Below are 72,089 nucleotides of genomic sequence, written 5' to 3' on the forward strand. Positions count from 1 at the left end.
CCGATAGAAGTCATACTTAGATGTGCGACGAAGGGACTTGGAGTTTTGTGTCAATGACTGGGTATTCTTAAAAGTCTCGCCTATGAAGGGTGTTATGTGATTTGGCAAAAAGGGAAAGCTTAGTCCAAGATTCATTGCGCCATACCAGATACTTCGAAAGGTAGGACGAATGGCTTATGAGTTAGAATTGCCTTCAGGGCTAGAATCTATTCGTCCAGTTTTCCATGTATCGATGCTACGGAAGTGCGTAGGAGACCCTTCCCGGGTTGTCCCAGTTGACGATGTTCAGATCACATAGGAGTTGTCCTACGAGGAAACTCCAGTTGCCATTTTAGATCGGCAGGTCCATAAATTGAGGACCAAAGAGGTGGCTTCGGTTAAAGTATTGTGGAGAAGCAAGAATAGAGAAGAGGTGACCTGGGAAGCTGAGGATAGCATGAGGTCCAAATATCCTCACTTGTTTCATACCCTAGGGTGATGGCATATCAGTTTATATTAGGGCAGTAAGGTAAGATAGGTATTTGATTATATATATATATATATATATATATATATATATATACTATTGCTTATTATTATTGTGGTTGTCATTGTATATCTACTCGCACTGTTATGGTGGAGCTATAGTGCTTATCTATTTATGTCATCATGTAAGACGCCTAGGTTAGAAATTTTGCATTTCAGGTTCTTGCATAGTGACATCTACAAAGGATACACTGCATAAATTTTGGCAACTCCTAAGGATTGAACCGCGTGACTCAGATTTTTCATTCGAGGATGAATGTTTCTAAGGGGGGATGGATGTAACACCCCGACTTTTTGAAATGTATAAATTGACTTTTATCTTCATGGAAAGACCACTATAGTGGGTAATAAATTAAGAATGATGTGTTATGTGATATTTTAAGTTTTCAAGTGTTGTATCTCAAGTTTTGAAGTTAGGTAAGTGGTAAAATAAAAGTTGGCGAAAGTTACCGTAAATTCCTTTTTAAAGATTTGTCTGAAATTTGGGTCAAATGTGTCGGACGTTTTTTCTCAATATATTAAGAGTTATGGTCACCGCGACCTATGAAATCGAAGGTCTACGAGTTTTGTTTCCAATGCGGCAACCTGTTTGTTCATACGACTTCAGAATAGAGAGATATTCGCATTTTCGTAAGACTGCGCAAGAAGGCAGGTGAGGTGGGTCCCCTGGGTCGGTGGAACTTTATATATATCATCTTCTTCGAATTTTCTTCATTTTTCCTTCATTTTCCTTAGTTAAGAACCAGAAAACTCACAAAACCTACAAAACCCACTTCTAGGACATGCCAAGTTACTGATTTTCGTGACTTAAGTCCTTGACAAAAGTTGTTCTATGCGTTCAGCTCATCAATATGGTAAAATTTGTTTTATCAATTTCCTAGAATATCGTACTTTGGTGTGTGTACAGCAGGGGTTTGGGCATATTTTAATGTTTTGAGGTGTATTACAAACTTATAATCAAGGTATGACCCTTCTTTCATCGACTCTAGCTTTGAGAAGTCAGAAATAGCAATTTGCGACGGAAATACATATCTTTTATCAGATTTTCGTTGTATCTTCTATTCTTTTGTGTTGATTATGATCCTGCCTTATTGTAGTATCAAAGGGGTTTGTGATTAAAATTATTAGGACACGTGAATTCAGCGAAAAAGGTATGTTAAGGCTATTCCCTACTTACGTCATGTTTCCTTAGAGCTTAGAAGCAATTTATTTGGGTTGTTATCCTTGCTATACTTGTAGCCGCGATTATTGATTGTTGGCTGCTCGAGTTTATATAATTCTCCCTTGTCTGGATTCTTATTCATTTAGTAGCGTCCCAATGTTGGACACGACTTAGAGGCTATTTGTATAGGTTGCTTATAACTAAATTGATCGTTTTTAGCGATTGGATTGTTATTGTTGCCCTTGGGGCTATTGGAGTTAGCTCCATGAATGTCATCTATGCCTAGAAGGGCTATATTCTGCCTACAGGGCTATATGGATGCCTAAAAGGTCTATGAGTTGCCTACAGGACTATATTGATGCCTAGAAGGGTTATGAGTTGCCTACAGGGATATATTGATGCCTAAGAAGGCTATGTACTTCCTACAGGGCCATGTTGTTACCTAAGAGGGCTATGAGTTGTCTATAAGCTATGTTGATTCCTAAGAGAGCTATGTGCTACCGATTGGGCTATATTAATGCCTAAGAGGGCTATGTGATTGTCTACGGGGCTAGGGGACTACCGATATGGGTATAGAGGTTGATTGGCACCTTCGAGGCTTATGGGGGCATGAGTTGGTGCTCTTGTGTGCTGTTTGTACCTGCTGAGCTTATGGGGGCTTGGTTAGGTTGTTGTTTCATTATTTTTGATAAGTTTAAATTTAGGAGCAGGTCAGTACAGTTATCTTATCCTTGATTTATTTATTAGATTATTTCAGTATATCAAGATACCTCATCATAGTCTATTGTCTTTCATACTTTGTTCCTTATTTTGTACTGACGCCCCATTGCCTTGGGGGCACTGCATTCATGTATGCAGGTCCTGAAAAACGACTGAGTAGACCTCCTCAGCAGCAGGATTGACTTTTATCCGATTGACTAGCCCGTTTCCTCCAAAGCTGCCAGAGTTGGGAGGTTTGTTACCTTTGGTTGTATATATCTTTATGGGTAGGCTGAGGCCCTGTCCCGCTAATCTTTACTACTCTTAGAGGCTTGCAGACTAGTGTGTGGGGTGTATAGCTACGTTATGGCCGTATTGGCCTATGTTGTTGATTTGTTGAAGCTTGTGAGTTATTTGATGTATTGTATTGATATATACCTGCTTTTAGTTTTGGTATAGAGATCATGGTGGCCTCGACAGCCCAATAAGGACTTATGTGCTAGTTGGCTATTTATTTATATGATCTCCTGGGAGTAGCTGTTTCTTTTATATATCAGTTGACAGGGGCCTTTCCGGCCGAAGGCTTAGTTTTAAGCCGAGATATACTTGTTTGTTTTCTTGATTGCGTGTGGCTGCCATGCGCTAGTAGTAAATGATTCAGCAGGGTTGGATCGGGCCTGAGTTTTGGCATTATGATCGAGTTGCATCCCTCGAGTTTGGGGCGTGACAAGGAGTACTAAGTTTCTATACAAATTCTTATTTCTTAAAAATACTTTTGAAAATTTTTCATTGTTTCATTGTTATTACATTTGTATATTATAATTTTTTAAACACTAATTAAATATTTATATGAATTATGAAAAATGAAACATACAAAAGTTATGAAAAATATTTAAGTTTAGAAGTTACAAGTACGATGATGAGACATGAGTTATAAATAATTCAAATGTACAATTTTATTAGACATTAAATGCATTGATTTTATTTGTAAAATAAATAAAAGAAAATAAAAGGTGAAAATAAATAATATTGAACAAAAAAAACATAATAATCAGTGACTGCATAAATATCATAAATACATTTCAAACAAAATAGACGAAAATAGATTGTTACATACGCAAAAAAAAGACTTCATGAAATTAATATTTTATTTTTCAATTACTTTTTGCAAGTATTATAAAAATGAGCCTCCTAATCATCATAATCTTTTTTGTTGTTTAAATGGGATAATTATATTTACTGTGCTTCATAATTAAAAAAAAAAAGATAATACTAATGGACCAAATGATAAGCATTGACAATACATATAACTATATTATTTATACAAACCAAAATTTAATTTTTTTTAGCAAAAGAATCTAAGTAACTAATAAAAGTCAAAGAAGAAAGAATCTAGCAAAAATAGTCTCTAATTATGCTTTTTTTTCCCTTCTACCATGTTCCTTTTCAAGTAGATCCGCCACTATATTTTGTTCCATATGTCAAATATTTATCATGTGCTACCAATTGAATAAAAAAAATTATGAATAAATAAAATATCATATACCAATTAAAAAATAATTATATCGAAAGAAAGAAGAAATTTAAAGTATATGTAATATATTTGTATATTAATTTTCCAATAGTACTAACAATACTAAAAAATAATCATCTCTTGAAATTTAACAAATATTATAATCAAAATACATATTATATCTCGAAAACTGATTATTTGAAAGAACAATTACATACTACCAATACATTAATCATTATTAAAAAGGTTTTTTTTATCCTACTTGCTTAGCGAATGATAATACATACGGAAATAAAATATTAAGAAAGCATGCCCAAGTAAATGAAAATAAAAAGAAAGACTTGAATATATCTTACCTACTGTTGAAGTGTGTGCTGTCTCATCTAAAAGCTTAAGCTTTTAGAGAGTGCACACTCTTTATTATTTAATTATATTCTCAACACGCCCCCTCACATGCCGGCCTGATTTGATTTCTAGGGCCAAGCAAGTGAAATACACCATAAATTAACAAATAGCTAGAATAGAGCAATTGTGTATAATATATTCTTGTTAATTCATGTTTTCAATCCTAATTGACACATTTTCTATCCTCAACCTCTCTATCATGACTCAACCTACCAGGTTGTGCAGAAACCTACTCTAACACCTAGATAGGAGAACTCTTACCATCCAATTTTTAGAAACGGCAATGCGGGGCTTACTAAAACATAAGGAACCTCTTTAATACGTTGAAATAAACATAAAATTCAGATGTAGTTATCATCTTTTTACAGTTAATCGAAAACACTCCCAATGAACTAGTCTAAACAGGTACAAGAGCTACTAAGAGAGTACAACGTGTAAAGGAACATCTTGTTTTGTTTACTAGAAATATTATTGCAGCTAAAGTTGAGACACTCTTTAACATGCAATAGTACACAATTTTCTTTTCTTGCAACGTTATAGGTCAATGTGTTCTTAATTTAGCTGCAATAATATTTCTATCGAATAGAACATGCTCTTCTTCTCTCCTTCTCTAATATGAAGTCATTATTTCTATTAAATTTATAAAAAGATGATTGAATATTCTATACATAAATTGTGGACAAAATGTCACGACCCGAGCCTATACCCTATACGTGATCGACACCCGAGAACCATTTCTAATCCCCAAGCGAACCCTTGGTCTGGCTACATGACTTACATGACTCTAAACAATATGCGGAAGCTTAAAATAGATGAAAATTTAGGCATTTAAGAAGGTCTTAAAATATTGTTTTTCAAATACTTAACATATGTCATATGTTAAATAAACATCCTGAGAAAACAATGGAAAACATTTACTCCTATTTGTCTGTCTATGAAGTCTCTAACAGTTCAAGATAGATGTCGGGACAAGACCCACAACATCTAAAATACTTCTAAAAATTGAATGGAAATGGAGTCTCCTAAAAGCAAGGAGCCCTCACCAAATATTGTCTACGAGTGTGAGATGATCTCAACGGAACGCCTATTGATGATCCTGAACACCTGTATCTGCATCATAAAAGATGCAGATCGAATGACGTCAGTACATTGAACATACGAGTATGTAATATAGCTAAGCAAAAAAGAAACTAAATTTAAAGCAACCCAATTGAATCAATACATGAATAAGACATGAATGCCCTTTTCACTTTACAGTAAGATATATAATAAAAACATTATTAAATTAGCATACTTTACTTATGAGGAGTTTCTCTAACCAACAACAATTACTGTAAGAATAACAATAATACAACATTTTTCCCATGTTTCAAGGGTTATCCTATACCTTTCCGAGGTATAGGATGATATTGGGACTATGATTCCATCTAATAGGCCTTCTTAGAGGCAGTGAGGAGTCGCATGAAGAATCAATGCTATCATATCCTACACTAGCTACATTGTTTTATGGGACTTTAGAGTTATAAGAGACTCTAACCCAATTCATTGCTCCATACCACTCCCAAAATAATTAAGTATGCTCAATTAACCCTTTACAAAGAAAGGACTTTTTTTTAACTTTACTGAAGTATCTTTCAGACGTTAGACATACTTACATATAGATACATATATATATATATATATATATATATATATATTACAACTAAAAGTCCTTACATTTTTATGAAAATAGAGCTTTAAAACTTCCCTTTTAACTTACTTTAACTTTAAGTGAAATCAAAATTAAGACACGTGATTAGGACATGGAGGAAATCTCAAGGATTATTGGAAGATATAGGAGTTAATAAGAAGAAGAGAATGTAGTAACGTTTCAAAGGAATACATCCAAAAATGAAGCACGAAAAAAAATGGACCGAACGACCTTGGTTTATTGAGTGGCGCAAGGCGCCACGACCTAAACTTCTGGATAAAATTTGGGGCGCGGTGCGCCAAGCCCCAAACTACTAACCTGTAATTCGGGCGAGCTGCCCCACTCTATACCCAGAATTCCGACAAAAATTTTAACTCAATTTCGAGTCCTAACTCATCTAGAATCGAGTGATTTCTTTTAAACTCTTTTTGATTCACAAACCCAACATGAATTCATCGAAACTCATATAATCTTTATCAAAAATCACAACTCATACTCAAGTTCCTCAACCCCTAGAAAGTCAAGAACTTCCATTATTAAAGAATGAACAACAATGAAGAACATATCAATAATATCTTAATATAACGATTTCATGGACGAATATAAATGTATGGTGTGAGGATGAATAAGTCCAACACTATGGGAAGCCTTACATACCTTGAAAGAGCGATGTTTTTGGTGAATTCCATAATTCTTGAAGAACGCTTGAACTTAGCCCCTTTTCTCCTCTTAAAACCTCAATCTAAATCCCTAAGTGTTTTGAAACGTGGAAAAAGTGGTCCAAATCAGATTAGACCCTTATTTGGGGTGAGAAAAAAACGTATTAGGCCTAGTGGGAAAAAGAAAAGCACAAAATACCCTTTCCTAAAACGGATGGAATGCCTTAAATGAAGAGGCCTCACTCAAACAACCATAACTTTTTACTCAGAGCTCAAAATTTAGCAAACAAGGGGGCGTTGGAAAGAGGACTCAAATACCTTCAATTTGATAGGTCATGGGCCACCTAATCTTTATGTGCTAAATGATATAGTCGTTGGAAGTTGACCTTAATACTAAAAACTAATGGGTGACTTCCTCAGATATCTATTTAGCTCTTACGAAGTCTGAGGTGTTACAATATCTCCCAGTTTGGAAAATTCATCCTCGAATGAGATCACACTAAGCAGAACAGGGGTGCAAACACTGAAAGGCTCAAGAAGTTGTGCTGGGGAAATTTCAAATTTCATGGCAACATAAGGAGTCAGACAGACTCGCACCAGGATCAATTAAGGCATAAACATCGAAGTTAAAGACTTTAAGCGTACCAGTGACAACATCAGGTGAGTTCTCCTGATACAGGTGATTGGTTATGGCATACAAACGATTTCTCCTCCGCCTGTCCCTGAAGTAGCTCCTCTCAGAGCAGCTCTATTTGCTAGAGCCACTGAAGAAGACTAGGCTTTATTGCCCCATTAGCCTTTCTGTTCTTAGGGCATTTCCAAGAAAAATTGTCACACCCCAAGCCTACACCCTGGACGTGGCCAGCACTCGAGAACCATTGCTGGCCCCAAGCGAACCCTTGGTATGGCTCAACTCTCAGCACAAGACTTACTCATCAGTAAATGAACTCAAAATATTTTTTTAACACAACTGTCTCAAATACTTAAATCATAATATTTAGAAATAAACATTCAACTGGCCAAAGAGGCAACTCAAGTCTCAACTTTAACAAAGGAAATGAAGAAGACTCATGAACTACTATTGTCTATCAATGAAGCCTCTAATACTATGATATATGTCGGGACAATACCCCAGATCATCCTAACAAATCTGAAATAATAGAAACAAATAAGGGATCCTCCGGAAGCAATGAGGCACACCGAACAACTTTGGAACACGACTGGATCAACGGAGCACCGGTTGATATATAATCAGAAAAGATGCAGGCCAAATGGCGTCAGTACATGGAATGTACGAGCATGCAGGGGGGAATCTAAAACATGACATAAGATTGAATTGGAACTGAAGAAACAACTTACCTCGTCTCAACTCAACTCAATATCAACTCAATTCAATATAAAAGCAATGATAATAATGCAATATAAAGAAAAGCTTTTAAAACAATAGATAACAACTCAATGTATTGAAAAATATAATAATAACTCAGTTTGTATGTAAAAATACAAAATAACTCTATTTGGGGGATTCTTTAATCGACAACTATCATTATGAGCTATGTGATGATACAATGTCTCGCCCACGCTGCTAGAACTGTCCTATACCTTGTCGGAGTATAAGACATCCTCAACTAACTGGATCCACCAAGCTATGCTTAAAAATCAATAAAGAATCAGCTAAAAAGTGTAACCCTTTCTACCGATGTTGGCTACATGATTTATGAGGAGTTTAAGTTGTATGAACTTGTCTCCATATCGGTGCTCAGTACTACTCCCAAAAATATACTCAACTCATATGTTTAAAAACTTTTCCTCATCCTCAAACTATGAAATTATTACTCAAAAGATTTTTCTTAAAAGAGATAGTGCTCAAAACTCCTCATGAACTCATTTGAAATCGAATGTTTCCCCTCATTTAAAATATAAAAACATTTACTCTTTGGGATTACTTAGTTCCCATATATTCATTTTGAAAAATGAAACTCAACTATACTCATCCTCATACTGAAGTACTCAAGTCTTAAAACAAGTTTTAAAAGATTGTATAATACTTTTCGAAATGACTTGGAAGAACTCTCAAGACTTAACTCCTTGAATTTGAATTATGAACTCAAGGTTATGATTCATGTTATGAATGATCTCTCTATGTTTAGATTTAGTTTAGAGTAGTTAGAATCAATAGGGAGTAAAAGGTTCACTTTAAAAGGACTTAGACGGAGCAAACAACAGAAAAAAGGGTGGGGCCAGGCGACCCTGGTAAATTACGGCGCGGGGCGCCAGCCCCTAAACTTCAAAGAACATAATCTGGTGCACTTCTAGGGTGCCGCCCCATCCCCTCTAGAGCATCTGGGGCGTGCCACTCCATCCCCTTCCCAGGTCAATCCGACAAATTTTTCTTTTCGTTTTCTAATCCTAAATCACTTAGAATCGATTGATTTCCTCAAATTTTCCTTAGATTCAATTACTCTATACAAGTACACGAGAATATACTCAAAAACAACCCTCAAACTCAACAAGATTTATCTCAAGAACTTATCAAACTCATGGCAAACGATTTAAGAATGAAACTTCAAGAAAACTCATCAAGAACTCAAATCATTCAACCTCAAGAACGAAATTACGGATTTAAAATCACATGATTGACGTGTTGGTGAACGATCCCAACACTATGAGAACTTACATACATCTTAGGGATCAAACCCTTGGCGAAATTCCACAACAAAACTCAAGAATCTTGACGAACGCCTTGAACCTTCCCTCTTTTCTCGTCTTTTCTCTTCTTGAACTCTCTTCTAAAACCCTTAGAGTAAATTAGGATTGTGAAACTGATCCAAATCATTTTTGTCCCCTAAAATATTATTCAATCGTTTTAAGCTAATGGGGTAAGGAAAAGAGCGAAATACCCCTCATTAATTTGAGTAACTTTCCTTAATCGATAGGCTGACTTCAAACAGACATCTCAGTTATTCGAACTCGAAACATAGAAAACTCGGTGGTGTTGGAAAGAGGATTCCAAGACCTTTATTTTTGATATTGTATGGGCCACCTAAGTCATCATGTACGTAAAGTTATGATCGTTTAAAGTTGACCCAAAACTCACAAATTAAGCGTAACTTGCAAAATTCTCAATTTAGATATTTACAATTTAGCTCTTTATAAATGTAACATCCCTCCTTAGAAATGACTATAATTTTAAAGAAAACTATTTTTGGAGAGAATAAAATTTTGAAATTTTGGCAAGTTATGCTAAGTATAAGTTTTGGGTCAACTTCAAACGACCATAATTTTCAGTACAAGAGGAGTTAGGCGGCCCATAAGATATCAAATAAAAGGTATTTAAATTATCTTTCCCATGCCACTGAGTTTGATAAATTTCAAGTTCGTATGAGAGAGATATGATCATTTGAAAATCTGCATGTCATTTAAGGAAAATTACCCAGATTTAAGAGAGGTATTTTGGTCTTTTCCTTACCTAATTGAGTTAATACGAAATTTGGTAATATCTAGGGGTCTAAACTGATTCGGTTCAGTTTTAAAAATCCTAAAATATGCTAGGTCTTTGAGAGAAGTTCAAGAAGAGGAGAAAAAGGAGAAAAAGTCAAGCGTTCGTCAAGTTCTTGAGGACTTTCGTTGCGGATTTCGCCAAGGGTTGATCCCTAAGAGGTATGTGAGTTCACATAGTGTTGGGGTAATTCACCCACACTCCAATCATGATTAATTCAGCATAATTTCGTTCTGGGAAGTAGAGGATTTGAGTTCTTGATGAGTTTTGTTGAAGTTTCATTCATAATCTTGATTGTTGAGTTTTGATGAGTTCTTGAGTAAATCGTATGAGTTTTAAGGTTGTTTTTGAGTATATTCTTGTACAATAATGATGGGTGTTCGAATCTAACTGATTGGGGAAGAAACCACTCGATTCTAGATGAATTAGGGTAAATAAACGAGTAAGAAAATTCGTCGAACTTTCTGGGAAATGGGGTGGGGCATCGCGCCACTCAGTGCGCCCCATATCAGGATCTGTAGTTGGGGCGCCACGCCACTAAGTGCACCCCAACCCAGGTTCTGTAGTTATGGGTCTGGCGCCCTGCCCCACTCAGTACGCTAGGGTCGCCAAGTCCTTTACCCTTTCCCACTTCTTTCCGTTTGAGTTTCCTCAAATTGTACGTATGTTTTCTAGTTGATTTCTACACTCTAAGGTACGTCTATACATCTAGATATCATCCATAAACATGAATGATAACCTTGAATCCATAAATTCAAATTCAAGAAAAGTTAAGAGCCAAGTCTAGAGAGCTCCTAGAGTCTTTTCAAAAGTCTTTTACAAATGCTTTAAACTTGTTTTAGGACTTGAGCATGGAGTTGAGTAAGAGTAAACGTGAAGTTCATTTTCTTCAAAAGATTTTATGGGAACTAAGTATTCCCAAAGAGTTAATGTTTTCCCATTTAAACAAGAGAGGAAACATGGATTTCGTAGAAAGCTTTTGAGCTAGTTTTTGAGTAATTATCTCAAACCACAGAAAGAGTTATGCTTTTAAACATATGAGCTAGTTACATTTTGGGTGTAGTATTGAGCAGCGATTTGGGGATGAGTTTGAGTTCAAATAATTCAAAGTCTCCATAAACCGAGTTGGCCAACATAGGTAGAAAAGGGTCATACTTTTTAGATGATTCCTTAATCCTTTTAGCATAGACTAGTGGATCCATTTAGTAGTTAGGTTCTATACCCTCGTCAATGTATAGGACAACCCTGACATCGTGAGGTAAGATGTTGTATCATCACATAGCTCATAGTGATGGTTGTGGGTTAGAGAAACTCCAACAAAGATATTTTGTATTCTTATATACACAGAATTACTTGTATTTTCACATACAAACCAATTTATTGTTGTATTTTTTCAATACACTAAGTTGTTATCTACATATTTTAATTTTTTTATACTGCATTTATATTACTGCTTTATATTGAAATGAATTGAGTTGAGTTGAGACCAGGTAAGTTCTTTCAATTCCCTCTCAGGCTTATGTCTTATTTTAGAATTCTCCTTGCATGCTCATACATTCAATGTACTAATGTCATTTGGCCTGCATCTTTTATGATGCAGATACAGGTAACCAGGATCAACATCCAGCGCTTCGTTGATCTAGTAGAGCTTCAGAATCGTTGGTGAGCCTCCTTTCTTCTAGAAGATCCCCATTTTATTGTTTCATTATTCTAGTTCATTAGGATGTCGTGGATCTTGTCCCAATGTCCATCTTAGTTATTAGAGGCTTCATAGATAGTTAGATATTATTAGTTCTTGAGTCTTTCATTTTCAATTGTTATGACTTGAGTTGCCACTTGGCTAGTTAAATGTTTATTTGTAAAACATTCTAAGTTATCTATTCAATTACAGTTCACGTTTTAAAGTGCTTTTATCATGAGTCAGTCTTCCGCTAAGAGTTAAGCCATAGGGTTCGCTTGGGGCCAAAAATGGTTCTCTAGTGCTGGCCACGTCCAGGGTGTAGTCTCGGGGAGCGAAAAACTGTCACGGCCCAAGAGTACCTCTTACAGGTAACAAGACACATAATGCCCCTAAAGGCATCACGTAATCCACTTAGCATATCATAACATAAGTAAAGAATAATAGAGAGTAAAACACATTTTCAAGTCTTAAGAAATTTTCATAAAAACAAAGCGAAAATCTAGACATTGTATCATTTAGCCATCTATTACAATCGAAGTCTCAAATAGATTCACAACACTTATAACAAATCTGAATGTCCAGTACAATGAAAGAAAAAGAACAACATGACATCACTCGTCCTCGGATCCATGAAGACTCACCATAAGCTAGGAGAATAGTCAATCCAAGCATGTATCAAAGAAGATCACCTTAAACACCAGAACCTACACTTTGTGGGAAAATGTAGAAGAAATATGGGTTAGTACAAAAATGCACCAAGTATAATAGCCATACACAAAAATCCTTAAAACATACCTAAAAAGGACATTTTAGTTGAAAAACATGCATTTATCAAGTTTAAGAATTATCATGCACTTTAAGTGTAAAAGCATAAGTCACAAGCATATTGAACATTTAAATCATCATAGTATAATGGAAACATGCCATAAGCACCCTCAAAGTCTACTTGTGCAATGCATAAGTAAGATCCAATAATCCTACCAATGCTAAGTAAAGCTTCTTGAGCAATCATAGTTAATAATTGATCTTCTTCATTATGTTAGGAATAAGCCTTAACCAACATAGACCATGTGAGCTTAACATGGAATCCGGTGTCATGCCCGACACCGAAAAGAGGTGTCCTACTTGCCTAATGTAGAACTAAATGTTTAGCTTTTAGGTGGATTAACTAGCTAAACACCTATGACGGCACATAATTCTATGATAAAGAGATTGCTACTAGAAACCCAACCTTTCTTAGAGGGGGAGCTTCCTTGTCATGAGATTAACTTAAGAAACCCGGCCTTTCTTAACAGGGGAGCCTCTGTCTCATATTCAATATCCACTCGGTGCTAAGCATTACTTCCCACAATTACATGTTTAGTCTTGAATTGAATTGTCATGCATGGAGGAGTGTCTTACCCTTCATCCAACACAACTTATAAAATAGCCCATAGATTCAATAGGTGAGAATGGACTTTCAACCTTAGAGTCATCATACAGAGAGAAGAACATTCACATCATGTTCATTATGAGTTTATGTGAATGAACTTTCAATTGACACTATTACTAGACTATAATCATGTTCATAAGGTATATATACATGAAGCCCACAATTTGACATAATTCTCATGTTTTACCCTCCTTGGATCAAGGAGCATATTCATCCAACCACATCTAGGGTTACTTCATTAAACATGGATAATAACATTATTAGAATGACTAAATTACAACAAGTACAATTCCATAGGATTCACCTTTCTACAATTCACCCACATCACAAAAGGCATAAACTAGGGATATGAGGATTCATGGATTCATGGGAGATTTTATCATAAAACCACCATAAAACAGCAATTCAATCATAATATAAGATAATTAAATCATAAAAACATTTTTAGAAAGAATCCATGACTTGGAGTGAAAACCCTAGCTTTTAGGGAATTTCTTACTTTGAAATTGAGAGTTTGAGGGCTCCATGGATTAAAGCCATCCATGAATCAAATACTAACATACCTTAGGTGAAGAAATCCAACAAATTCGTGTGAGAAAACCTCCTTCTTCAAGCCCTAACTTGATCTTCTTCTTCATCATCTTTGGAATCCTAGAGAGAAGATTTTTGGGGAAAATTGATTAGATTTGGGAATTTGGTAGTTCTGATTTAGAAGACTAAGTTTATGGGCTTAAAACACTTATATGCTTAGTCTAAAATAATACAAAACGATGTCACTTAATGGTTAATTAAAATGAAAAACCTGAAACTACCCCTCAACCAACTCCCAAAACCCAACTTCAAGGTGTGACCCACGACCATGGACCCACGGACCGTGTGTGGGACCACAGCCCATGCTGGCAAACCGTAGGTCAGTGGTCTGGGGCTGGTTCTGGGAGCAGACTTGGCAGGCCTCACCCACGACTCCCATCTACATGGCTTGGGCTGACCCACGAGGCGTGGGTGCCCTCCTTGGGTCACTACCAGGCAGCCTCTGTAAGGCTTTTCCTCAAGGACCTAAGGTGGGTCCTTGGGGTTTCGACCTTGATGTTTCAACACCAATACATGAATTTTTGGGTACGTGAAGGTACGTTCAAGGATCTAACCATAACATCAAGCTTTAATTATTCCTATTAGTTTTATGTTAGACTCTATCTTAGTTTACAAATTTCCAGAATGTTACAATATCTCTTTCTTGGGAACATTCGTCCTCGAATGATGATCTAAACACCCTATGAAAATAAAGACTCAAGTCTAGCAACCCATTATGCATGAAACGTCAAACTAATGCACAATTCAAAGAAGGAAACACTAACTCCATCTTTAACATGATCAATGCAACTCAAGGGAGTAGGAACTACATCTAACAACCCAAATATGCATGAAACTCAACATTTCTCATAATCATAGGAGGAACTAACTTCTCCAACTCAAATAATGCTCAACACAATATTATGGAGCCAATATGCAATAACTCTCAAAAGCATACCAAGGCATGTTCATCAACACATCTGATGAAGTCAAATAGGCAACTTATACTAAATGTGCAACAACATGAGGAACATAAATCATGAAAACTCATTTTCTCATTGACATGAATTTCACAACGAACATGCATAACATAAAGAAATCATGGAAAAGCTTAGATAATCACACATGACTCCCAAACACTAAACCGAAGAGGAACTAATTACCTCAAGCTTGAATAGCAGTAGAAGGAAAGAGATGAGGATATCGGGATTTCGTATTTGCCTCAGCCTCCCAAGTAGCACCCTCAACTAAATGATTTCTCCAAAAAACCATTACAGAAGCCATTTCCTTGTTTCTCATTCTCTTGACTTGCCGGTCAAGGATCTTTACGGGACCTCTTCATAGGAAAGGCTCTCATCAACTCCCAACCCTTCTAGGGAAGTAATGGTTACTGAATCTCCAATACACTTCTTTAACATAGAAACGTCAAATACCGAATGGACCGGTGCCAATTCATAGGCAACTTTCCCAATACTCTTCAAAAGTTGACATGGGCCACATATCGGGGACTAAGTCTCCCCTTTTTGCCAAACCTCATCACACCTTTCATAGGTTAGATTTTCATATAGACCCAATCATTAACTTCAAATTCTAGATCCCTTCTCCTCACATCGGCATAAGACTTTTGTCTACTTTGAGTCATTCTCAACCTCTCTCTAATGAGCCAAATTTTCTCAATAGCCTCAAAAACCGATTCGAAACTAATAAGAGCAACATCACCTACTTCAAACAAACCAACCAGAGACCTACATCTCCTACCATACAAGGCTTCAAACGGCGCCATACCGATACTTGAGTGGTGATTATTATTGTAGGCAAACTCATTAATGGCAAATGGTCCTCCACTTACCCTTGAAATCTATAACACACGCCCTCAACATTTCCTCTAAAGTTTGAATGGTGCGCTCTGCTTGACCATCCATTTGAGGGTGAAAAACGGTGCTAAGCTTTACCTAAGTACCAAGCCCTTTTGGAATTACTTCCAAAGGTGTGAAGTAAATTGAGTACCCTAATCTGAAATGATGGATAAAGGAACTCCATATAACTTCGCTATCTCCCTTATATACAAATTTCCATAGTCTTCCACCGAAAGGGAAACCTTGACGGAAATAAAGTGGGCTAATTTTGTCATCCTATCAACAATGACCCAAATAGAATCATGTTGCCTTTGAGTACGAGGAAAACCCACAATAAAATCCATATTGATCTCTTCCCACTTTCAAGTGGGAATTGGTGTATCTTGTAATGAGCCTTCTGGCCTTTGGTGCTCAACCTTAACTTGTTGACAATTAGGACATTTGGCTACAAATCCTGTAATATCTTTTTTCATACCATTCCACCAATAGACTTCCCGTAGATCACGGTACATCTTAGTGGCTCCCGTATGAATAGAATACCGAGAACTATGAACCTCCTCTAAAATTTTCTCCCTCAACCCATCAACATGCGGAACACATAATCGACCTTGGTACCTAAGTATCCCATCTCCCCCTTGGGAGAAAGCCTCAATGGACTTTTTGAGTACCAATTCTTTCAACTCAACTAAGATAGGATCTAGGCATTGTTTAGACTTCACATCCACTACAAAGGACGATTTAGAGCCATTATGAACCATGGAATCCACTAGTTGGACACCTAGCCGGGCCAATCTATTCACCTCGTGAACCAATTCTTTCTTCCCATCCTCTATATGAGCCACACTACCCATGTATAGTCTACTAAGTGCATCTGCTACAACATTAGCTTTGTCGAGGTGGTAAAGGACACTCATGTCATAATCCTTCAAAAGTTCTAACCACCTTCTTTGTTGGAGATTCAAGTCTTTTTGGGTAAACACATATTGAAGACTTTTGTGATCGGTGAAAATATCCATATGGACCCCATACAAATAATGTCTCCATATTTTCAAAGCAAACACTTCCGCCGCTAGTTCAAGATCATGGGTCAGATAATTCTTCTCATCGACCTTAAGCTGCCTTGAAGCATAGGTAATCACCTTACCATGTTGCATGAGCACACATCGCAAGCCAACTCTAGAGGCATCACAATAAACAACAAAACCCTCCGATAAGGTCAACACCGGAGCGGAAGTAAGTCTATCTTTCAATTCTTGGAAACTTTTCTCACAAGTCTCCGACCACTCAAACTTACCTTTTTTTTTAGTCAAAGCCGTCAACGGAGAGGCGATGGAGGAAAAACCCTCAACAAACCTCCTATAGTAACCGTCAAACCCAAAAATCTTATAATATCAGTGGGAGTTAGAGGTCTAGGCCAACTCTTGACTGCATCCTTCTTTTTAGGATCTACCTCAATCCCCTTGCTTGACCCAATATGACCAAGGAAGGCTACAGACCTCAAACAAAACTCACGCTTACTAAACTTAGAAAATAGTTGGTGGTCTTTAAGGACTTGCAACACAATCCTCAAATGGTCCATATGATCGCCCTCACTCCTTGAATAGATCAAAATATCATCGCTAAACACGATCACAAACATATCAAGGTATTGCCTAAACACCCTATTCATTAGATCCATAAATGCCATCGGGGGATTAGTTAGGCTAAACGACATCACAAGGAATTCATAATGCTCATACCTAGTTCGGAAGGCCATCTTGGGTATATCATCCCCTCTTACCCTTAATTGGTGATACCCCGAACGAAGGTCAATTTTTGAGAAGTAACTAGCCCCTTGGAGTTGATCAAATAAGTCATCTATCTTGGAAGGGGATATTTATTCTTTATGATCACTTTGTTCAATTGGCGATAGTCGATGCACATTCTAAGAGACCCATCCTTCTTTCTAACAAACAACACTGGAGCACCCCATTGAGAGATACTTGGTCTAATAAAACCCTTTTCTAGCAAATCCTTTATTTTCTCTTTCAACTCTTTCAACTCGGTTGGAGCCATTTTATAAGGAGGAATCAAGATAGGTTGTGTATCCGGTAAAATAACAATGCCTAAATCTATTTCCCACTCGCGAGAAATACCGGGTAAGTCATCGGGGAAAACTTCCAGAAACTCATTCATTATCGAGAACACTGTAGAGAAGGGGTTTCAGACTCAATATCCCTTACCCTAACAAAATGGTAAATGCACCGTTTGGAGATTATTTTCCTAGATTTGAGACAAGAAACAAATTGACCTCTAGGGATATAATTCCCCCCTTTCCACTCTAAAATTGGCTCATTTGGAAATTGTAATTTGACAACCCGAGTCCTACAATCTATAGAGGCATAACATGAATGCAACCAATCCATACCCAAATTCAGATCAAAATCCAACATATGCTACTCTATTAAATCTAACAAAGTGACTTTATGAGACAAAGTAATGGGACAACTTCTATACACTTTAGTATCAACCACGGAATCACCAACCGGGGTTGAAACCGAACAAGGCTATAATAACACTTTGGGGAGTATTTCAAACTTCATGGCCACAAAAGGTATAACAAAGGACAAAGTGGCACCGGGATCTAACAAATTATATACATCAATAGAAAAGACTTGTAACATACCCGTCACCACATCTGGGAGCTCTCTTGGTCTTCTTGGGATCGAAGAGCATAAAAGTGGTTTGCTTTTGAGCATTGGAGTTTGAACTGCTTGGAGGGGTTTGCTTATCTTCTCTTCCCTTGGCACTGACTATTGGGCAATTCTTCAATTGATGGCCACTCTTACCGCAACCATAACAAACACCCAAACTGGCTAAACATTTACCATCATGTTTCTTTCCACATTTTGCACAAATAGGTTTTGCTATAGGAGTCCTCTTGTCATAACCTCCTTGAGGCTTAGGGTTAGACACCCTATCCTTGTTGACCATTGGGGTGGCACTAGAGGAACCTTGGTTGGAGAACCTTTGTCAACCTTGCCCACTGAACTTAGCATTGGAAAAGTTCCCATCACCGGTTATAGCTCTTTTCAACTCCCTATTCATTTTCTTGAGATTTTGCTCCTCAATTTGTTTAGCATGGACCATAAGACTTGAAATATTCATACGGGGAATAACAATTGCCGAACGACATTCATTGACTACCAAGTTGGACACTCCCATTACAAATTTATTCATTCTAGCCCTCGAGTAATCCACGATGGTTGGAGCATACTTGGATAGTTGGATGAACATACTCTTTCACACTCATACCCCCTTGAGGAATGTTAATAAATTCTTGCATCTTTCGTTCCCTCAACTCTAGGGGAGAGAACCAATCAAGGAATTCTTCCTTGAATACTTCCCAATCTATGGGACTCACTTATATTGGCCTCTCACCCTTTCATTGTTCATACCAAACTTGAGCTACATCCTTTAGTTGGTAGGCGGCTAGCTCCGCCTTCTCCTCCAAAGACACCCCCATAGCATTAAGTATCTTGCAGACCTCATCAATAAACCTTTGGGGATCCTCTTCCAACTTGGAACTAAGAAACTTGAGAGGGTTCATCTTAGCAAAATCCCTCAATCTAGAAGCTGTGGAATTCATATTACGGTTCACACGAGGACCAACATCTCTATTGGCTTGAGTCGTCATAGCTTGTACTTGAGTTGTCACGGCTTGAGCTTGAGCCGTCATGGCTTGAGTTATCATTTCGATAGTGGATCTAAACTCTTCTTGAGTCACATTTTCGGCCATGGGATCAACCAGAGGTTGATTGACTTGAGGAACTCCTTGATTCACATTCTCCTCTTCCACCCTTTTAGCATTTTCCCTTTCATGTATTCATTTCCTGATGACACAAGATAAGGGTTAGGAGAGGGATTTTTATAGGGTTAAACTCTAAGGCACGAATCAAGAATAATAAAAGAAGTGAAATTTCCTAAACATCTTACAGACTCTCACTCATAAATGTGGCGCGCTTCACACTCATGAACAAGACTTTACTAGACGTGGCTTATGATACATCATCCTAGAATCATTCTAAACCTTGTGCTCTGATTACCAAGTTTGTCACGACCTAAGGGTACCCACTAGACGTAACAGGGAACATAATGCCCGTAAAGGCATCATTTAAGCCACTTATCATATTATAACATAAGTAAAGAATAATAAAGAGCAAAACACATTTTCATGTCTTAAAATGTTTTCATAAAACAAAAGCGGAAGTCTAGACATTGTCTCATTTATCCATCTATTACAATCGAAGTCTCAAATAGGGTCACAACCCTTACAACAAATCTGAAAGTCTAGTACAATGAAAGAAAAAGAACAATATGACATCACTCGTCCTCAGATCCATGAGGACTCACCACAAGCTAGGAGAATAGTCAATCCAAGCTTGTATCAAAGAAGATCACCTTAAACACCGAAACCTACACTTTGTGGAAAAATGTAGAAGAATTATGGGTTAGTACAAAAATGCACTAAGTATGATAGCCATGCATAAATATTCTTGAAACATGCTAAAAAGGAAATTTTAGTTGAAAAACATGCATTGACCAAGTTTGAGAATAATCATGCACTTTTAGTGTAAAAGCATAAGTCACAAGCATATTTAAAATTTAAATGATCATAGTATAATGGAAACATACCATAGGCACCCTCAAAGTCTACTTGTGCAAAGCATAAGTAAGATACCATAATCCTACCCATGCTAAGTAAAGCTTCATGAGCAATCATAGTTAATAAATTATCTTTTTCATTATATTGGGAATAAGCCTTAACCGACATAGACCATGTGAGCTTAACATGGAATTTGGTGTCATGCCCGACACCAAAAAGAGGTGTCTTACTTGCCTAAGGTAGAACTAAATGTATTAGCTTTTAGGTGGATCCACTAGCTAAAGACCTATGAGGGCACATAGTTCTAGGATAAGGAGATTGTTACTAGAAACCCAACCTTTCTTAGCGGGGGAGCTTCCATCTCATGAGATTAACTTTAGAAAACCGACCGTTCTTAACGGGGGAGCCTCTGCCACTACTACAAGACAGGGTTATAGTGGCAATTATTTAGCGGCAATTAATTATTTGTCACTATTTAATTCTTTAAGCTGAGATATTAGTGGCAGATGAACTATAGCCGCTAAAAGATATATTTTTAGTGAAAAATAAATTTTATTTGCCTGTAAAAGTCATTAATTGAACTCAACTTTCATCCTTATTTTTCCCTCCAAAATTTTCTAGTACAATTAATTATTCCCTCCAATTATTAATAATAATCTTTAAAATTTTAAAGTTAAAAGAAAAACCCTATTGTCTCTATAGTGGACTGCCTGGAAATCGATCAGCACCTCTGCCATTTTTACGATAGCTTGGCTTATTCTTTAGCGCTGCCCTATTCTCCATCTTCATAGGTATATCGATCTACACCTCTGCCATATTCAACATAGCGTTTCCTTATTCACATAGCTCTCCCTATTCTCTATCTTCACGTAGAATCAGTTTCATATTCTTCATATACATCACATAGCTCTGCCCTATTCTCCATCTTCACGTAGAAATTCTAAGTTTCAGATTCTTCATATCATGTTCTTATTGAAAAGAAATCCTATCAGATAGTAGCTGCCAAAATATTTGGGTCAAGTTTTGTTAACTGATTGAATAAGAATTGATTTCGGGATTCATGTGAAGTTTGAAGGTTTCTCAATTTTCTTCTGTATTTACGTTTTTCTGTGGGTTTTGACAGAATTGATCATATCCTACACTTTGGTGTCTTTATCGGATAAACATTCTACTTTCCAGGTACTCAAACAATTGAGGTGATTTTTGATTTTGTAAACGTAATTCTAATGTATTTACGAAGTGTGTTGTGTGATTTATGTCTACTATTAATTTGCTTGGGAAATTGATTGATATGTTTGCTATGGTTTTTGTTATGTATTCAATTCTCATGATTGTTTGTTTGAATCTAAAACAGAACACCAAACTATTTAAAAGGTTTTGTAGTTTGTTGATTTGTATGTTCCAATTGAGGATGTTATTAAATTGGTACTGAATTTCTTCTCCATTTTGGGATTTAATTGAAAAGGAATGTTTGATTCTTAAGATTGTTTCTCTAAATTTAGAAACTGAGAACTTTTCCTTGTTTCCCTATTGAAGAACTAGAAACCAAAGCGAATCGATGAAACTTCATTACTTAGTCTGTGATAGTAATCTTTTACAACTATGTGATTTGTGCAATTGGTAATTGAAAAATATATTGTTCATTTTGAAATTTTTTTAGAAGTCGTCATAAAGTAAAAAATTTCAGCTCTTTTCTCTTATATTCTTCTTCTTTTCTCTATTTTTCTGTAGCTCAAGCTAGCTGCTACAAGTTTTTTTTTTAACTTACTGTCTGCAAGCAAGTTTCTCTATTTTTTCATTCTCATCTTCTTGATGGAGTTGTTAGAAGGAATTTATGACTTGAGTAACATTCTTGTGAATAGAGCTGAAAATTGTATTTTGAAGTGAGAATATGTTTTGAGTGTTAGAATTCAATAGAAAGTTCATTGGGTTGAAGAAAGGGAACTAGATTCAACTTGAACTAAGAAAAATAAAATATAGCTACACTTCTATCCAAATGCTATTACTATTTTGGGAGAACTGTTGAGTAGCGTTCTTAAAAGTGAGTGCTTTTGTCGCTTAAAGCGAGAAGGGAAGTGAAGTTTTATCATACCCTGTTTTGTCCATATCTTTTCATGTCCTGTCTCTATTTCACTGCTTGTAATATCATGAAGATTGCAGCTTAACTAGAACTACTTCTAAAATTTTGTATAGCTTAACTAACCTCAACAGATCAGCCTTAGGCATCAAAACAAATTCTGCTACTTCTCATGGCGATTATAATGATCATATGTTTTTTTTTATGTGTTTGATATGTGTTTTTTATGTGTCTAATATGGAACTTTAAGGCAGACTGCAATTATAGTCATGCTTTAGCGAAGAAAGGTGTTAAGGAGCAGATAGAAATGTAATATGTGAAAAACTGACTAATTACAAATATACAAGGTGATTCTCCCAGTAGGTGTACAGTTCTACTTTTATATTGAAATAAAATATTGAGGTGATTCACATCAGTTATTTAGCAAGCATACAAATGATTTCAGATATTCAACGCCCTTAGGCATCTTAGAACTTGAGACCAAACTATAGGAGTAAATCAACACTTGATGAAAGGTGCTTAATAATCTCAGGTTCCTTCTACATAACACAGAATCAGGTCACTTTGTACTCCCCATTTCGGCTGCCTATGTAAGCCTTAAGTGTATTTTAATCAGAAGCTTTGAATACTTAAACATTTAGAAGCTTAAATTTGTAAGTAGCAGCTATAAAATCATATGTGGTTTTTGTAATTCTCCTTGTATATGAATATTATGAACAACCTTTCTTAGAATATTCTTAACTACGCAAGCTATACCTTAATGGTTTCTTTCTAACTATAAATGGTAGATATAATCTGCTAGTAAGATAATTAAGATTCAACTTAACTAGAACTGCTTATAGAAATTTTTTTTATAGCACAACTAACCTCCAGACCATCCTATAGACATTCGGTATACCCTTAGGCATCATAGAAGTTGAGACCAAATGATAGAAGTAAATTGGAACTTTCAGAAAAGGTGCTCGATTGTCTCAGATTTCTGCTACATTACATACAATCAGGTAACAATCGCGTTAGTTTGTACACCCCATTTTAGCCATCTACGTAAGCTTTAAGTGTATTACAATCAGAAACTCTGAATACTTAACCATTAAATGCTTAAATCTGAAAGTAGGAGCTACTACAAACTGCATGTAGGTTCTGCAATTTCTTCTTGAACATGAATATTTTGAGCAATCCGTCTTAGAATAGTCTTTACTTTACAAGCTTTAACTTGATGGTTTCTTTCTAACAATAAATTGTAGACACAATCTGTTAGTAATATAATTAAGATTTCTGCTTAACTAGAACTTTTTTTCGAATATTTTAACGCCTAACTATTTTTATTAGACCAGCCCATAGACATTTGGGAAACCTTAGGCATCTTAGAAAAGTAAATACCAAATGATACTATCAAATTGACACTTAAAGAAAAGGTGCTCAACTGTCTCAGGTTCGTGCTACATATCACATAATCTAGTCAATTTGTGCACCCCATTTGAGTCATCTACGTAATCCTTAAGTATATTTCTAACCTCGGCGTATAACCTTGTCTTGGGATGATATTCCATATATTCTTATCTTTGATGTTGTAAGCATGAATATCTTGAATCCATAGCCTATCCTTCTTCAAACCTAACTTCCATAAAAGTTTATTTACAATAGCTAAATGTATTTAATGTTGTTCTTTGTTTAAGCTATGATTCATTTATGGGAACATGTTTGCATTTTAGCGTGACTTGGGAAGGAAATGTTTAATGACAGACTTCTAACTTTTCCATGTGTGTTAAGCTAAGTCATTATTTGGATATAATTAGTATCAACTTTTTGTTTGATAATTTTAATTGTCAAAAATGACATCTTGTGAGTTATGCAATTACATATTGATTAATTCCACCATATTTTACTAACGTATCTTTAGTTTTTACAGTAATTGTTGAAAGAAAGAATATCTTCAACTTTATGGATAATTTCAGAAATAAAAAGTGGATGTATTGCGATAGAGTTAGTAAAGAATACTTGGATGGAGTCAAGGATTTTATAAATCATCCTTTCTCTGAAAAACAAGACGGAGACAAAATTGCTTGTCCCTGTACAAAGTGTGTGCTTTTTCAGCAAGTAAATAGGGATACAACATATGATCATCTTGTGGTTAATGGTATTTTGCCATCATATGATACTTGGTTTTGTCACGGAGAGTCTCTAAGTAGATCAAACAATACTCAAGTAACTAATTGCAGTCAGTCAACTTTAAGAGGTGATGATATGAGAGGAATGATATATGATGCCTTTGGAGGTTGTACACAATCAATCAATATTGATGTCAATGAAAGGGTCAATATGGAGCCAAACCTACAGGAAAATGCTACTCATACATCTGGAAATCAATCCCATCCAGAGATTGATAAATTTGAACGACTCATGAAGGAGGCAAATGAAGAACTATATCCTGGATGTAAGAAGTTTAGCAAATTGTCCTTTTTGCTACATATCTATCGTACAAAATGCATGTACAAATGGTCAAATGAATCTTTTGATTCTTTGCTTGGACTATTGAAGGATGTGTTGCCAGAAGGGGAAACATTACCTCCTTCTTTCTATGAGACCAAAAAGATAGTTGAAGGTTTGGGCTTAAAGTATGAAATGATTCATGCTTGTCCTAATGATTGTATGCTTTTCAGAAAATAGTTTGTCAGTAAGGATATCAATGAATGCAAAATTTGTGGAGGTTCTAGATGGAAAAACAAGGTGAAGAAAATTCCACCAAGGTCCTAAGGTATTTTCCTTTAAAACCAAGACTACAAAGATTATTTATGTCTTCAAAAACTTCTAAGATAATGCGGTGGCATCATGAAGAGCAAACCAACGATGGGGTTCTACAACATCCTGCAGATTCCAAAGCTTGGAAAAGTTTTGATAGTAAGTATCCTGACTTTGCTAGAGATCCTCGCAATGTTCGCTTGGGATTAGCTTCTGATGGGTGTAATCCATTTGGCACTATGCGAACTGTTCATAGTACTTGGCCAGTTATTTTAATGCCATATAACCTTCCACCATGGATGTGCATGAAAGAAGAGTTCTTTATTCTTTCCTTACTTATTCCTGGACCAAAATCACCTGGCAATAATATTGATGTCTTTTTGCAACCATTAATAGAGGAGTTAAATGAATTATGGAGTGTCGGGGCAGAAACATACGATGCGTCTACAAAGGATACATTTCAAATGAGAGCAGCTCTCATGTGGACTATGAATGATTTTCCAGCATATGGTACTCTATCTGGATGGAGTACTTCTGGTCGGTTTGCATGCCCTTGTTGCAACATACGCACTCAATTTAAATGGCTCAAACATGGCAAGAAATATTGTTTTATGGGACATCGACGTTTCTTGAAGTCTGGACACAAATATCGAAATGATGCAAAATCATTTGATGGGGCTAAAGAAACAAGACCAGCACCTTGCGCAATTTCTGGCTTACAAGTGCTGGTTCAAGTTAAAGATATAAAGTTTACTCTAGGCAAGTCAAGTGAAGAGGTAAGTGGGGTGATGAAAAATACATGGAAAAAGAGGAGCATATTTTTTTATCTTCCTTATTGGGAGTATAACTTGGTGCCCCATAATATTGATGCAATGCACATAGAGAAAAATGTTTGTGATAACATAATATATACACTACTGGGTCTGGGTAAAAAGTCAAAAGACAATATAGAAGCACGATTGGACTTGAAGGAGATGAAAATAAGACCAAGCTTATGGCCGCAATATCAAGCTAGTGGGAGAGCATATCTTCCACCTACTCATTTCACTATCTCTTCAAATGAAAAAGAGATGTTTTATGAAGTACTACAAAATGCCAATTTTCCACATGGCTATGCCTCTAATATCTCACGTTGGATTCGCAAGCGAAAGATATCTGGACTAAAAACTCATGATTGTCATGTTATAATGCAAGAACTTCTTCCTCTTGCCTTGCGAAGATCAACAAATAAAAGAGTTAAATCTGTTTTAATTGAACTATGCACATTCTTTCGTGTTTTATGTAGCAAAGTTTTAAAACTAGAAGAGTTAAAATTACTTGAAGAAAAAATTCCAGAAACGTTATCCAATATGGAAAAACTCTTTCCCCCAGGATTCTTTACTATTATGGTACACTTGGTTACTCACTTCGCAACTGAGGCAAAACTTGCCGGTCCAGTATATTATCATTGGATGTACCCAATTGAGAGGTATGGATTATATCACTGAATCTTTATTATATACATCTTTAGTTGTTAAATATTATAATATAAAACTAATAATATTAATTTATTCCATAGGTACTTGGGTACTTTAAAATCATATGTTTGTAATCGTGCATGTCCTGAAGGTTCAATAGCAGAAGTATACATAGCAAATGAATGTTTGGCATTTTCCTCACAATATTTGGAGGGTGGAGATTCAAAGTCTTATTGTTCAAGAAGATACAGTGATGAGATTGAGCATGAGACTAGTAATGACGGATGTCTTTTTCCTACTATTGGAGAGTCATACGGTGGAGTAGATGTATATGAAATAGATGAGAAAACACTGTTGTAGGCACATCGACATGTGCTCTTCAATTGTGAGTCAGAGGTGGTTGAGAGTTATAAAAAGTAAGTGTTATATATATTGTTGATTAAGTGTATATTACTTCATTTGATAACAAAATTGATATATATGAATCACATGAACAGAGAACATATTGCTGAAATCAAGAGATCACATCGTAAGCGTCGTTTGACACAACATCAAATTGATCGTATACATTTCGATACATTTAGTGAGTGGTTCAAGGAGAAAGTAAGTAGTATGACTAAGTTATTGGTTACCTTAATTATTTTACTAGTACTTATATCCAAATTTATAGTTTAATCTTTCTATTTGGTTAGGTAAAAGAGTTGGAGGTCACATATGATATCTTAAAGAATATTAAAGTTCTTGCAAAAGGGCCGAGTTGCATTGCAAAAAGATTTAATGCTTATGATTTATATAACGGGTATAGGTTTAGAACAAAGCAAAGTGAAGAGTACCTAGAAACACAAAATAGTGGTGTTATGGTCATTTCAAAAACCGAAAGTTATGCAAGTTCATGCGACAATGCTCCAAAGTCTGCAAATATTTCATATTATGGTAGATTGACTAAAATTGTGGAGTTAAACTACTATGAAGAATTTAAGGGTGTCTTATTTAAGTGTGATTGGGTTGATGTAACCAAAGGTAGAGGAGTTATGGAAGATGACTTGGGTTTCATAGTTGAGAATTTTTCACGCTTGGTTGATTCTAGTGACCGAGACCGTCATGAACCCTTTATTTTTGCAGAACAAGCTCAAAAAGTAATATTTGTACAAGATCCTCATAATCATGAATGGTTTGTCCCTAGGTTAATTAGACCTAGAGATGTTTTTGATATGGGAGAGGAAAATAGTGTGCAACTCGAGTCATCAATGCAGAGTGATTCTACTGACTTGGCTATCTTAGAAAATTCCCATGTTTCAGAGTTTGAGAATAATGATTGGGTAAGGAGTAGAGTCGATGGGATAGTAATTGATATGGAAGTCCATACTCAAGCTTCTCCAAATAACGGTGAAGCTAATCTCGAGGGAGGAAATGATATTGAAAATGAAAGTGATCCTGAATGATAGGTGGTTATAGAAGATGAATGTGGGTTGGCTATAAATTTTTCATGTTTGTGTTGGTTGATTAGTGAATGTTTTGAGTGAACTTTCAGTGCTTGTCTTTCTTTTATTTTGTTTTTTTTATCCTTTGGATTATGAAGTATTAATGTGTTCTTATGAATTTGAATTTTTTTAATTTCTGGTGCATTAGTATGTGTCTTCAAAGCTTAAGATGATAATGCTTTCTCTTGTATTGGATGTGTCCTGTAATTCTGCTACTAGTACAACTTAATGCATCTACATGGTTATTTCATTTTAGATAAGAAAGTATGCAAACTAGAGGTCGCAACAGATTGGACTTTCAACTACAAAATGATGAAGGTCTGCGACAATATGTTGAGCAGTTGATGGATGAACAGAACATCGATCACGCCCAGCCTTATATTGAGCAGCTGATAAATAGTGAGAATCACAATCAAACCCAAGATCACGATGATCAATCCAATGAGTTGACTAATTCTGCTGGTGGCACTGATGAATCAGGTAATACGTTTTAATATGTCTACTTCTTATTAGTTATACATGCTAGGAAAAACGATGTTGATGGAATTGAAGAGTTTTTTGTTACTATGGTCCATTCTCTGTATATTTCAGTGTGAAAAGCTAAAAACTGTTAACATTTGCTGGAAACTTGACATTGTACTGCTGTAGTTTCCTGTCAAATAACCTCTTCGATTTTCTGCGTGTATAGATCATAGGTAAAGCCAATTACCATATCTCTATAGATTATAAATGATAACATAAGAAAATGAGAGTCATATATTAGATGAGTCTCAAAGCTTCCTTCAGCCACATCTTCCAATTGTCTGTCTAATTATGTTCAGAAAACTTGTTTAAAGAAAGAATGAGTTGGCTATCTATTCCATCCTGAGTCAACTTAGAACAATTAGTGAGTCAAGTTCAAGAATAATAGGTTTGTAACCTTTAAGAATTTTCTCGCGATACTGTCTTATTCAAGAATCTCTATACTCTGGTACTCCAGAATTGCAGCAGAGTGAACATCTGAGTAAGACATAATTTAAAAAAGATACATCAGGTAGGCAACATGTATAATATATTGTTTTTGTTTTCTATTGTTTTGTCGTGATACTATTATTTAACATATTGCAAAGCATCTCTCAATTGTTTAACCATATAAGTTTTTATCATTTGATGTCCTTCAATTATTTTTCCTTCTAAGTAATTTAGAGGCAAGAAAGGTGCGTGGACCTACTTTACTAAAAGATATTTGGAAACTTCCTTCGGGGAAAACAGTTGATGTGCAGTTTAATAGTCGTAATCAAGCTATTGGAAAAGAGGGTCGAAAACTTTCTAGCTTTCTAGTAATTATTGCAAGAACTCCAGAATTAACACCCCTACACGTAGATGATTGGAGAAATTTCAACAATGAGGAAAAGAAGAAATTGCTGAATTTTGTGAGGGTATGGTGTAGTTATTATTATGAGGTGAGCATGGTCTGTTATACATGATTCTATTTTCTAAATGTGGGCTTTATTTTTTCAGAAGAAGTTCTTTATCCCAAAATGCGGAGAAGCCTGTCTTAAAGTCACTAGGAAAGAAATGGAAAGATTATAAGTGTCAGTTAAAAGGTGACCATATTCCAAAGTATAAGACTAAAGAAGCTTTGCTAAAAAATAAACCAAGTCTTATACCAAGAGATCAAAGGAGTGGTCTTGTATCTTATTGGCTTTCCGACAAAGCTAAGGTATCAACAAATATTTACAGCATTCTACTAGTTGCTAATTTTTGTATTGTTTAGATTTTCGTTATGCTCAATTTTTATGTATAAATCATGAGATATTGTTTTAAATTTTCAATGACAGAGACGTACCCAAGCAAATAGGAATAATAAGACCAAGCAAAAGATGCCTCACACAGGAGGATCCAAAAGTATTGCTACCTTGATAGATGAGCAGGTAAACCTGCTGACATTAAAAACCATATTAATTTAACCCTTCTTGTCAAGCATAGATGACATCAATTTTCTTGTATTAGACTGCAAATGGTAGAGAGCCTACACGAGCATAAATATTCTTATTAACTCATAAACAACGTGTGGATGGTAGACCATTGGATGATGATTCGGGCAAAGCAATTGTAAGATTTCTTCTTTCTTTTATTATCTACATTGGAAAAAATTAAGGGAAAAATAGAAAAAGAAAACAGATGAATTCCAAATTGGATTTAATATATTTTCTTTGGTCAGGACATGATAAATGAGAAGATGAGCAATAGTGAGGGATCTACTGACCAACCTCCTCACCGTGTTGCTTGGAAAGGTGATGTGTATTCCCAGGTATTAGGAAATGAAAGAAGAGGATATGTTCGTGGTTTAGGACTTGGTCCAACTCCTTCTGCTCTATGGGGTAGTAGATCTTTCTTAGAGAACATTGATGAAAAGGATTCATCTAATGAAATTGTACAAAGGTTAGAACAGGAGATGAATGAATTGAAGGCGAAACAAAATGAAGAAATTAATATGATGAATCAAAATCAGGATAATATGCAATTAGAATTACTCCAAATACGACAATTCATGCACAAACATGCTCCTAAATAATCCATGCCTCAAAATATCAATGGCACCTCAAGTGGACAGGTAACTTGATTCCATAAGTTTTAGACATTATTTTTTAATAAAATTTAATCATATAAAAGTATTTTTAACTATTGTGTTAATATTTATCTGGTCCACGAAGATGATAGTGGCCATGGACAAATAGCACAAACAAGAGGGATACCTATTGTTGCTGAAAATACTCCAACTTCTCATGGTATTACTCATCTTTATCCTTCAATGCGACTGTTTGAGTTACTATTCGAGTCCAAATTCATCTTGATTCTTGCTCGTCCGTGATGTGTAGTTAGTTTTATCTATAGGTTCTATTTTTATAGCTGAGTGTTAATAATCTGAATACTTGAACTAATCCATATACACCTCATCCCTTGTTCTCTATGTTTTTAATTATCTACAGATCATCGATTTTGCATTTTCTTATTGAGATAGCTCTTGTCGATGCTTTGCCAGCCGTTAAATTTTATCCTGGATTCATCTACATTGTTGCTAGCCCCTGAAATGTAGTTAGTTTTATCTATAGCATCTGTTGGTGTACCTGAATATTAATTGTCCAATTACTCGAATTAGTCCTCTAATCATCCAATGAATATATTTACTTCTTGAGAACATGAGGCTTCTTCAACGAAAAAACTTTTTTACATTCTGTTTTTCAATAAGAATACTTTAAATAAAAAGATAACTACCATTAATGAAACAATTGAAAAGGTTTGCTTTCTGAACATTTTCTGAACTTGAAAGATCTGGATCAAATTACCAGTTCATTTTTGTTCTCCTATAAAGTATAAAGTAGCATGCACAAGGATGAGGGACTTACATAATAACATTGTATTCCCTGCTCAGTAGTTTGCTCTAGTTCCTTCGTTGTCCAATCGTTAGACTTACCTGATAAGACAATCATGATTTGTATAACTTGAAGTAGTATTTACAAGAGAGAAGCTATGACGAGCAAAGTCATACAAGCAAAGAAGAAATTAAGCCCAAAATGACATATACCAAAGTTACCAAACAACATAGAGCACACCTCTTTCTGTTGCTATCATTCTTTGGCCTGCTGCCTGTTTTTATTGGTTTTGTTGGTATAGTTGCATATATAGGTTTTGTTGGTATTGTTGCATCCCTTGAAGTGTAGTTAGTTTTATCTATAGGTTTTGTTGGTATAGTTGCATATTAGTGGTCTGATTACTGAAGCTACATTGTGCACTGATTTTCTCCTTAGATGTATTAACTTTCTGTTGGCATCATTCTCTGGCCTGCTGCCTGTTTGTATTGCTGGGATTTTTTTATTATCTACATATCATCAATTTTGCATTTTCCAATTAAGATAACTCTTGTTGATGCTTTGCCAGCCCTTGAATTTCACCCTGGATTCATCTACATTGTTGCTAGCCCCTGAAATCTAGTTAGTTTTATCTATAGCTTCTGTTGGTATAGCTGAATATTAGTAGTCTGATTACTCGAACTAGTCCTCTAATCATCCAATGAATATATTTACTTCTTGAGAACGGAAGCCATCTTCAACAAAACAACTTTTTTTATGTTCTGTTTTTCAATAAGAACACTTTGAATAAAAAGATAACTACCATTAAAGAAACAGTTGAAAAGGTTTCCTTTCTGAACAATTTCTGAACTTGAAAGATCTGGATCAAATTACCAGCTCATTTTTGTTCTCCTGTAAAGTATAGAGTAGCATGCACAAGGATGAGGGACTTACATAACAACAATGTATCCTCTGCTTCAACAGTTTGTTCTAGTTCATTTGTTGTCCAATCGTTAGTCTTACATGATAGAAATAATGGTACTCCATGAGACTTATCTACAAGTTAGAAGGAATGTTCTTAACTTCTTATGATGAAACCACTTCCGTGTTGGTTGAATAGAAATAGAGACAAGTCTCTTCTACTTCTCATTTTGGATCCAATTCTGCTTCTTTCACTGCTAAAGTCTTCAAACCACATTTCCTGTCCAAAGTATCCTTTGATCCATCACAACCTCTTTTGTTTTGTATTGCAAAGCCAATGTTACAGGCTACATTATTATCCATCTCATTTGAAGTTCACAGAGAATACTGGTGACCCTAAGAATACCGGTCTAAGGAAGACAACAGCACATGCTGAATTTGCAACTTCTGGTCCTGGTCATACAGGTGCAGAATCTGATGTTCTGGTTTATCTCGTGTTTCTAACCTGCCAGTCAATGTTTCTAGTCTGACTAAAGATCAGTCCTTCTACATACTGTCCCACTTGCAGCACTCTCATCTTTCACCACTCACTAATCCTCATAGCATCTGCTAACTTTACAGGTAAAATCTTGACTGACAATGTTTTGTTCAAAACTTATTTACTTACTAAGATTAGTGATACCATTTGGACTATAGATTCTGGAGCATCAGATCACGACATCGATCTGACCTTTCTTTACCCTTCAATGTTAAAACATTACCTATTCTTTGTCTTGTTTCACATCTAAATGGATACAAAGTTAAAGTCTCTAACATTGTCTCCTTAACACTGCTTCCTGGTCTTGCTTTGTACAATGTATTCTTTCACCTAGAAGATCTACTAAGACCTCTCATCAACTTGTTACCTCCAGTAGTATCTTTGTAATGCTTTTCAGTCTGTTGATTTCTCTCATTTTGAATCATCTAGTCTTAAACCCCTAGTCTGCATCATGTTTTGAACCCTGCACTTACACTCAAGCTGCTTCTGAGCCTGAGTGTCACGCTATGAGTAAAGAGTTTAAGGCATAAGCTGCAAATGACACTTGGTCTATTGTGGGGTTACCCAGCAGTAAGAAACCTTAAATAGGTTTTAAGTGTTCACTACTGATGTAAATTGGACCGGTTGTCATCCCCTATTGAATAGTGGTTTTGAGACATAAATTAATGTATGTGTGTGTATGTATATGTATTGTACATTCAGCAGGCCTGCGTTACTGTGGTATATTTTGTATCTTTCCAGTCTGTGAAGTTTTTACCTCTTTTTATTGATTGATATGGGGCAGATTGCTGCAGGTGGAATTCCTCTCATAGTTTTTGTCCTCTGAACTGTTTTTCATAGTTTGCTACTCAGGCTGTTAATAAGCTTCTGTTCTTGCATTGTTTGTTGCTCATGCTATGAATGTGCTTCTGCTTTTTCATTGTTTGTTGTCTAGGTTGTGAATATCTTCATGCTGAATTGTCTTCTGCATACCATGGATTTTGTATTTTCCAATTGAGACAGTGATGTTGATGCATTGCCAGCCCTTGAATTTTATCCCAAAGTCATCAGCATAGTTGGCAGCCCCTGTAGTATAGTTAGTTGGATCTTTGAGTTGTTTTCTATGAGATGATATAATTCACTCTTTCTTATGTTAGGTGGATTTGAACTGGAACTTTGTTACTGCTAAATGTATTTGTATCAATAAGGGGAGAAACTAGGGTCTTGGTATTTGCACATAGCTTTTTTATGTAACATTTGGTCTAGTAAATATTTTGTTCAATTATGAGAACTTGGCCTATCTCGTAATGTTTTCATCAATTGAATTTCATCTTTTGACACATTTATTTTATTATTTCAGGTCATGCGGTATGACGTTCAAAAATTTTGCCTATGAAATATTTCAATACGGTGAACCATTGTGGATATTCTTTGAAGACACTATTTTATTGGATTGATTATATAATGATACTAGATATTTTGTTAATATAAGTTTAGTTTTAAAGTTATGATACTATAGTTTGGATTGATACTTCATTTTGTTTAGATTTTATGAGATATATTATGTTCTATGAATTATATTATATATTTTTTAGCATTTGACAAACATCATTGCATCTAATAGGCTTTCTTTTGATTAGAATTTTGTTGGATTTATGAGTTATAAACCTATAAGTAGAAGTGCGAACTAGATAATTTTATGAATGGATGTAGTCATTATTTATTCTGGCTAACCAATTGGTTGTTAAAGTTTGTGACTTTTAGCGTCAAACTAAGTGATTTTTCTAGCCAAAAATATTGGACGGTAAATGGGGGAAATTAAGATGTTTACAAAAGGATATTCTAGCCTTTATAATTACCACCAAACTATTGTCATTAAAGATATCAACTTTTAGCAGCAATTTTATCGAATTTACCAACTATAAAGATGGATGCTACATAAACATGATTGTCGTTTTAAATTTGATTTAACAACTATTTTAATTTCCACTAGAACTAATGTGTTTTAGCGGCAATTTAGTAGGATTTACCTGCTATAAAAATGGACACTACACAAGTATAACTAACTGTTTTTATTTGATTTAACAACCATCTAAATTGCCGCAAGCAATTGCCGCTAGAACAAATGTATTTTACCGGCAATTTAGTTGGTTTTACAGGCCATAAAAATGGACGCTACATGAGAATAACTAACCGCCTTGGATTGGATTTAGCATCCTTTTTAATTGCCGCAACAAATTGCCACTAAATCAAATGAGTTTTAGCGGCAAAAGAGCTTGGCTTTACCAGCTTTTGTCCAAATGGCTGCAAAAGCCTTTGTCGACCCCTAATATAGCGGCCAAAGGTCATTGGCTGGTAAAGGCTTTAGCAACCATACTTATGGCCGCTAATGCCATTTTTAATTGCTGCTATATCCCTTTTTTGTCATAGTGTATCTCATATTCAGTATCCACTCGGTGCTAAACATTACTTCCCACAATTACATATTTAGTCTTTAATTGAATTTACATGCATGGAGGAATGTCCTACACTCCATCTAACACAACTCATAAAATAGCTCATAGATTCAGTAGGTGAGAATGAACTTTCAACCTTAGAATCATCATATACTGAGAATAATTTTCACATCATATTCATTATATGTTTATGAGAATGAACTTTCAATTAACACAATAACTAGATTATAGTCATGTTCATTAAGTATATATACATGAAGCCCATAATTTGACATAACTCCCATGTATTACCCTTCTTGGATCAATGAGCATATTCATCCAACCACATCTAGGGTTACTTCATCAAACATGGATAATAACATGATTAGAATGACTAATTACAACAAGTACAATTCCAAAGGATTCACCTTACTACAATTCACCCATATCACAAAAGGAATAAATTAGGGATATGGGGATTCATGGGAGATTTTATCATAAAACCACCATAAAATAGCAATTCATAATATAAGATAATTAAATCATAAAAAATATTTTTAGAAAGAATCCATGGCTTGGAGTGAAAACCCTAGCTTTTAAGGAAATTTCTTACTATGAAATTGAGAGTTTGAGGGCTTTATGGATGAAAGCTATCCATGAATCAAATACTACCATACCTTAGGGGAAGAAATCCAACAAATTCGTGTGAGAAAGCCTTCTTCTTCAAGCCCTAACTTATCATCTTCTTCTTCTTCTTTGGAATCCTATAGAGAAGATTTTTGGGGAAAATTGATTTGATTTGGGAATTTGGTAGTTATAATTTAGAAGACTAAGTTTAGGGGCTTAAAACACTTATATACTTAGTCTAAAATAATAAAAAAATGATGTCACTTAATGTTTAATTAAAATGGATAACCCTAAACTACCCCTCAACCAACTGCCAAAACCCAACTTCCAGGTGTGACCCACGACCATGGACCCACGGACCGTGTGTGGGACCACGGCCCGTGCTGGAAAACTATAGGTCAGTGGTTTGGGGATGGTTCTGAGAGCAGACTTGTTAGACCTCACCCACGACTCCAATCTACGAGAATTGTGCTGAACCACGAGGCGTGGTTGCCCTCCGTGGGTCACTGCCAGGCATCCTCTTTGAGGATTTTCCTCAAGGACCTAGAGTGGGTCCTTGGGGTTTAGACCTTGGCGTTTCAACACTAATACATGAATTTTAGGGTACGGGAATGTATGTCAAGGCTATAACCCTAACGTCAAGCTTTAACTATGCCTATTAGTTTTAAGTAGACTCTAGCTTAGTTTACAAATTTCCGAAATGTTACAAAAACATGTTATTAGAGCCCAGAGTTCAAGATTCCTAGGGAGTCTATGAAGTCGTGTCTGTAGAGTCCCAGTTATCGGTATGAAGCCCGCCACATCTATAATTAGGAGGCTGCAACATTTAGGAACTATCGCATTTCATTCATACTCATTTTGTGCGAAATAGTTTATCTCTATAAAGTTTCCTTTTATTTCGTGCTTGCGCATGTCTTTCAGATCATGCCTCCATGAAGAGTTGTCAGAGGTCATCCCGCTAGTAGAAATATTGAACCACAAGATCAAGGGGTACCTAATGCACCAGAAGTGCAACCTTAGGGAGAGGTCACTAATGTTGAGTTTCGGGAAGTTATCCGGATGTTGAGTCAAGCTGTGACCAATCAAGCTGGGCAACAAAGATAAAATTGACAGGAAGTGGCTGATACTTCAAGGATATGTTAGTTCTTAAAGATGAATCCTCCAAGCTTCACTGGTTCAAGTGTCAATGAGGATCCAGAAAACTTTGTAGGGGAACTGCAGAAAGTTTTTGAGGTTATGCGTGTTGCTGATGTTGAGCGAGTGGAACTAGTTGTATACCAACTGAATGGTGTTGCTAGGATCTGGTTTGATCAATGGAAGAAGGGTAGAGCTGAGGGTGCTCCGGTTTTGAGCTGGGCTGTGTTCAAGAGTGCTTTCATGAGGCGTTTCTTTCGCCGTGATCTAGGAGATGCAAAGGTAAGAGAATTCCTTACTCTTAAACATGAATCTATGAGCGTTCATGAGTATAGCCTTAAGTTCACCCAACTTTCCCATTATGCTATGGAGATGGTTGTTGATATGAGGAGCATGATCAGTCTGTTTGTTGCTGGGTTGTCTTGTCTATCAACTAATGAGGGCAAGACAACTATGCTAATAGTGGACATAGACATTTAAAAACTTATGATCCATGTGCAGCAGGTTGAGGAAGAGAAGTTGAGAGATAGGGAAGAGTTTCGAAACAAGAAAACTAAGACAGAGAATGAGTCCAAACAATAGAAGAGTAATGCCAAGTGGTCATCTTTCCAACAAAAACATAAGGGACCTGCTCCATCATCTGCAAGTGCACTTGCACCAAGGAACAAAGGTGAGTTCAATAATTATAATTCACAAAATTTCAGAGCTAGACCTGCGCAGTCTCAAGGTAGTGTGGCACAAGGAGATAATGGGAATCCTACATGTGCTAAGTGTGGTAGGAGCTACTTAGGGGTGTGTCGTGATGGCTCCACTAGTTACTTCACATTTGGTCAGAATGGTCATTTTATGAAAGAATTCCCTAAGAACAGGAAAGGAAATGGTAATGAGGGCAATAAAGCCCAAGCTTCTTTAGTTGCTCCACCGGACATAGCTGCATCTAGTGGAGCTACATCAGGGGCAGGCGGAAGAGTGAACCGTCTGTATGCTATCACTAGTCGCCAAGAGTAAGAGGATTCAGCAGATGTTGTCACTCCTATGATCAAAGTCTTTAATTTTAAAGTTTATGCTTTGCTAGATCCAGGAGCGATTCTACCTTTTGTGACTCCTTATGTTGTGATGAATTTTGATGTTCTTCCTAAGATATTTCTTGAGCCATTCAGTGTTTCTACACCTGTTGGTGAGTCTATTCTAGCTGAAAGAGTCTATCGTGATTGTACCATTTACATCAATCACAAGAGCACCATGGCTGACTTAGTTGAGTTAGATATGGTAGATTTTGATGTCATTCTAGGTATGGACTAGCGTCATGCATGTTATCCCTCAGTTGATTGTAGAACTCGAGTAATTAAGTTCCAGTTTCTGAATGAGCCAGTCTTAGAGTTGAAGAGTAGTTCAGCAGTGCCTAAGGGTCGTTTTATTTGTACCTCAAGGAGAGAAAGTTAGTTTCCAAGGGGTGTCTCTATCAGTTAATCAAAGTTAATGACTCTAGTGTTCAGACACCACCTATTCAGTCAGTTCTAGTAGTAAGAGAGTTTCCAAAAGTCTTTCGAGATGATCATCTCGGAGTCCCTCCTAGGAGAGAAAGAAACTTCGATATAGATATTCCTACTGATACTCGTCCTATCTCTATTCCACTATATAGAATGGCACCAGAAGAATTGAAAGTGTTAAAAGAGCAGTTGAAAGATCTCCTTGAGAAGGTTTTTATTCGACCAAGTGTCTCACCTTGGGGCGCTCCAGTGTTATTTGTGAGGAAGAAGGATGGCTTCCTTAGAATGTGTATAGCTTACCGTCATTTGAACAAGGTTACTATCAATAATAAGTATCCACTTCCGAGAATTGATGATCTTTTCGATTAACTTCTGGGTGCCACTTGTTTTTCTAAGATAGACCTCAGATCTGGCTATCATCAATTGAGAGTAAGAGAAAGTGATATCCTTAAGCCAGCTTTCGGGACCAACTATGGTCATTATGAGTTCCTAGTTATGTCGTTTGCTTTGACTAATGCTCCTACAACATTCATGGACCTTATGAATAGAGTATTCAAGCCTTATTTAGATATGTTTTTTTATCATATTCATTATTGACATTCTAATCTATTCTCATGCTAGTCATCTCAGAGTAGTTCTCCAAACTCTAAAGGATAGAGAGTTGTATGCTAAATTCTGTAAGTGTGAGTTTAGGCTTGAGTCTGTGGCATTCTTAGGCCACATTGTTTTCGGTGATGGAATTAGAGTTGATACTCAGAAAATAAAGGTAGTGCAGAATTGGCCTAGACCCACATCTCTAACTGATATTAGGAGTTTCTGGGGATTGAATGGATATTATAGAAGGCTTATCGAGGGGTTCTCATCTATTTCGTCCCCTTTGACCAAGTTGACTCAGAAAACAGTTAAGTTTCAATGGTCTGAAGCTTGTGAGAAAAGCTTTTAGGAATTGAAAACTAGGTTGACTACTGCCCCGGTGTTCACCTTAGCAGAAGGTACGCAGGGCTTTGTGGTATATTGTGATGCGTCTAGAGTTGGACTGGATTGTGTGTTGATGCAGAATGGTAAAGTTATAGCTTATGCCTCCAGACAACTTAAGGTTCATGAGAAAAATTACCCAACCCATGATCTAGAGTTGGCTGTTATAGTGTTCGCTTTGAAGATCTGGCTTCACTATCTTTATGGTGTTTATGTAGATGTGTTCACTAATCACAAAAGCCTTCAGTATGTGTTTAGTCAGAAAGAACTTAATCTCAGACAGAGAAGGTGGTTGGAGTTACTCTAGGATTATGACATGAGCATTCTCTATCACCCAGGTAAGGCAAATGTTGTTGCTGATGCTTTGAGTTGGTTGTCAATGGGTAGTACCGCCCATGTTGGGGAAGAAAAGAGAGAGTTAGCAAAATATGTACATAGACTTGCACGATTAGGAGTTCGACTAATGGATTCGATCGAAGGAGTAGTAGTGGTGATCAATGAGGCGGAATCAACATTAGTGTCTGAAGTGAAAGAGAAGCAAGACCAAAATCCTATTTTTCTTGAATTGAAGGCAAATGTTCATAAGGAAAAAGTAATGGCTTTTGAACAAGGAGGAGATGGTGTATTAAGGTATCAAGGTAGGTTGTGTGTACCAATGGTGGATGAACTCCAAGAGAGGATCATGGAGGAATCTCATAGCTCCAGATATTTTATCCATCCAGGTTCCACAAAGATGTATCGTGACTTGAGAGAAGTATATTAGTTGAATAGTATGAAGAAAGGTATTGCTGAGTTTATTGCTAAATGCCCGAATTGCCAACAAGTTAAGCTAGAGCACTGAAGCCCCGGTGGTACGGCTCAGAATATTGAGATTCCGAAATGGAAGTGGGAGATGATCATTATGGACTTTATTAGTGGTTTGTCGCGGTTTCGCATGCAGCATGATTCCATTTGGGGGATTGCTGATCGAATGACTAAATCAGCCCACCTTTTGTCTATAAAGACTACCCATGCAGCAGAGGATTATGCCAAGTTATATATTCAAGAGGTAGTAAGACTTCATGGAGTTCCAGTTTCGATTATTTCAAATAGAGGTGCACAATTTACTGCACATATCTGGAAGTCTTTCCAAAAATGTTTGGGTTCGAAGGTGAACTTGAGTACTGCTTTCCATCCTCAGACATATGGTCAAGCGGAGTGCACAATTCAGACTTTACAAGATATGTTGAGGGCTTGTGTGATTGATTTCGAAGGCAATTGGGATGATAACTTACCTGTCATAGAGTTTGTTTACAATAATAGTTATCACTAGTGATTTCAAAAACGTGTTTAGGGCGAGTCTCGCAGCGGGGCATACCAAAAATGCTCCGAGATGTCAATTAATGATGTAGATCCATACGATGTAAGTTCTAAAATTTGAGGCGTAAGCCTTGAGCATAAAAACGTAAGTCCTGGGAGTAAAAACGTAGGCGTCTGCGCGTTTTTAATTTATTTTTTGAACATTTTTTCCTTTGAATCATATTTTTATTATTTGTGTAATGATATTTATCAAATAGTAATTATAATACTTTTTTTCTTCATTATTTATTATTAATACTTATCTCAAATAGAAATCATAATATAATTTCTATATATTATAGGTTATTTATAAAAAAATATTTGTAAAATCATTGAAAGGTTTACTTTTGCTATTTCATTAGTAATAAAACTATAAAATTGAATATACATGATACTACACTCTGTAGATCAATGGGACTTAAGCCCGGTGTTTGGGGTCTTACGCCTCTCCCGGTATGGTGTAAAATGCCTCGCCTCACGCCCCGCCTTTTAAAACACTGGTTATCACTCTATCATCCAGATAGCTCCTTATGAAGCTCTTTATGGAAGAAGATGAAGATCTCCTATTGTATGGTTTGAGGTTGGTGAAGTTGGGTTGATTGGACCAGACTTAGTTCACTAAGCTATGGAGAAAGTAAGAATTATTCAAGAAAGATTGAAAATAGCGCAGAGTTGTCAGAAATCATGCATTGATGTTAGGAGAAGAGACTTAAAGTTAGAAGTAGATAATTGGGTATACTTGAAAGTTTCACCTATGAAGGATGTGATGAGATTTGGTAAAAGGGAGAGCTTAGTCCATTGTATATTGGTCCTTACAGAATATCAAAAAGGATTGGTAATGTATCTTATGAGTTGGAGCTACTGATTTAACATTTCAAGTACACCTCATCCGATTCTAGGTGTAAACGATCATTAACTAGTATAAACCCCAACGAAGAGTTGGGGTCGAACCCACATGGAGCGGTACGTGTCTAAATTCAGTTATGAAGTTATAAAGTGGTCTATTCAATTATAGGAATAGAACTTATCGAAAATATGTAAGCAAGTCTAAGGGGATGATAATGAATGTCAGATGGGGGGTTTGGATTGTCAATTATCAGCTACAACACAATCAAACACGAAGGAAATAACAATATAGATAAGAGTTCTTGGGATGTGATCGATTATAAGAATATTCGCTATATGGGTAATTGAGATCACGAATAAATAGCTAAATATTAGTAGGTAGGCTAGACTATAAGTAAGATAGTTTTCTCTCAAACAACTATCACAAATCCAATGATTTCATTCGAACATCAACAAGATTAGCAAATAAAACATCCCATGCCTTAATTCATCTACTCTCTCGAGCTAGATAGGTAGAATCGAGATTAGGATTTACTCTTTCGAGCTAAACCCATATCAACCCAAGAACTACAATCATCAATTGAAAGCTTGGATTTTAAAACCTCTTTTTCAAGCAAGCCCAGAATTCTAAGTTCGAATTGCATTTGCAACTACAATTCTTAGTTTAAAACACAACTATCAATTAAACTCACTTCAATTAAGCATTTAAATCAGTAATTAACAATACTCATAAGCTAATTCATACCATAATCACATGATCACACTCCAAGAATTGGGGTTTTAGCTACACATCATAAAAATAGAGAAACTATTACCAAATACATTAGCCATGATCTGGGTAAAGGTTCTCAAGTCTTTACAATGGTCCAAATTGAGTAAATTCAAAAACCCACTTGCAAATCTTCAAGTTTGAGCCTCAAAAGCTTCAAAGTCTACAATGGAACTCAAAAACTAAGAGAAAACTCTAACTCTAAATTTTGGGGATCAGCACTCTGGGAACTTTCGAAACTCGTCAAAATTCCATTTAAATTCTAATTTATAGTTGCCCACTTTTTTTCCTAAAAATCCATTTGGCGGTGTAAGTCACACCTCACCGAGTGGTTAGGCGATCCGCCCTTTTCTCCCTTCCATCGCCATTTTGCATTAATCATCAACCTCCCAGGTCCTGTAACTTTAAGAGATCAAACTTCTTGTCGCGGAGTGAATCGGTGATGCGCTGACTAGCCATTTCTATCGCCAACTTGTTTTTTCCGCTGGACTGGCACGCTGGAACTTTGGGCGAGCTAAAAAGCAACTCGACGGTTCGCCGAGTGGCTTGGCGATCACCAGGATCACTTTTCTTCACTTCTTCAGATTGTTTTCTATTGTTTGCCTGGTAGTGTCCTTGCTTTACTCCTTAGCATACATACCTGCAAATCAATGTTTTAACATGAGTTTATAGCATAAATTAGGGATTTTAGGACACTAAAACTATCAAAACAAAGCCATAAATAAGTCCAAATCTCTGACTCATCAACACCCCCAAGTTAAACTTTTGTTTGTCCTCAAGTAAAACTCAAGATCAGTCGGTTCAACAAGGATGTCTACAAATAGTGCTGCTAAAGACTCAACAAAAATGTGCACACAAGGTTCAAACTACACATACAATGCTCAATTGTGCACTCAAAGATTCAAATTGTGACTCACCATTATCAAGTGTACTCAAGCTCATAATGCTTGCTTCAAATGAAAGTTTAAGCTCAAAAAAGGTACACAAATGCCCTCACAACAAAGATGATCCATATTCACACAAAATTCTTCAAAAATTTTAAGTCCCGGAATCACATACAAATCTCACACTCAAAAATGTGAACACATTCATGACTCCACCATAGGTTTGCCCTTATTTTCCAATCAACATTCATTTCAGCTCACTAAAGATCACAAAGGTCTTTTTGAGGCTTGTAACAGGGCTGAGTGTAAAGGTATGGTCAATTTAGGCTTAGTGGCTTCTAACTTCATGAAGTATGGCCTGAAAATCACTTTTTATCCTTCTCTTTCACATTCAAACATGTTCAAACTGCAGCCCGTTATTCAACACAACATGAATCACCGTATACCCCATTATTCTTCATTCTTTTCACATACTTCTTCTCTTTTTAGTCCTTTTCTTTTATTTCTTCTCATTTTCTTCTTTCTTTTTTTTTTTATATGGAAGGATTCCATCTTTTTTTTCAAAACAATCCATCAAAGGGGGAATCATTACACTTCTTGACATTCCTTCTTTTTCACCACACCCCCAATTTAGGCTTTTGGCCTAAGTTGGCTATTTAAACATACCAAAACTTTATGAAGGTTATGGGTGATGGAATAAAGAGGTCAAAGTTGTTCAAGTTTCTTCCAAGAAAAGGATAGGCTCAAAAGGTGCCAATCAAGGTTCACACATCTCACAATGTTGGCCACAAAGAGGTATATTGTCAAATTGGCTCACTCTTCAAAATTCTTGCCTAAGATCATTTCAATTACTCTTTTTACTCAATCAATCGGACCAACAGGGCAAATTCTAGGTGTCATCAAGCACAACGTTCAAAGTTGCGTCACCACACAAGGCATTGATACAATTATCAAACAAGACTTCACACCTTCTAGCTAGCATGCAATGTTCATCACAAGAGACTCAATTGACAACCGGCTAGTCACAACGAGATGCTAAAAGTTCACATATTTTCTATGTAACTTAGTTTGCCTCATCGTAACCGTACATTCATTTCATTCAATTAAGTTCACTATTCAAGTCATCAGTATTGACCGCAACCAACACTCAAATTTGCACAAGAATAACCATAATCACACACAAGAGGTTGCAAAATTATAATATTTGGTTTAAATCCATTTTCTTATCAAAACAATGGGCCACAATATATCAACAACCACACTTCTACAACCAAGATATATATATCTATATATCCCAATAAGCTCAATATTCACAAAAACACAATTGAAATCAATATTGACAAAACACCCCACAAAAGAGGTAGGTATGGAAATATCTCAGCCCACCAACAAAAAAAATGTAGTTGTCCTCACATGCAACTAAAACATAACAGTCAATAAAACAACAGAGAGGGAGGTAAAAGTAATCATCATTCCAGGCTAGGCATGGGTGAACTCTACATATCAGTCACTCCATCTGTCGGGATATCAGTCCTTGGTGTCTCATCATCCTTGGCTCTACTGGAGCCCACCATTAAAGTATCTTGCATCGATTTCTATCTCGTAGTCTCGAACATAGTACCCTCCAAGTCAGCCAGGTCCTCATCGACAGCCTCCTCACGAACGCCAAGCTGCTCCTCATCAGCCTCAGCCTCGGACTTTGCAGAAGCATCATCAGCTCTAACCTCATCTCTAGTGGTAACCGGAGGAACATCAGATTAAGCTGGAACATCGGTGCTCCCGCCATCCGGGATCTCTACCGTCCCAAATAATGAGGTAAAATTAGTGGACTTCAGGTGGTCCACATCCTTTCTCAATCCAATAATATCAACCTTCAAGGCCATCACAACATCAATGGCTCCCTGTTCTGTCTTACACACCTCTACTCTCGCTGTAAGGGCATCAATCAAAGCTCTGAGGGGGTTTCAATGCAAAACCAATGGCTCTCTTGATCATCGCAGGGATAACGACCTCTGATCGAGAGGCACACACATCAGCGAATTGGGCCAGATGCCTCATATTGAACAGCATCACCTGGGTGATCAGAGGTTTAAAAGTAGGGGCAGTGGCAGATCTAGGAGGAGGAGGTGCAATAGAAGTGCTAGGGGTATCAGAATGAGTGAAGCTAGAAATACTTGAAGGCCTAGTGGCCGAAGAAGGTAGGACTGTATCTGTAGGCAGCATATCAATATTAACCTTCGGGGAAGTGCCCACCGGAGCTACCCTCCTCCTTAGGTTAAGATAATTTCTCAAAAGTCCTCTTTGAAAGGTAACTAAAGTTGTACAAACTCCTTCTGAAATACTTTGACTCTTTATGATTTTCTTGAAATAATAATCTCTTTCTAAATGTAAGAGTGATACATTTGGAATAATAAGTCCCCTTTAACTCTATTTTTTTTTTAAAAATAATGCTTTAAACATTTCTCTTAAACTCGCTTTAGTTTCAAAAATCAATGTAAGCAATATTGATTGCACGAAATACTTTTAGTAAAAGTTAATAGATAGGGTTCATGTGAAAATTCATGCATGAAAAACAATTTTAAATTTCAATGCATAAAGTATCGCAATCTCATAATATATGAAATTCATCAAACTGAGGGCAGAACCATCAACTAGGGTTCATGTGAAATAAAAGCATGAACACCAACTCAAGGTTATCAATATATGGAATATCATAATCTCATAATTACAAATTCAAACTCAAAAATTAAACATAATTAAAGTAAAAGAAAATCATAGAACTTTGAGTAGAATTCTAGATTTAATTTTTACTGTTTGAAATGAGATGTGGGGCATGAGGAGGAGCGAGTCTAACACTATCAATAACCTTACATACCTGATTATGAAGCTATTAAATTGAAAACTTTGATGGATGGTTGATTTATCTTGAGCGAGTAAGAACACTACCTTTCTTGGATGAAATCTTTGGTTTTGGAATCTTGAGGCTTGATCTTGATAAAAGAAACTCTTTTTTGGAGTTTCTCGAGTGGAAGAACTTGGGAAAACCTTGAGGGGAAGACTTCTCTTTGTATCTTGAATTTTTGACTTGAAGGTCTTAGGGTTCTTGATGGAGAAGAGAAACCCTAGGTTAGTTTTGAGATCATTTCTAGATACTTGAATGTTTAGTTTGATGATTTTGAGAGGAAAACTAGTTAGTTGAATGCTACTCAATTAAAATACCCAAAACGACTTAGAATAGGGCTAAAAGCTTGGGAAAGGACCAAAATAACCCTTGGAACACGTGCATGAAGTTTTTGATTCACATAAGGCTCTACAATTTGTGGCCGATTCCACCATCTGTAGTCCGAACATAGAACATCCACTGCTTGACAAGGCTTACTAAAATAAGCATAACCTTTGGTCTTATCTAAACTAGTCTATATTCCCTTTACACTAATACTCGAGAAAATGCTAATCTCATGTGTTCTAAGCTACTTCTCTTAACTTTTCCTGCTTCTATAGAAGTTTTTATATAATCGTTACCCACATTGGCTTGTAAAGCCGCTTAATCAAACTCTTAATAGTCCAACTTCTCCTTCTTGGCCCACCATTACCTTCCTTCTAAGTTCATATCTACCTAGCTAGAGGAAACTTGAACTATATTTAAGAGGCTCATCATTGGCTATATATGATACCTTCGACCAAACTCTAAAGTATAATAAATAATGCTTACATCAGCCTACTCCACATTGAGAACACAAATATAATATATAGGCATACATGAAAAAGCATAAACTTAATTAGAACATTGTCCGACTACATATGATCTCATGTACACCTCGTAATGCTATTGTTAGTCTAATGATTTAACCACACTTCATTCCTCTCATCTAAGGGTCATAATATTACACTTGTACCACTCACATTCCTTTCCACAATTTAAGTACTATTTACCAGTCACTATACATCATTGCCTAATTAGTTCTATAACCCTCTAAATACCATAAGGCTCTCCCTTGAAAAAATCATAAGTGTAACTTGGTTCTATCACCTCATGAATACTCTTTTCTTTTATTCGACACTTGTACTTAGTCTTCACTAACACAATGGCACACCAACATAAACTCCCCTTTTATATATAGTATACTCTTAACTCATCCTAACTAGTAACTATTCCTCTACCTTCTACCATGAAATCCACAACAAATTATTACTCGTTAGCCTACACATAAGGGAAAAACACCTCACTAATTACTTGCAGGGTACGTGACTACAACTACATACTCTACTCAACCTATTCCCATTCTAAGGTTACTACACTTCTAAATGCATACCTCTAACTCTGGGCACTTCTACTACTTCTGGCTTATAACATCACAACTAATACTATATTTCGAGTGAAAAATACTACCCAAGCATTTTCAAGACACTCCCCTCTTAAGGGTCTCACATGGATCAAGGTTTGGAAAAGAGAATACGAGCGCACATCTTAATTTTAGCTCAAACACATGATTTATATGAAAAAGGGTGCAATCTTTCTAATCAATACACTTATTGCACACTAATGGGGTTCTATCCAACCCAGTGTAATCTCTTTACTTTCTGAAAACTTTACCTGCCACTAACTCATTGATAAAGATCTAGGCATTGTTATTTCAACCACCTTGAGTATGAGGGGTATTCAAAAGGATTCGAGAAACGCACGAGTTTGATTAAGTTTCTTATGGCACAACTCTATTGCATTATCTAGAGTATAAAGGAAAGAGAAACTTTTTGTAAGTATATGTAGTCCCTCATTTATAGAGGTTTCCATAAATAAGATCCTAGTGACACAACGTTATAGATACCCCAGAATACTAGAACTCTGGGCTCTGATACCAAGCCTGTCATGCCCTGAGCCTACATCCTAGATGTGGTCGAAACTCGAGAACAATTCTTGGTACCCAAGCGAACCCTTGTCCTTACTAACTAATAAGAGGAAGACTAACTCAAGCATACACAAGCATCAAAACTGAAGAACTTTTGAAAAAGCAGTTTAATAAATATCATACCTATCTGAAAATATTGACTATTAAATGCAAAGTTATAAATAAGATATCTGAAACTTAATACTGAAAGAATGACCAAGACTATCTGTCTATGAAGCCTCTATTTTATAAACGTAGGTATCAGGAAAATACACACTACACCTCAAAATGATACTACTAACGAATCATAAAACTGGAATCCTTTGAAAGTAAGGAGGTCTCACCAAAGCTGAGGAGCGGATAGTGTGATCTCAACGAAACTCTTATTGATGATCCTAAGTACCTAAATCTTCGTCATGAAATGATGCAGGTCGAATGGCATTAGTACATTGAACTTATGGGCATGTAATAGGGCTTGATAAAACAAATAACTGAACTTAAAGACTGAAAGTAACTCAACTGAAATAAAGTATAAATCATGATGACAAAAATTCAAACTCTTTTTGTAAGGATGCAATAATATTAAATGCTAAATTTATATATATATATATATATATATATACACACACACACACTTTACTTTACTTTAATTAGGAGTTTCTCTAGCCGACAACTATCACAATGAGCCTTATGATGATACAACATCTTACCCACGTTGCCAGAGCCACCCTGTATCTTGCCAAAATATAGAAGGAAACTGAACTGGTGGATCCACTAAAAAGCCTTCTTCAAATAGGTAAGGAGTCGCTTGTCTTGTGGTATGATCCTATCTACGCTAGCGGTGTAGGTTATGGAGTTTGAGTTATCTTAACTCATACTCCAAATCGGTGCTCAATACTACTCCCAAAATATAATTGTATGCTCCTATAAAAGTACTCTCTGGGTTGAGATAATTTCTCAAAAGGCCTCTTTAAAAGGTAACTCAAACTGTACTAAATCCTACTGAAATACTAAGAAAATTCCTTATGCTTTCTTGGAATAATACTTTCTTTGTAAATGTAAAAGAGATACAGTCAGAACCATTTAAGTTCCCTTAAAATCTTATTTTTAAAAGAATGCTTTAAAGTTTTCTCTTAAACTCGCTTTAGTTTCCAAATTCAATGTAAGAGAAATTTACTAGCTCGAAACACTTTTAGTAAAACTCAATATATAGGGTTCTTGCAGAACTACATGCATGAACAATAATTTCAAGAATTTCAATGCATAAATTATCACAATCTCATAATATAGAAATTTAATGAAAGTGAGGGCAAAACCATCAACTAGAGTTCATGTGAAATAAAAGCATGAACAACAACTCAAGGTTATCAAAATATGGAATATCAAAATCTCATAATTACGAAGTCAAACTCAAAAATAGGATGCAATTCGAATTCAAGAAAATCATGGAACTTTAAGTCAAACACTAGATTTAATTCTTACTGACTCGATTGAGGATGTAGGGAGTGATCAAGAACTATTCCAATAATATGAATAACCTTACATACCTGATTAAGAAGCTACTAGACAGAAAACTTTGATGGAGACTTGATTTTTCTTGATCCCGAGTAAGAACACTACCTTTCTTGGATGAAATCTTTGGTCATGGAATATTGGTTTTTGAGCTTAATAAAAGAAATTCTTTTATTGTGTTTCTAGAGGTAAAGAACTTGGGAAAACCTTGGGTGGAAGGCCTCTCTTTGTATCTTGAATTTTTCACTTGAAGGTTTTAGGGTTCTTGATGAAGAAGAGGAACCCTAGGTGAGTTTTGAGAGAATTCATAGATACTTGAATGTTTAGATTGATGATTTTGAGAGAAAAACTAGTTATTTGAATGATACAGTTAGTTAAAACACCCCAAAAATGACTTGGAATAGGGCTAAAAAGATTTGGAAATGACCAAATTAACCTTGGAAGACGTTCACGAAGTTTCTTAAAAACAATTCATAGAAATCCTCCACAGAAGGCTCAACCGTTAATGGAACATTCTATTGTCTGTAGTTTCGGCCGTAGAACATCGAGTGCTTGACGGTGCTTCACTTAAAATAGCATAACATTTTCCTCTGAACTAGAAATGAGGTAAACTTGGTGGTGTTGGAAAGAGACTTATAGAACTTTATGTTTATAGGTCATTGGCCACCTTATTCAATATATGATGAGAGATATGTTTATTTGAAGTTGATCTAAGTAGCATCTTATATATAAAAAAAAATTGGTAAGAAAGCTTTTAACTCAATTTAGTGCTAGGGGATTCTTGTGACCTTCATTAGGTGTGAAAACGTCAGGGTTTAGATTTAGAAAGGGTGGGAAAAGACTATAATAACTCCTCTTAAAAACTAATAGAAGCCATATTTGAAAGGCCATCTACGGTCCGTAAAAAATTCTACGAGGTGTAGACCCTCTCTTAGGAACATGCTGAGTTTTCTAGAATTCTGAAATTGGGGATTACAGACCCGTTCTATGGCCCGTAGAAATTTTGACAGGCAATATTGCTTGCTCATAGAAAGCTTACTGTGAGTGTGCATAAGGAATTTATTTCCACGAGGCCTTTTGCTGGACCGTAGGAACTTCTACGATCCATAGTCTGGTCTGTGAAACTTAGATTTGTGAACCAACTTTCAAGGGCCTGGTTCCATTCATCTACAAGCCGTAGAAAGCTTCAGTGACAGTATACTGCTAACATTTTCATCATCAGAATTTGAGGTAGAATTTCAGGGGTGTTACAATATTCATAGAGTGTACACTAGTTGGGTCCCCTCCATTGACATGAACACAGTTTTCTGAGGCCTTTTTAGCTAGTTCGTACCCTGTAGCGTCAGAGATAGATTGAGAGATCAGTTCTCTAGGTGGAATTCTACTTTGATTTTTCAAGAACTTACAATATTGATAGAGGGACTTTAACTAAAATTTTAACTAATATGTATATAAATTTCCTAAAGTCATGTTGCAAGAATCTCATTGGGTTAAAATTATTGTTGTTGTTATTATTTTTGAAAAAATTTATGCCACTACTGTTGAATTTTTAGGTTCTTATTATCCTACCATTTGTAATATTTTGGCTTACTACATAGCCAACATTTCTTTATTGCTTAGTGAATATAAATTTAATGTAGACTACAAAGAGATTTATTGAAATTATTGAAAAAAATTAAAAATACTTTTTTCCGATTCCTTCCATTTAATTGATTGGTGCTATGTTAAATTTGTGTATGAGATGTTGCTACGATGTATGAATTGTTAGCATTATATATATTTCTTTAGAAGTTAAAAATGAAGAAGAACCTAGTACGTTTAAGACAATGAGTGATACAAATGATTATATTCAAACATTATATAATCTGTATGTCACTTTACTTGTTAATGCTACACCTTCTCATATTGTTCCTCTATCTTGTCCTTGTGGTATGCATGTCCATTGTGATATTAAATTATCTATTTGAATTATAATACAACCTACATCACAGATGAACGTAAATTGAGATGAGTATTTGAGATAGTCTCTAGAGTCTTATCAAAATAATTATAGCACACTAGATTGGTGGAAGAACAACCAAAAAATAATATCCAGTACTTTCTACAATATCTAGGAATGTGCTAAATGTTCCAATGTAAATTGTTGCATTAAAGAGCGCATTTAGTCAAGGAAAGCAACAGATTGTAGATGATCGACACTCATTGAGGAGCAATGTCATGCATGTTTTAGTTTTGCTCAGATATTGGATTAAATCAGAGCGAATAAATAAAGGAAAATAACAAGATATGGAAGGAGGAGGAGAAGGAGGAGGAAGAGGAGGAGAAGAAGAAAAAATATCGATCTATTAATACTGTCAGAGACTTATTGAGTCTTTGCATTTCTTAATTTCTCTTTAATAAAATTTGTATTTATTCAATAAAATAATTTTAATTACTTTACATAGCCATGTATTGAAAGTTAAATATGCAGTCACTATAATAAGTAAATACTTAAAAAAATAATGTTAGAAAATATTACTTAAACAAGTGTTGACATAAAAATTCAAAATACTATTATTTTAGTATCTTCTAAGTCGTAAGTTGTAACTTTTCTATATTGTAAGATTTCTGTCTTGTATATATACTATTATTATAGATATTGTATTGTGTGTTTATTTGGTATATATTGTAAGGGTATATATATAATAAAATATAGATGTTATATTATAATAGGTAGTATATCTGTTGTGAGTGTGTAATATATTATACACACATATATATATATATAATATAGTATAAGTATTCTATTATTATAAATAATTATAATTATTTCAAAATTTAATAGTTCACAATACATTAAATTGATGATTGAATCAAACTTTCAAATAAATAAACATTGATAGAGAATTAAAAATTATATAACAACTCAGCCCGTTAATTTCATTGGGCCAAAACTCGACCCGACTCAGTTGGCCTGAGAAAATTGGGCTAACGTGTTGTGGGATGGGCCAGACATAAATTTTGCATTGTTAAGCTCGGACCAGACCAACCAGTTATAGGAGATCCTGCCCGGTCCGGGATTGCAGAGTGGAGACCAGTGTAATTTTTTTAATGGGCCAGACTTACTAGCGCGGCCCACTTAACAAGCTTAATGTCAATATATGATAAACTTTTATTTTTTTTGTAATCATATTCTCTTTTAGGGTAAAAAGGTTGTGCCTCAATTATGCTATCCCCTAAACCCTAAAAATAAAAAAGAACATGGGAAAAGGCTTCTTCAAGGTTTTCATCCCTGAAACTAGTGAGAAACAGCTAGTAAGTATACTCTCCCCTGTCATGGTCTTTGATGAGACTTTTTTCTTGAATTTTTCTTCTTTTTGGAGATGCGAGTAGAGGATCTATATGAGGGAGGGAAAGGCTGTAAAACTTGAATACGTCGTGTAATTTTATATATTTTGTTATTGTACTTTCCCTTTCATCCTCTTTGTATGTTCTTATATTCATGTATTTTATCAATGATTGTTGTTGATTCTTTTTCTTAAAACATTTTCAATTAGTACTTTTCCAATATATGTGCTTTGAATAAGGGGAGGGTAAGTAAAGGGTAGATAGATGCCATTTTCCAATGCAAATAAATATTATACGATTTTCTATAGAAGTTAAATCCCTATTTTTCTTATCAATATTATATTTAATTTAGTCAATAAATGTTAGAAATTGCATATATCATTTCAAACTACCTATATTATTAGTGTTGAAGGAAGTAATTTTATAGTAAAACTATGTATATGTCTCAAATTTTATTTTATAGATTCTTAAATAGGTACATTGTTGAATTCTAACCACAGAAATCTCAAACTTTGAGTTTATTTGAAATACTTTTTCAGCTTAAACTTGTTGCTTTTATGATATGGTTAAGGTCATTTAAAGAAATTAATGTTTCTCTACATTTATTTTTTCAAAATTCAAGTGTTTTTTCTTCACAAAAAGTTCCCACAAGTTATACTGATTACATGAATGGAATATTACCTAGGAATGTTCTTCTTAGAGATCGGTTTGAAAATATGTGGCCAATAGGGGTAACCAAATCACAAAAACATATTTATTTTGAATATGGATGGGAGAAATTCATTGAGGACAACATCTTGGAGCTTGGAGACTTCTTTATTTTTTACTATGATGGAACTAGAACTTTTGACTTCAAACTACTTGGAAGAAATGGATGTTTAAAGAAAGGAGTTGGAGGTTTAAAACTCGTTGTGAAGGAGGAGAAAGCAGAAGAAATGAATATTGAACATCAAAAGAGTATGGAGCCAAAGGAGAATACTTGGGCTAGAAATAGCAAGGGCATTTTTTTTATGATGATAAGGATGGGGTTAACATGGTAAAAGATGAAGAGGATGAAGACAAGGAAAGCGAAAAGACAGAAAAGGTGCCATCAGAAGATAATGATAAGGAAGAAGAAGATCATGAAGATGATGAAGAGGATGAATACAAAGAAGAGGATAAGGAAGAGAAAGAAAGGGCTGCCATATTCAACAAAAAGGCACCACATTCAAAAGGTAAATAAAAATTAAAGATCATTAAATCTACTCTTATGTTTCATTTTATATGCAATTCAATTCCTCTCTTGTTAGTATATTACTACAAAAATGACATCCATGAATATTTAGACATAATCTTGTATTCAAATAACTGTCATGACAGATTAAAGGATACAAGTTTCAATATGATTTTTGAAAAGGTTTAGTTGTTTTGTCCGCTGACAAAACCAGCCTGCTTTGGACAGTTTTTTTTTAATTACTTTTTGGAATAACAAAGTATAATCAAGTTAAATATCATTTTCTAGTACTTTTGGTATGTGTCAAAAATCTGATTTTTTTTCTTATAATCCATGTTCCATAAAAGAAGACCTTGTAAAATAAAATATATAGAGTAACTCTGAATATCCATGTTATTTTTATTTGTGAACTTGACCTTTTAACTTTTTTTTTTTATTCAATTATATGTAAAAGTGCAACTACTGGAAAGCGGAATGATCCCCTTGACAAATTTGCTACAGATATATTTAGAAGCGGACATGCAACTAACCCAAAAAATCCTTACTTTATAACAAAAATACGTCCAGATAGGAGAAATCAACTGGTTATTATTAACCTATAACTATTTTAGTTGATTGTTTTATAGTTAAATCTTATAATATTCTCATTTAACAAAGTCTTTTTTCCTAATTGTAGTACGTTCCGACTGATGTGGTGAGAGACTACCAACTTGAACTCCCTTCAAGCATGACCATTCGTGACTCTTCTGGCAGAGAATTTGAGGCAAAAGTCAAGATTTGGCAAGATGGTTGAATATGGCTAGTGCTGTTTATGCAGGCAGAACCTTTTGGAGAAAAATGATACGTGTATTTGTGAATTTGTGAGAGAAAAACAAAACAAAGACCTTTACTTACAAGTTCACATTGTCCATGAAGGAGAAGGTTCCCATCCCAACAAGAAATAATATTGTGCTATTTAACATGACTTTTATGGCCTTTAGTGTGTCTATATGCAGACGATTTTGAAGACAATAAGTATTATTGTTTGTTGACCAAACATTGAATAATATTTTAGTTTTTATTGTTGGATCTGGAAGTTAAGCCAATTAATTGGCATTAAGACTAAAGTCTAGTTTATTTACATTCAAATGTTAAATCATTATTTGGTCTACATTGATCGGTTGAAAACATGGAATATCCAGTACTTCAGTAGCAAAATACTGAATTTTCTTTGTTTTTTTCTGTTCATATAATCTATATCTTAGGTAATACTCTTGGACTTGTCTTTGAAATAATTTTCACTCAAAAAAGGCCTGACGCAGCGCGCCATGTAGCGCCCTTGATAGGGCATGCAATGTGCCAAGCAGTGCACCAGCCTTGTCGAAATTTGTGTTTTTGATGTTTGGCACTTGGGGTAGCACATTAATTAGTTTAATTTTGTAAATGGTTGATTGACAAGTCTTTGAGGGTATAATATCTGGACTAAAACATCTATAATATTTGTACGATTGCGTACATTTGGGTGGTCAGTTGGACACAACAAGTTTGCATCTTCTTCTTTGTTTAATCTTTAATTATGTTTGTTATTATATTTTGTTAATTATGTCTTGATTTTTTCCATGAAAAATCATAATTCGTATTGCTTTAGAACACTCTTTGTTCTAATAGATTTAGAAAAATAATATAACTACTGGGATCTATATATAGGGAATGCAGTCGGAGATTCTAAAGGATTGTACACTCTTTTTTTTCATAGTGAAAAACTCTTTCTACTTTTTCTTGGAGGAGTAGTCTAGCCTAATCTCGTTTTATCCTTGTGTTTTTTTCTTTTCTATCTTGTATTTTTTATTTCTAGTATGAATAGCTAAACCCATTAGCTGAGGTTGTAGACTCTTATGATATTTATAATATGAATGAGTATTAGTTTATCTTGCTTATTTACAACTTCGGCCTCTTTAAAAAACTAGTTTTTCGACACGTGCGTTACACGTGATTATCAATTCAAAAATTTTAACCGAAGATTTGAATAATAAGCTTTGCACAAAAATATATTGCAGATTCTTTTGTGAATGTTAAATACAATCATCATATATATCTCTTATTCACACGAACATATGAAGATGGTCAATGAAAAATTTTATTAGTTAAATGAAATAATGCATATATTTATTTCAATTTGATAAGATTCAATCATGTAATTAGTCGTATCTTACTAATATTATCTTATAGACGATATTTGTTGTCTATTTTTTTTGTCATCTAACCAGATGTGTTTTGCACTTGTCCTATGAACATGTGGAGAACAACTACATTTTATCTTTTAGAACTATTTTTGTCTACTAATTTTTATTTTATAAGTTATAACATAATAGATGACATTTTTTTTATCGTCTCTCATATTTGACTTCTCGATTGACCGTGTACATAAATCAAAGATAATTATCTTATTGTCCATAGTTAACTGAGAAAGGTTTCCTTCTTTTTTTTTACAGAAAAGACTAAAAATTAAAATTAAAGAATATATTCTATTTGTGAACTCATATATATAATCACATGTTTATCTTACACCCAACAAAGATATAGTTCATATACTTGTAAACAATTTTCAATTTATTCAACCAAGCATGATTCGTCCAAGGAAAAATAACAACACCATTATCACATATCTAGGGGCGGTATAATAATATGAAAAATTAATGGTCAAAAGTTAATATAGGGAATGATGAAAGATAGAAATAATTAATGTAATAACTATGAGAATTCATAATATTATAACTAAAGAGCGTAAAAGAATGTGAATAACATTTGCAATAATTTGTAATAACTAAGAGAATTTATAGTGTTATAACTAAAGAATTAATGTGCATTAGAAGAATTTCTAATAAATTTTATGTTTACATAAATAAATAGGACTTTTAATTTATTTTACTCTTTCTTTTTAGATATTAGATTTTCATTTAGTGTAGGGACAAAATGAAAATGTTTATTTCATATTATTAAATATAAAATTTATTTTGGTAATGCTAACTTTTAAATGATTCATATATATTAACATATTTTCACATTTGTTGTGAATTTTTTTTTTGTTAAAAAAAAGGAACTTGGAAAATTTTAAAATAATATATTTTGAAGTTAGAATATCTTGTTAACTTGCTAATACATTCGTCACCTATATAAATACTTACCCAAATATATATATATATATATATATATATATATATATATCTCATAAAAACTAGCTATTAAATAAATAATAAAAATATAGCTAATACATACTGCAACTGCGTTATTAGAAGTTATATGAACTTTTCTTCGTCGAAAATACTGAAATATTAAGAAATGGTAACTTAGTAAAACAAAAGGGCGGTATTTACATAGTAATAAATATTTTGAAGCAAACTTCATGATAATCTAAATCACATAAGTAGCATTGATAAATAAAGTCATTCTTTTGTTTTGAGCATCAAAAAAATAAATCGTGACAATTCACTAACTCTTGAGAAATTTAATAATTTTGAGAAAAGATATTCATCATCATATATCTACATCACAAGAGAAATTGTTAACAAAATCAAAAAAAAAAAATACTACAAAAAAATTAAACTAATACAAACTTCAACTGGTGTTGTTACAAATCATATGAACTTTTCTTCGTTGAAAATACTGAAATATTAAGAAATAAACAATCAATAAAACAAAGGGGCGATGTTTATATAGTAATAACAATTTTGAAGCAAACTACATGTCAATCTAAATCACATAAGTAACATTGATAAATAAAGTATTTCTTTTGTCTTGAGCATCAAAAAAAAAAAATTGTGACAATTCTCTAACTCTTGAGAAGTTTAATAATTTTGGCAAAAATATTCAGAAGCATATATCTACATCACAAACGAAATTGTTAACAAAAATAAATGAATTTAGAGTACAATAAAAAATTAAACTAATACAAATTTCAACTGGTGTTATTACAAGTCATATAATCTTTTTTTTCGTCGAAAATACTGAAATATTAACAAATAGTAAATCAATAAAACAAAAGGGCAATGTTTATATAGAAATATCTGTTTTGAAGCAAAGTTCCAGACAATCGAAATCTCATAAATAGCATTGATAAATAATGTCTCTCTAACTTTTGAGAAGTTTAATAATTTTTGAAAAAAATATCAGAAGCATATATCTACATAACAAGAAAAATTGTTAACAAAACAAATGAATTTAGACTACATCACGTTAACATAGTGGGTTATTATATACTAATATACATACTAAGCAAAAATATAATTATTATATCATAAGAATTATTTTCCTCAAGTACTCGAGGTTAAAAATATACCCTCTTAGGATAGAACAATTTACTTCATCAGAATAGTGGTACCTCATATTCTGATTTTTTTTAAATGCAAGAAGAAGAAGAAGAGTAGAAGATTAAAAAAATTGTGGTTGAAAAATGAGAGGAAACCCCTCTATTTATTGTCAATAAAGGGTAGTATGAACAAGTGTTTATTGTGTCTTATCTGAAAAGTCATGACCTTTCCAGGAAGTTACAACCCTTTGGAAAAGTCACAAATTATTGAAAAAGTCACAACTCTTTCGAAAAGTTACAACTCTTTGGTAAAGTCACAACTCATCGAAAAATCACAACCCGTTGATAAAAGTCACAACTTATCAGAAAAGTCAGAACTCATCGAAAAAGTCACAACCTAAGTTGGGGATATTATAATAATTTAACATTCAAGTTAGGAGTTCATGCTTTCATGGTATTATAGAAGATAATAAAAAACAAGTCATATTCAGGGTTGCCATGCTTCTAGTTTTTCTAATAATTTGTCATGTGTTGCTTGCTTGATTTTATGTTTAAAGTGAACTATTTTATTTGGATTAATTGGGAATAGTTCACTGTAACATTTGATTACTTTTTTTAGAAAAAAGGGGCATGATAATCAGTTTGTTTATTTTAATAATGCATTAGGCTTCTGAGTTTATTGAACTCATATGTCAACAATAAAAATTTTAACTAAAGAAAGTAATCTAAGGGCTTAATTACGTTATAAGTTATTAAAGGTTAGATGATTTTTTAATTCAACATGCATTGCAATCAATAAAATAAATGAGAGGAAAGGGACAAAATTAGTTGTCCCAACATAGTAGAATAAATCCTTCATAAGTCTTAAACCCTAAAGAGGGCACAAATAAAATATTGTCTTGCATGAGGTTGCAATTTCGCATCTCAAATAAGGAAATATAAATAAAAGGACAAGTAAACATTTACTCATCTTGACCTACACACTTTTAATACAATAATAACTTTTAGTTTAAGACAAATAGGCTTAAATTAAGGATGTGATACACAAGACGAGGTCGCGTTTATGCGTTCTAACCGGTGAAGAATCTATTTCAGTAAATAAAATAATCTCTCCTCAATAACTTTATTTTAATTGGAAAAATCCGAAAAGGGGTGTGACAATGTTATCCTACAAAAGTCATATATCTAGGTGACCACAAGTAAGTTGAATGTTTTGAGCAATGATGCAAAATATTTATAATGATGATGATTGTAACTTCAACTAGGATATGGATATAACAATTCTTTGATGCAAGATTCTTGGGATGTTATTAGCAAGCCTTACTGATTTGATAATACCCTATAATCAGATTTAACAGAATATATTTAATTAAATTGAGACGTAAGTTAAGAGAACTTTTAGCTTGCTCACATAAGTTATGTAGTAATTAAGTTATACGACATAAGTTGTGTAGTTTTTTAAGACATAGTTCGCTAGACATAATTTTCGAAAATATTTTTCTCACTCAACATAAGCTTTAGTAGGAATTAAGTTATGCAGTACAACATAACCTATTATACCTTTTAGGGGATAACTTGTTGTTTGAGAAATTGAACTTTTGCGTCACTCAACATGAGTTCTGCTGAAATTAAGGTTTGCAGTACGACATAACTTGTTATGCCTTTTGTGACATAATTTATGTGTTTTGAAATTGAATTTTTACCTACATATAAGTGCAAAAACCTCAGGTCATGTTTTGAAGGGTTAATTTGGCCACCCTTAAATGTTCCAAAAAAGCTCCTTCAAACGGTTGGGTGGTTAAAACCCCCAATTCTCATAGATCTATGTACTGTGTTATTATCTAAAATTTAGAAATCTATAGAGGTCTTTTTTTCCTCATTTTTAAAATTTATTGCTACGCTTATTTATTTCAAATGTTTCATTTTTCTTTACATCACATTTTCACTTTGGACATCAAAATTTCAAGTATGATCAATTATTTTACTAAAATACCTTCTGAAATTATTCCTTTTCATTAATTTATTCAATGACTTACTACATCGCTTATAACTGCACTGTTGGTAGCATTCCTTTCTTTTATTAAGCCGCCACATTAGTTATAATTGTTCAATTCCAAATGAGGAAAAACTTATCTCACTTAGAACAAGTCATCACATTTCTCTATGATTGTTATTCTACATTGGCTGCATGATAGGAAATTATGATAACTATATCATTATTTACTACATAATAGAAGTTAATAGGTCAATTGGTTGATTACCTAAATTTTGATCATCTTATTGGCGACGGTTCAATTCTCCATCTCGTAATCCTTTCCCTCATTTCTTCTCCCCCCACCCTTATGTAATAAAATAACTTTTTTTTCAAGCCAAAAGCTACATGACCAGAGGAAAAATCAAATGGTCAATATATGAGAATCTTCCGATTTTTGAAACCTTCTTCTCTGTCATACATTCTTCTTTTAATATAAAGAAGATTATAGGTTAAAAAGGTTGCGCCGTCAATTCCACCATTCTCCTAAAGTTTGAAAACCAATGTATAATGACCGAGAAGGTCATTTTTGGAATTTTTGTAAAGTAACCATTTTACCCCTCCAGATATTGACCCTAAGTCATTTCTGATTGGATTTTGAATTTGATTTTGAACTTTTAGTAAAATATTATGAGTTATGAAACCTTTAGAATTCAAAAGGGTAAAGTTGCTTAAAAGTGATTTTCAGTGTCTTTTGGAGTTTTGGATCTCTGAATGGATTTCCATTAATTCCAATAGTCTTGGAATGGGTAAATTTGTTCTAGAGAGTTGTCGATTTCAGATTCAGAATCTTTTTGTGGATTTGAGGTCATAAGTTGGAAATTTGAGAAATTTTAGTCTTTAGGTTGACTTTGGTCAACATTTGGGGTTCAGATGCTCAGATTAGATTTATGTCAGTTTTGTTGGATAAGGGAAGATTTTAGGCCTAGAGGAGGTTTTGATTGAATTTATAGGGTTTTGGTTTAATTTCCAGAGGCATGGAGCTTGTTTTGGCCTTTTAAGGTGTTATGTTTGTTCATTGTTAATTTCACGAGTTTCGGGTCAAGAAATCCTCATATTCATGTTTCAATTATTCCATTGAGTCTAAAATATCAAGTTTACTAAAGTTGCATATGTGTTTTGTGTGTAATAGGTTCCGAATGAATCTCGAGGGTCCATTTAGAAATTTGAGAATTTGTTGAGTTTTTTGATGTCAGGTGTGCATGGCTTTCATGAAGGGTCGTCGCTTTCATGACCTTTGCATTAGTGAAGGCTAGCTTGTGTGTGTGAAGGGTCAGGTTGTCTAACCAACGCATTCATGAGGGCTTGCTTACTTTCGCGAAATTCACGTAAGTGGAGGTTGGTTCACGAAAGTGAGAGACACATTTTATTCAGGGTTTGATTTTGCGAGCCAGGGCTCGTTTTAGCATTGTTCTTAAAAGTGAACCTAAGTTACTTTTGCCATATCAGACAAGGGTTTTTGACTGAAATTTTGGGGTTTACCTCATTGTTCTCCATTTTGAGTTTTGGAAAACCCTTAGAGGCGATTTTAAAGAGATTTTCCATGGTGAATCATTCGGGTAGTCTTCTTTGATCACTTGTGGATTTTAACGTCAAAAATTGGAATTTTGATTGGCCAGGTGAAAAGTTTTCAAGAACTTGAGTTTAAAGTAAAATGTTAATTTAGAACTAATTTTGACTTCTTTTTTCGAAATGGTTTTCACTAATGAGTTCCAAATGCCTTGGGTAACATTTCAAGTAAAGATTTTCAAATTCAAACCCCATTTTTGGAATTATGTTTTTGAGTTGATTTGACCAGTTTTCAAAGTGTAGGATATGAGTGTTTTTATTTCTGGAATCTTATTTTAATTACTTCTTGAATTAGATTGCATGGCTTTAGATATTATTCGGAAAGGAAAAGTCAAGTTTTGGATTGTGTAATGACCCAAAAGGTTATTGTAGATAATTTCCTAGGGTTGCCATTTTACAGCTCCTGATAGTTTCCTCGAGTCATTTAAGCTTAGTGGGGAAAGTTGGTTTGAAAATTTTGAACTATTCGTTTAATAATAGTTAATTGATTAAGGGCAATTTTTTTGATAATTAATTAAGTTGGTGAATAATGGGCCAAGTTCATAATTTATTTAATACCCTATACCACTTAGCCCATATATGTTAACTAAGTTCTATAGGAGTTGGTAAATTTTTAGTCACAACACATTGCGGCGGACACTGAAACTACTAAGACAAGATTCAGGTAATGCAAAGTTGGATATTCTCTTTCCTTTTAAATTATTATTTTAATATTTTTTATCCAATCATGTAATGGGGAAGTGGATAATAATCAATGGTCACCATTAGTGTATTTGATTTCTTGAAAGGAATGAAACACAATTGATTGAATATATTGTACCGTTTTGTTTTACACGATGCATCGGAGGGTTGGAGCCTACTGCTTTACTAATAGTAAGTATTGGATATTATTCAATGTAAAACAATGATTATTCATAATTGGAGGTAATAATATTCAAATGATTAGGGTGTAAATTGAGAGTCAAAATATAGTTGTCTATTTTTTTTTGAATAAAATTATAGTATGATTCAAATTTTGATTTATTGAGATAAGTATATTGTATTATATGAACACCATTAGAATTATGATATTGGAGAAGTTGGAACCTAACCCTAGGCTTGAAATTTGAGAAAAACAAATGAGAGTTGACATGTTAATTGACATCAAGATTTGGAACTTTCTTATAAATTTGGGTGACATATAGTAATATGAGTGTTATTAATTTCAACATCTTATTGTGATTAGTTATTTGAATAGATTACATTAATTTAGAAGCCCAACGAAAGGGGAAGGCTCAAGTCCTGGAGTGATTGTTTGAATATTTCAGGCAAATGGATACCTCGGGCTTTGTTAAGTGTATATAATCGTGTATTTTCTTGTGGTATGTGTTGGGGAGTAATGGGACTTGGTGTTGGGTTGACTTGTTCATATTAAATGATCCTAATAAGGAAAAATGGGTAATAAAAGACAACTTGATTGTATATTGATGTGTGATGTGTTGCGATTGATATAAAAGGTTTATTGATTCATTGTTGATGTTGTATTATGATTGTGCTGTTGTGAATTGTGCATTGTTATGAAAATTGTCATTTCCTCATTATTTGTGAACATGTCATTTGCAATGGTCTTGAGACATGGTTGTGATAAGTGTTATGTTAATTGAGAAAGGACAAGAAATTAAATAGCATGTACCACTTTGAGGGCCATGTCTCATGCCGCGACTGATATTATATTTCAACGGACGTGTCACACACACAAATATAAATTATAATTCAAGGGATGTGTCATATACCGTGGCAAATTCTGTTATCATGTGTCGTGTTGCACACCGCGATGGATGCATGGACAAATATGTCCCCCGTGGGTCTAGGACTGACAGACAGTGGATATGTATCACTAGGTAAGACATGTGTCACCATACTTGGCATTGCATATCAGTTCATTGCATATCTATATTATTTATGAACTTGTGAGTGCCTTTCTGTGGGAGTTGTGATTGATGAATTGGATCTTGTGTATCGTTGATTCGTAACAGTTGAAGTGTTGTTATTGATCTATGTGTTATTTAAATTGTGAACTATTAGGTTGGGTTGTTGTAGTTGTGGAGGTTCGGTTGGGATGCTATAAGTACCCGTATTCTATATTACTTGACTGTGTGTTTAGGAGTTCGTCGTGTTGTTTGGTACTCACCTCTTGCTTCTACACTTGTGTAGGTTACGAGCCCAGATCTTTGTGATTACTCTCTCTTATCTTCTTGTTCAAGGCTTTCTATAGGGAATTTTGAGGTAGTTGTTTGTCATCTCAGTGGACTCTCTTACTCCTATTTATTATTTATTTCTCTTTAAAGACAATATCATTTGAGACTTGTGTATTTCTTTCAAATCTATTGTAATACATTAGAGGCTTGTACATATGACAACCAGGTTTTGGGAGTTTAATTAAGTTGATTATGTCATCCCGTTATTCATTATTGTTAAACTTTCATTCTTAATTTACTACCATATGTTATCATTATATTTGGGTTTTAGGCTAACTTGTCTTGGTGGGATAAAACGAGTGCCATCACGTCCATTTTTGGGACTTAAAAATTATATCGAAGCCCCAGGTTCATAGGTCATAGAGTTTTGAGGATCGGCGCAGAGACGTCTGTTTCTTATCTTTAAGAGGCTATGATGACTTTTAGGAAAAATCCTCAACTTCAATCTCTATCGTGCGTCATTGATTTGATCTGATTCTTATTGCTTAATTAAATTCTCTCTCACTCATAGTGATGACTCATGCACAGTTCTTTATGTGAGTAGTTGATGTGTTGTGTATGGCTTGGAGGTTTGTTTAGGTACACTGTAATGTTGGAAACTACAGTAAGTAAAGTTTTCATAATATGTATAGGTTGCTTAGTGAATGATGAGAATGATGTTGTGCCAATTGAGGTCAGAATCTCTTTTGTGGTTTCATAGATTGAGTGTATACCAAAAAGGTTCATGATATGACTACTACAATGGTACTATTGCTTACTTGGTTAGACTTATGAAGTGTGTTACTTCTGATATCGACCTGATCTATTAAAGAATGCATATCTCTTGGGCTAGAGACGGAACAGATTGATAATGTTTTGCATTTATTCACTGGATAGAAATGTGTGGGATATTTGGGTACGATCCTCTCGATAGGTATGATGTATTCTAGTGGTGGATCTAACAGACTTTCATGGTGCGGTACTAGTGATATATGGAAACGATATTTCGATTGTCAAGTGTGAATACTAACTATTTAAGAAGTTATCAATTGTATCACATGTTCATATAATGAGGTTCGATATTACATTCACATTTGTGAAACCAACTGGTTTGTTACTATGGACACCTGAGTTAGGCATCGTGTTTAAGAAAAATTATAGTGGTGGATCTATGAAACGTTATTAATGTGGTCAAGTTGTGAAATGTATTACGAGGATTCTAATTGGGGACTGGTGGCTTCATTGCAACCAAAAGGAGTGGATCGATACTGGAATGGCAAGCTTATGGGTAAAGAAAGTCCAAGTGAGTATACATGTATGAAAACAATTGAGGATTTTAGTGAGAAAGTGCATATAAATTGAATTAGTCCTTTGGATTAGATTGGTATTGTTGTATCTGATTCTTCATGTTGATGCTAAGGTTGACTTTGTGGTGATGGCAATGGCTACTGAGCATGATGGTAACAAGAGTTCATGATAGATTATGATTGGGATGAAAATATATGATCATGATTGTTGATTGAACAAATTATGTATGGTAAGGATTACTTGTGAGTATCTAAGGTTGTGGTTTGCTACTATTTGGTGAGTAGCATGGTCGTATGAAAAGTTGTTAGAGGTTTGGTACACTGCTCGAATAGAATAGAAAGGAGCTAGAGTCATAATAGAAATAATTAGTGGGTTGTAGTGTAGCCTTTGCAAGGAGGCGAGAGTGATTGATGACGTTTCAAAGACACCTCATCTAATTCTAAGTGTCAATGGTCGTTAATTTGTATATAACCCAACTAAATGAGTTGGGGTCGAATCCCACAGGAAGCGGTACGTGTTTAAGATTCAATAGTAAAGTGCGAACATGGTCAAATCAGTCATAGGTATAGATATTATCTAATAAAAACATAATTCAAATCAGGGGGTGCTGACACGAATGTCAAATTAGGGGGTTTTGGTTTTAATTATCAACTATAACAGCAGCAAACAATACGAAATAAAAATAATGAGATGTGTTCTTAGGATGTGATTCGATTATAGGTTAATGTAGACAAATGGGTAATTGCAACTATTAGAAAATAGCTAGATATTAGTGATTAAGCTAGACTATAGAGGAGGTAAACTTTCTCTCGAACAATTTACCCCGAATCAAGTTGATTTCTCTCGAACATCGACAAGCATGCAAAATAAGAACAGCCTACGCCTTAGTCCATTCAGTCTCTCGAGCTGAATGTGTGGAAAAGGGTTTAGGATTCACTCTCTTGAATTGAACCCATGACAACCCAATACCCACACACCATCAATCAATAATCTTAGTTTTAAAACCTCTCTCTCGAGCAAGTAAAAAACACAAGGGTAGAACTGCATTTGCAGCTACAATTCTTAAATTAAACCACTTAATGATTGAAATCACTTCTAAACAACATTTAAACTAACAATTAGCAAAACCATAAACTAAATCATCCCATAATAACACCCAAGAATTGGTGTTTTAGCTAAACAACTTAAAAAGATAAAAATCGTTACGAAATTGAGTTTCTATCAACTGGTAAGATTAAATTCATCTTTACAAGGTCCAAATCGAAGAATCTGATAGACCCACTTTCAATTTCTTAAAAGTGAAAAACTTTAATTCTTCAAAAGCTAAGGAAAATCTCTACATATATGAACACAAATACTATTTAGAATTAAAAAATGATTCAATGATATAATTGATTAGAAGATGTATTTAAAGTCGCCAAAAATATGTTGTGAAAAGCCACTCGGCGAAGTAAGTAGGGCTCGACGATCCGCCCTTTGGTCATTTCCATCGCCTTTATGCCTTGACCTTAAGCATCTTCAAGTTCTGTAACTTTGGGCGATCTAACACTGCATAACGGAACCACTCAGTGATCCGCCGACTGCTCCTTTCACTCGCCAACTTGGTTCTTTCCATCAGGGCTTGGCACACTGGAACATTAGGCAGTCAAGAAGCCGTTCGGTGACTCGCCAAGTAGACTTGGCGATCATGAGACTTACTTTTCTTCATTCTTTTAGCTCGCTTTGTTCCTTTTTGCAAATTAGCATCCTTGCTTTGTTCCTCAATCCAAATACATGGAAATCAAGGGTTTTACATCAGTTATTGGCACAATATTAGCATTTGAGGAAACTAAATTTATACAAATAAAGCCCTAAATGAGTCCAAATCTAGGACTCATCAGAGAGCAATGATGTTTACTCTTATTGTAAGGGACAAAGATGTATCTTCAGAGGGTTGAGAATTCGATTTGGAGACACATAGTTCCATCCATTTTTCTCTGGTTATGATAATAGTGTCACAGGTTCATCAGACTGGTTAAAAATAATTGGATAAGATTTGAGAAAGAAGTCTATAGGAGTTCGGTTTGAGTGTGGTTATAAGTGTTTTTATATTATCGACTTTGGTAACTAGTACGGTTGGAATCTGAATTCAAGTTTTTAATTGTCAGTATATGTTTGTGGTAGTATGTTTTCTCTAGAAAAGAATTGGTAAGGTAAGAAATGAGTGACTGCATTGGATATTGAGCATTTCAAATGACTTGTGCATGGTTTGGATCATAGAGTTTGTTACTTTTCATTGTTAAAGGAACTAAGTAAGGGTTCACTTGAAAGTGTCGGTTTAGAGTATAAGGCAATATTTCATGGATTGTTGATCAAATTATAAGATTGGTAAGCAAGTTAGTGAAAATAATGAGAGTGTGGTGTATTTAAGATTTCACGGTATTTGAAATTTGCATCATGGGAAGAATTTGTGAAATGTGAAGGTATATGACCTCTGGTATAGACCCTTGGTTCAGAGTTGAAGGTTGTATGAATTTTCACCTTTGAGTTTATATATGACTATGAGATGTGAACTATCCCGGCACAGACTTACTAAGGGTTTATCAATGACTTTTATGAAGATTGGGTTTTGATTTTTTTACAAAAGGGTTGTCTGGAAGATTTTTAATCCATATGAGGGATTAGATTGTTTAAATTATGAGAGGTGACTTATGGATGAGCAATGGTACGGACCTAAAGTTCTACATGGTTATTGGGGCATTCAAGATGATTGAAACTACGATATTAAATGGGACTACATAGACTGCCGTGATGCTTTAAATAAAACTTGATGGTAAATAAAGATATGTGCTCATAGTATACATAATTATTGAGGTGGCGAAGAATTTCTCTATGTTTTGGTATGTTATGTATGACGATGTGAATGGTATTTGCAACTTGGTATGTGAAAAATTGTGTGGAGTTGACATTGGGAGGTTCAATAGCTTTATCTCAATGGGAAGGTACTATCAGATTTGGAATTAGTGTTATAAACCTTGTCTGGGACCCGCATCTGTCATAGAATGCTTGCATGGAAAGAGAGGGAGCCATAGTTTAGAATTTTTGTAGGTGACAATGTGTTTTGTAAGAAGACTTTGATACTAGTAACAATTTGAGAGCAAGGTAAATGACCGATGTGGTTATAATGTTCTGTTAGTATTAAGAGTATTGGTTTCATTGGAATACTGTGAGGAGTATGTGGGGTTTGATATATCGAGTATGTACGATTCTAATGGGGACCAAACTGATTGATTGTGGGTAATTGAAAAAAGAGATGGATTTAGATGAACGGAAATTTTTGACATGGTCATTATGGAAGGAGTATCTTGTGTTATTCGACCTTGGTTTCGTATATATACCTAATTTAAAGTATATATTTATGTATTAGGTCAATTCTGTATTCTGTAAAAGGCATAACACATAAATGTGCCCTTTAACTTAGCCTCAACTGACATTTATATCCCAACTAACACATAATTATAAGCATCTTCATGGATATGAATTTTACATTATTTCAGAGGGTTTACGGTAACTTTAATCCAAAAATAGATACAACTAAATTGAACCTTATTGATCCACCTCTCAGAATTACCGCCAGTCTACCTATTAATGGATTGACAGTCATCAGATTTGTCGCAAACAATCCATGTATGAGAGAAATTATATGCTAATTTTCCCAACTTTTTTCTATACAACATCACATTTTAATTGTTCAAACATAACAATATTAACTTAAACTGGAGTGTGGCTAATGCACTATCACTTGGACGTTCACATTACGCGGGGTTAGGCCGTGGCGTTCCTCGTGGAAGATGGAGTTAGTGAACTGTAATCATTGGAGGCTCCTCCATTAGATTATCCTATTTGTTGACGACTACAAGAAGCAACATAATATAAAAATTCAGAGTCGTAGAGATATTAGTTTAATTGATTTAGGCATTCAATATGATATTCCCTGCATATATTTTGCCCTTTTTCTTTGTTTTTTTTATTATAGATAATTGAATCAATATGGTCTCAAAACTGGTCCTTGAATTCACTATCTGTCGTTGAATTGAGGAAGAATATATTCCAAAATAATTCAATTGTATGGTTACGAGTATAATTAACAAAAAATGAATTCATTTGAGTATTGAACTAAATTTGAATGTCACCTTTCTATAAATAGTAATAAGACAAGCAATGTAATCATCAACAGTAAGAATTTGCTCCTTTTCGTAAACTGGAGAAAATAGATATCTTTTGAGAAATGACTTTGTTATCATGATCCACAAAGATTAAGCTCTTTATTGTTCGGATTTGTAAAAAGGAAAAGATGAGTGCACTAAGCTTTAATTATAGGTGGGATCATCAATTTTCTTACTCACAATCGTCCCAACTGCTTCATAACCTTCATCCCGATTCGGAATATTTTCCACATGAGAAGTCACCATCAAATCGACTAATAACGCTGATCAAATGTGTTAATGTGTTGTTGTAGTTCAAATATTTTAATGAAGTCAAATTGAAGTTGTTGATGTATTAAACCTTTAATTGGATAGTCTTTCATTACATGATAGCAGAATAGTGAATTTAACTACCTTGATGTCCTTATACGTGCGTTAATTTTTTTTATTTTTATTTTCGATCAGCAAAATAAATCAAATCTAATTGACCTAAATTATATTTTTGGTTTTTCAGTTATAGATAAGTAAGTTATAATATAAGTCTATAGTCACATCAAATATTTATCCCTAGGGTTAAATTTTCATTAGATTTCACATTTAAATTGAACATCTAAGACATTAACACTTTGAGTCTTGAGAAATAATAAGAATCATGGAGATTTTTCTAAGCTTGTCAACTTGTTCGGGTTGACTCAATTATGATCTAATAAGACCGGCCCACTAAGGGCCTGCCAATGATAAGAGAGGACCAACTCTTTGACCTCGCTTTCTTGGGCTGGACCATTAAACCTGGGAGCCTGATAGACCGGCCTAGTAGCGTAACGATAGCCCGCAGGCATGGCCCTATTAAAAAAAGGGAAAATTGTATATAATAGCAAACTATTAATTCAAATTAAATGTTATAAATATAGTTTGATTTAATTGTACCCCATAGCAAACTATTGTTATTTAACCTCTCTCCTAGTGAATCTCGCTCGCCACTCTTGTTCTCTCCCTTGCCTCTCTCATTTTTTATACAAACGCAAGTGTATAAAGTGCGTTTGTGTTTGTATAAAGCGAGAGAAAATTGTATAAATACATATATTTTCGTTCTCCTCTCTCCCCTCTCCTAGATCTCGCTCGCCACTCTTCCAGATCTCCCTCTCTCACTCGCCTCTCTCACTTTATACAAAAACCGCAAATTGTATAAAATGTGTTTGTGTTTGTATAAAGCGAGAGAAAATTGTATATATACATATATTTTCGTTCCTCTCTCTGCCCTCTCCTAGATCTCGCTCGCCACTCTCCCAGATCTCGCTCTCTCACTTCCCTCTCTCACTTTATACAAAAACGCAAATGTATAAAATGCGTGAATATTATATATATACATATATTTTCGTTCTCCTCTCTCCCCTCTCCCAGATCTCACTCGCCACTCTCCCAGATCTCACTCGCCACTCTCCCAGATCTCGCTCGCTCACTCGTCTCTCTCACTTTATACAATTGATCTTTTTGTATATGTTACCAAAGCAGATTATACAACTGCTTTCTTTTGTATACGTATAGCGAAATATACATATTTATGTTTGCTATGGAGAGCAATTATGCAAAGTTTGCTATAACATACAAATATGAATTTTGTGTTTGCTATATGTGAAAGTTGCTCTTAAAAAAATAAAAATCTTGTTGGATCCAATAGTTTTTCAAAACAAATGGAGCCCAATTCACTCCCAAATCCAAAACATATTTTTAACACCAAAATTTTAATAATTACATTGTAACCCTTTTTTTAAAACTATAAATACTTCCCGCATGTCATCATTTCTTATAACAATCTCCTTATTTCTCTTATAGAGTTGACATTCTCTTATTATTTTACAATTATCAACATCAAATGGAAGTTTTCAACGTTCAAGTGTTCATTTCATTAATTTATGGTTGCCTAATTACTTCTTTGTCTCTGATAATTTTGTATATTCATCCATCTCTTATTTTTATTTAATATGTTAATTCTTGAAACTTCAATTATATTATTTTGTATTTTAATTTTTTGTTAGTTCAATTTGCATAATGTATAAAATAAGAAAAGTAGGTAAAAGTGTTAAAAATTTGTGTCCCAAGAATAATAGTAGTACTACTAGTAGTAAGAAAAAGAGTGGATTCTGATAGAGGTAAAACAAGTACTAGAAGACATCTCGTATCCCTGAAACACTACCTAGT

General features: G+C 34.7%; 1 protein-coding gene and 1 pseudogene across 1 annotated transcript; both read left to right on the forward strand.

Moving 5' to 3' along the window:
- Nucleotides 1–25,229: 25,229 nt before the first annotated feature.
- On the forward strand, nt 25,230–28,051 carry LOC125869853 (uncharacterized). The gene is made up of 4 exons (XM_049550272.1): nt 25,230–26,620; nt 26,711–26,965; nt 27,107–27,212; nt 27,302–28,051. Exons 1-4 carry the CDS (start codon nt 25,230–25,232, stop codon nt 28,049–28,051), a joined length of 2,502 nt encoding a protein of 833 aa, XP_049406229.1.
- Nucleotides 28,052–52,996: 24,945 nt separating this feature from the next.
- On the forward strand, nt 52,997–55,089 carry LOC125869854 (B3 domain-containing protein At5g60142-like; annotated as a pseudogene).
- The last annotated feature ends 17,000 nt before the right edge of the window (nt 55,090–72,089 follow it).

Source organism: Solanum stenotomum, chromosome 7, assembly GCF_019186545.1.
Source record: "Solanum stenotomum isolate F172 chromosome 7, ASM1918654v1, whole genome shotgun sequence".
NCBI classification, from domain to species: Eukaryota; Viridiplantae; Streptophyta; class Magnoliopsida; order Solanales; family Solanaceae; genus Solanum; species Solanum stenotomum.

Excerpts from the sequence above, each read along its gene's own strand:
- LOC125869853 (XM_049550272.1), top strand. The coding sequence starts at position 25,230 with ATGCGGTGGCATCATGAAGAGCAAACCAACGATGGGGTTCTACAACAT. Across the intron at positions 26,621-26,710 it reads TGGATGTACCCAATTGAGAG|GTACTTGGGTACTTTAAAAT; the intron begins GTATGGATTATA and ends TTTATTCCATAG. Across the intron at positions 27,213-27,301 it reads GTGAGTGGTTCAAGGAGAAA|GTAAAAGAGTTGGAGGTCAC; the intron begins GTAAGTAGTATG and ends CTATTTGGTTAG.